Here is a 68,595-nt window from a genome sequence, read left to right on the forward strand (position 1 = left end):
GCCGGGAGGAGGGAAGTGGGGGGAAGAAGGAGGGAGGAGGGGAGGATGCGAGCTAAGCCGACTTTGGCTCAGTTGCTGGCCACCGCCGCCGCCTGGACGGTCGCCGACGGCCACCGGAGGTGGCTTGGGGAGGGGAGGCGGACGGCGGCGCGAATTGCCCCCCGAGTCGCCTGGGAGAGCGACGCGGGGGGAGCGAGGGTCGTCTTCTCCACCTCTGACCATTTGGTTTCTCTCGATCGGGTCAGCAGAACTCTACGGGGTACATGTTCCTCTCCCGCTAGGTTTTCCCGCTATGCGAGCGCGCGTTGCTAGATCTATCTCTCTTCAAGAGGAATCGAGATACGGGCATGGGGGTTTCTTGGTTTTGGGATCTTTTGATCCTCTGCTATAGTAGGGATTGATTGATGCTAAGGAATCTGAACAATCTCCACTGAGTCAGGGTCCCTTTGGTTCTACGTTACGTCTCAACTTCGCGTCCAAAACGCACAAATCTCAACCAAACGGGTACGCAGGACGCACTGATTTGCGTAACGCGGTACGTTCTGCTAGTTCACGCGGAAAATCACCCGCACCCCTGCCTTCACTGCGTTTCGGGCGAAAATTACCCGCGCTGCCACCGCCTATGTGCATACCGGTTCGCGGTTCTGTTTCCCGAGCTCGTTCCCGTGCCTCTCTCCCCACCAGAGCGCAGCTAGGGTTCCTGCCCCGCCGCCCCGACCCCCCTGCCCCGCCCCGACCCCCTGCCCCGCCCCGCCCCCCTGCCCCGCCGCCCGCGCCCCCCTGCCCCGCCCCGACCCCCTGCCCCGCCGCCCCGGCCTCTCCCTGCCCCGCCGCCCCACCCCCCTGCCCCGCCGCCCCGGCCTCTCCCTGCCCCGCCGCCCCGCCCTCTCCCTGCTCGCCGACCAGCGACACCAATTGGGAAGCTCGTCTTCTCAAGGTAACCGATCCTCCCCTAATGCATCCGTACTCCCATCTCATCGCAGGCACGCAATCGACGAGGACCGATTTGTTCTGTGGCCTGTTGGCTTTTCCACCCCCCCCCCCAATCATAACTCTTCTTAGGTTACCTAGGGTGAAATTCTTGCGCAATGTTGCATGTTCCTGCGTGAGATTGCTAGAGAATGACCTGTAGTATTCGTAGTGAGAACAGTGGTGATGCATGTGTATGTTTGATAAATTGGATGCTACTGAAATTGCTCTCTACTTGATGAATTGGAACTATTGTTATAAATTGTGATTGCTCTCTATGTGTATATTAGAATGGGTGAAAAGGCAGATTGGAGTGCTGCTCATGTGAAGCTTTTTTGTGAATTATGCGCAAACGAAGTTCTTGCAGGACATAGGCCATTAGGTCACCTTAATAAGGTTGGTTGGAAGAATGTCAAAGCTAAGTTTTTGGAAAAATCGGGTCGGAAACTTGAACACTTGCAATTCAAGAATAAATGGGACAACCTCAAAACAACTTACACTATTTTTATGGAGTTAAAAATGCTGCTACCGGACTTGGATGGAATGAGACGAGACAAACAGTGGATTGTGATGATAAATGGTGGGAAGAACATCTTGCGGTATGTACTACATTGTGTACCTATTTTCTTATTATTTATGATTGTTGGACAATAGCTCACTTGCTTCTTTTGTACCTGATTGTAGAAATGTCATAATCCACCTAATGGAAGGAAATGTAAGCATGTGTAGTTTAGAAAATGTAGCCCGGCTAATTTAGAATCATTGCACATTATGTTTGAGAGTGCCATGTTACAGGGGCATCGGCCACCATACCAAGAGACTTTTCTGCTAACTCAACTGATGATGATGTACAAGAGATACAAAGAAGTTTAATCAATGCAAATCTGAATATGAGGAACCAAAATAACAAGAAGCGCAAGGCATCTTCCTCAGCTAGTGTGGAAGATAAGGAAGACAAGAGCAGTCCATTCTTACGGTTGTACAAGCAAGCTTGCAGCAAGATAGAAGAAGGAGTGGACAAGATAAGCACAAGCATTGAAGCTTCGTCGAAATCTACGACAAGCCATGTTCCTACCATTGCAGAAGCTATGAAGATGGTGAAAGAATGTGGGGTGCAGAGGGAACTGCTCTTTTGCATACTTCCAGTTTGCTCGTGATAAAACCTGAGTGACTCTTGGTCAGCGGACCAGCGTACATTCGCCGAGCCCTGCCTCTCGTGATGAATGAGACGTGATGAATTGGCCTCCTCTCTTCTTCCTCGCGACAAAAAATGCACGGACCTCGGCCGCCGGAACTCCGCCCCCAACCTCCACCGCTGGAACTCCACCGCCGACCACCGCTCCCGGAGATTCCCCCGTCCCACCAAGGTCAGAGATCCCGTTTTCCTCGCTGCCAGCTTCCCCTCCTCTTCTTCCTTGAGGTCGCGGCACCCTCTTTGTCTTCCTTGCGACCGGCTTCCCCTCCTCGCCTCGTCTTCCTCACGGCTGCGGCACCCTCCTCTTCTTCTACGCGACCAGCGTCCCCTCCTCTTCTTGCTCCGGCTGCAGCAGCTTCTTTGGGAGCTGGATCTCATCGGAGCGGTTGCTTGGCGGGGCGCCGCCAGCGGGCGGTGGGCCGAAGGAAAACCCTGTGGGCAGGAGGCATGGAGGGCCGTTGTGCTTGACTTGAGTAGTGGCCGTCTGCCATGCTGGCTCCCCATGTTTGTGTACATCCAAACAGGAATCAAATTTGGCTGCTTTCTAGGATTTCCAAAGCCAATTCAATGATCCTCAATAATTATCTGCTCTCTTAGGCTTTCAATAAAGCTGGGTGATGAGCCTTTGGTCTAAAAATTCAATGGTCATCCAAACAACTGAATTTGAATCATGGCTCATTTCAATACCATGGATGATTTGGCATTGAATCCAATTCAATACTTATCATGCCCTCCAATATCGACATTACGTGGCGGGTGACTTGTAGTAATAGGTTTGTGAGTTCAAATTGAACTCTGGTGCTCCTGCATTACGTCCTTCTCTGTGTAGTAATTATGTGGATTATAAAATGTTTTTCCGCATTTCACATTTGTAGTGAGTGCCATTAGAACAAAATTGGGACTTAAAGCAACCAAACTTTGTTTTCTTCTCGTGTAGCTAGCTTACTGCATTTTTGACAGGTTTCCTTCCCCTTAAAAGATGTACTTCTGCTTTAAAGGCTAACACATTAAGGGCTAGTTTGGTAGAGCTCCAACTTATTCTGATTCTCTATAAGAGCTAATTCTCTGAGAGAAGTGATTCACTAGCTGAAAGTGATTCTCTTTGATTCTCTAAGATTAACTATATGAAAAACAGATCCAGTGTGACAAGTGAATCAGAAGAAGCTAATTTTTTCGCTCTTAGCTCCTTAGTTCATTTTCGAGAATCACTCCATACAATCAGTATAGAATCACTTCTCTCAGAAAAACTGTTTGGCAGAGCTTATCCTGGATTCAGCCTAGAAGCTGCTCTGGGAGCTCTACCAAATAGGGCCTAAATAGTTCGAGATGCATACTTTTGAGTGAATTGTGGTATGGCGTCCCATGCTAGCTGGAAGTTTATATCATGCTTATTATACAACAAAGTGTTTTTTTTTGTTTTGAAGCATGAATTGATTTATTGTATATATCGTGTAGTATTCAAGTATTAGAAATTATGCCCATGTTTGTCCAATAAGCTGTGTGTAAGAACAAAAATTTCAGAATTCATTTAGTGTTTATATGAAGTCATTCCACTACTTTTTTTTTATGCAACAGGAGGGGATGAGTATCCCCTACTGATTATATATATAAATAAAAAGAGAGGAAAGTCATTCCACTATTCTAGTGCCCAAGATTAGGACAGTAAGATGGTACTTGTTAATCAATGTCTCAAAAGGATTTGTTGTACCAGGAACTAATACTGATTATTGTTTATGTTTGTATCGTGGTGTTCCTCCTTTCTCTTATTATCTTGTATGTGTGCTCTCTGTCCTGGTATAACTATTCTTTGTTTGGGTTCCGTATTATTCTATACCCTATATATTTCTCAGCGGATAATTTGAACTTTCTTGCAGCCTTGATAAGCTTTCATCTTTTATTCGTTGTGAATGAACGAAATTTTGAGGTTTTGACTCATCTCAGGCATATAGCCTTTTTTTTCTTACTTCTGTTAAAATAATAGCAAAAAACTGAATATCTGCTCTCTGGTCCAACGATTGACAGCCCTGGCTGTAGCAGCATCCCTTCTGGCCATCTCCTGCCAGAGCCTCCTCTCTAGACTCTTGCATTGCATTTCCATCCAGAAAATGTGGTGCTCCCTTGAGGCCTTGCAGTGCATCCACAAGTTGAGCTTTCTTGCGATAAGCATTCTAACTAATACAGATCTTTACGTAATATGATTATTCTTTTATATTGTCATGTTTCTGGATGGAACATAAGCTATATCAGTGGTCTTAGTCCCAGGCCTCAATGGCCGGGTCCATGGTGGAGAGGGAGGGAAGGAGTGAGTTCTGTATAGAGTGTGGCCCAAACATGAAGGGTTAAAAGGTAGTGGAAACTAGTTGTAGGTATCTAACCATCTTGGATGGCAAGTTGTCTCGTAGGGAGTTGATCTACTGTCTACTGTTTGCTAGTGTCCAACGCTTGTATGGAATGCACTTTTACGTTTCATTTTTGCTCTCTTTCTATTTGTCTTGATTTGCTTTGCTTTTTTAAGGCGAGCATTGCTCATTGATGCCCGGTCATGTTTTGTTCTATTCTTTCTGTTTCTCTTTTGTTTATGAATGTTCATCTGTGACAAATATGGCAAGCAAAACAATTTTATCCTGTTGCAATTTGAGATCTATTTGTCATAGCACGTCGCAGCATGTTAAATAAGATTATATTATGTTGCCTTTGCGCGATAGTCTTCTGTTTGGGCTGTTGATCAAGTTCAAAGCAGAAAAGACTTGAACTGAGCTTTCCTAATAAGTTATGAGTGAAGCACAAACCAATGTATGCTGCAAGTATCTTACAATGTGTATTTTCTTTTGCCTGAGATGCATGCCCAAGGTTATATACATCTGCTGCAAGTAAAGTACTATCTCTTTTTTTTCCTCGAATACGCAGGAGAGTGCATATCTTATCATTAAAGAAGAAAAAGTAAGGTACTATCTCTTGCCAAGAGATAAGCATGTTTACAGCACTAGTGCACGTAGTTAACGAAACATGTATCTATTATGTACAGAAATAGAGGTGTGACCAACACAAGTATACCAGCTGACTAGGCAACACAGGTAAAAATGATTTATGTGACCATTTGGTCTAAGCCACAATGTGGATAGATGATATGCAGTATGACAGCTTTGTATGTATGATGCGGTGCCCAAGAACTCTTTCATGATTCAGTCATATGGTATTTCTGTTTTTCTCATTCTTTGGATTCATATTTTGCAGGAAAACATTCTCAGTGCAGATACTGACATATGGCATCAAGACGTAACGTTCGTTACACACCTCTTCCTGTAGAGGGTGGGGAGTACAACAATCTTACTAAAGAAGATGTTGATCTTCGGTTCGCTTACACTCCAAAATCCTACAGGAGGATCCCCTGGAAGTCAATTGCACTGGCATTGTTCCTCCTCCTCCTAGGAACTTCACTTCTCTTCCTTTCATACTTCATATTCACAGGTCACATGGAGGGTGATAGTTCTCTGGCATATGGTCTCTTGTTCCTGGGCTTCCTTGCCTTCCTTCCTGGTATGTTAATTTAAAGTACCAAAGCGTGTGCATTTATTTCCTCAACATTATTGAATTTTTCCTTTTTATTTAGTCTGTTATTATCCACTCTCTTTAGCTTCTGAAATACCTATTACTGTAGTTTTTCTTAGTTATATCTCTTGACTTAAGAGAGATATTAATTGCCATACGCAAGATTCAAAAAGTTCAAACCAAACAAGGCAACAGCATTTTTGTTCTGGCTGATAGTGGACTCCTACGACCAGGGAATCAGTAGGCTTCATGTTCAACTGGTATTGCGATCAGTACTGGCATTATTATTGTAGAAAAGGAAACTGGTCACACTTTTTTGTGTCTCCATTTGCAGCTGTTGAAAGGCTATGGCTGTGGAAAGTGTCAAAGTGGAACATTTACATAATTTTGGCATAATTGCAGGCTTTTACGAAACTCGAGTTGCTTACTATTCGTGGCGAGGAGCACCAGGGTACACCTTTGCATCCATACCGGATTATTAGCGCCTCAGTTCCTGCCGCCGTCGGTGCAGTAAAGTGGCAAGCGAGCAGCCTGGAACTTCAACTGGGAACCAATTTTAGCGATAAACATCTAGCATGTAGATGTAGTGACTCTGCTCATTGTTGTGTTCTAAAATAGGATTGTATTACTGCATCGGCCAGTGAAAGAATAATCCTTATTCTATTGTAAAGGACGAAAGCTGATTTCGCACTTGATATTTTCTATGTCCATTGCTGCTGCACAGCTACCTCAGGAATATGTTCTACAAGTCTAGTATGTGCTTATCTGATATGTAGGTACATATATACTCCCCTCTGTTTTTAAATAACGACCTCTCCCTTTGTTCTACAAGTCTGGAGCGCGCGATTGCTGCTTTCTGTCAGAGCGGAGAAGATCACCGTGGTCGGAGAAGAAGAGAGGAATTGGGATCAAGGTTTAGGGATTTGGGGCTCAGGGAGGGTCAAGATGAGGGGCCCTTTCACTCGCTGGCAATGGGTACCGGCAGCGACGCGCGCCCACCTTCCTTATCCGAGGACGGCACCAAACAAGGAAAAACACTATACATAGGTGTTGCTAATTTACAAGCGGTGGGCGCATGGCTTATTTTCTGTCCGGCTGCCGTCCAGCCTCTTTTACGCAGGAGAGGGCGGCTCCTTGCTCCCCGTCACCGGCCGGCGGTTCGACGTCGACCGTGCAAAAGGGAGAGGCGCCGGGCCCCGCACCCGCACGCCGCCAGCCTCCCGGCTCAGTCAGTGCATGTTCGTGTTCCCAGATGCCTGCACGCGCCATGCCTTTTTCCAGGACTTGAGCGGTTCGTCCTCTTCCTCTTCCACCCTAGCTGAATGAACCGTGTCTTGTTTCGCTCTCACCTTTTCACCCAGTGTATCCTGTTAAATTTGTTTGGGTTTGGAAATTGGGATTATCTGAACGCTGTTTCTTTTTCGTTTTTTGGTACACTGGGACGTTGTGCTCTACACTGTACTTTCTTCAATTTGATGGGAATGCTATTATATCACGCTTGATTCCTTGGTAAAAATATATACAGTCAGTAGGGGCTTCGCCAGAGAAAAATTGTTACTATGCCTTTCCAAAAAGAAAATGCCACAGTGAACCTTGTATGCTGAACCAAGAATATATTTTTTTGGACCAACACGATTTCGGGGGAAAATAAAAAGATTTGTTTGTATGGTCGTTTAAGCCGCCGCACCTACCTAATTCTCGTATTAGTAGCTCATAATTTTTTTACTCATTTTCCTCCTAAAATATAAGCATTTCTAAGTTTTTTTCTAAATCAAACGATCATGAGTTTGGCCAAAGGAAAGAGTATTACCATATACCACATCAAAGAAGTAAACTATAATACTATGCTTTATAATGGATCCAATGAAGCTAATTTGGTATGGTAATTATTATTCTTATTTTCTAAAAGCATGGTCAAGCTTACAAAAGTTTGATTTAGGACAAACTCAAAAATAATCCGGAATAGAGAGGGTATTACAAAGGAACCGATTTTAGGGAGAGAGAAAAAGGTAGTGTATGTTCTTGTATGTGTCTGCCCATTTGTCATCGTTGGCCCCACTGTATACTGACCTAGTTAGAGATATATAAAAAAAATCATACGCCGGCCGTGCATGTGCACATAATTACAATAATAAACGAGGATCTACGTTCGTTAAGTGCTAGAGGCACGTTTAGACTGTTAATCTCCATCCCAACAAGTCTAACAACCACTCAGTTTTCTACTCATTTCTACAGGGGGCTAATATTTTTCAGTATGTTTCTGTTCTTCAACCCAAGATAACAGTAACTAAATGTTTTCCTGAATACGTTCTGTTTGCAGCCAAATGATGTTTTGCTGAACAGATGAATAACTCCTCCAAAAAACAAAGCTGAATACTCGCAAAAAAAAGATGAAATATGTTTTACTCTCCATGACCAAAAATAAAGAAAGAAAGCCCGACAACAACAATTATTCTTGATTGCACGTACTGTTCCAAGAATTTATTCCTCTACCATTCCCTAACTCATTTGCCCAACATATAATTCATTTGTTCAGATATCAATTCTTTCCAGCTCGTAGCTGGCTGTCCGACTGCTGATTCTCGAATATTTGCATCTCTTTGACCATCAACATCTTTCAAGAAATGCAGATACCCCCTGCAAACGCGGCATCCATCTGATCATTGCATAAATCCGAAACCCCTACCGGCAGTACAAGGCAATCTGCTTAACCATATTTCTCTTCAACTACAAGATCTCTCCTCATTATGCAAACTGAACAGGAACCTTCCCTGAAGTTCAAAGTAGCCTAATAATTTGTCCAGGAATAGTTGATATAATTCGTCGTCTACAATAAAGCCTATAATGCAAAATGCCAACCTACCAACGAGCACATGCTCTCCAAACTAATCCATCAATCATGAGCCTACACACAACATTATATTGCAGAACGGCTGCAGGTTTCTCCAAACCTTGCCCTCTCTTTCCAAGTCTCTTGCTTTTCCAAAACCATTTGCGTTTCTTGGATTCACTCTGGTAGCTCTCCATTCTGTTTATCCAGTTTCTTGTTACATTCCCCTCACATTTGCCTGTCTAGTTGAGAATACTTGGTCTTTGGTGCCACAGAAATCACTCCACTCCCACCGTCTGTATGCGAATCTTTAGAACCTGCTTAAACATACACCAAACTTATATTCTTGTGACTGCAGGTTAGGCCTTCATCTCTACCTCCAGAGTGTGTACAAACACTGAAGGTGAATTATCTTAAAGAAGAGTACTGAGGATACTAGAAACAGAAAACACACACACAAGTATCCATCACCATGGGTTCCTGTACTTCCAAGGCTGCCCTAGAGCATAGGAGGCCAGCGAGATATTACACCAGAGGACGAAGAGTCCGCAGCCATTCCCGGTCCATCATGCCAGAGGCACCCCAGTCACAACAGTTGAGCGATTCGAGAGGACGCATGACTGGCTTCTCAATGAGCGAGATTGTACATGTCGAGACGGCGAACCGTGACAAGTCGGAGCTTTCCAAGACATTCCACCTTACGCAGATGCAGTGGCACCACAGCCAGAGGGACGGTAAAGGTAAAAGTTCATGTAAGCTGATAAGTACGAGGCAATGAATCAACCAGATTTTCTCATACCGTTGTAGGTTGCAGCAACGAAGATGCCTGGTTTGACTCTGTCAGCATTCTTGAAGATGATTCTGATGATGAATTCAAGAGTGTGGATGGAGGTATGAACATTAGAAACTTAACAATTAGGAATTATTAGGAATGGTCGTTGTGCGAATTGATGTCTCAGGGAGGCATAACTGTAATGTCCAAGGTTTGAATTCCCCTGCAGATAGTTCGGCATCCTCGGACGAAGATGAGGACGAAAATAAGCAATATGAGAGCGCTTCCCGTTTTGCTGACGCACTCTCTCGTATTGGCGAGATATGCCGTGGTGTGCCTATGACATTATCTATTGAACAGTACCTGAAAAGAGATAAAGGTATGAACAATTTTACCTCAAAGGAATAAGCATTACAAATATTCAACAACTTCTACAGCTTTATCTGATATTCTTGCATTGAAAGGTGATGATCCTGGACGTAGGAGCCAAAGCATGTCCGTGTGTGCCACCAAGTGCTTACCGACCTCCATTAGCTTCAAGGGCTTGAAGGATAAAAATGATACAGATGATGATAACAAGGAGAGCCCCACCCCATCCCGCTTACGGAAGCTGCTGCACTCTATCAGCTTCAATGACAAGATGCAGCAGTTGACTAGTGGAAGCCCAACAACAAAAAAGTCAACAGTCATTCGGCTCTCATACAAGACATCATGCGATGACTATGAAGACAGCAGTGAACTGGGTAAGTCCAGTGTCTGTTTCAGTTTGACACCCCTCTCAATCTAGCTAATGTTCAAAATCTCACTGTAGGTAAATCTAAGAAATATGTTGTTCGTCCAAAGGTAGGGCAAACAATCCCATGTGGAGGTGAGAAGCTGACAACAGGATGTTGGTCACGGATTGATCCATCCCTCTTCAAGTTGAGGAGTGAGACCTTCCTAAAGTATGACAAGAAACTCGGAAACAACGCTGTCAAATATGTTTATCTATCAGCATGAAATGAGCTGTATGAACCGAACATCTGATTTCAATCTTTTCAGAGATAAGAAGAAATGTGCTGCTCCAAATTATGCTGCTTATTATCCGATAGGGGTGGACTTGTTTGCCTGCACCAAGAAGGTTCATCACATTGCTCAGCACCTTGATCTTCCACAGATCAGAACACATCCCAAGCTCCCGTCACTTTTGATTGTGAACATCCAGGTACTCCCCTGCAAATTGCATGGAAGTAGGTATAACTTGACTACCATTTGAAGTTCTAATGTTACAAGCTTTCTTTTTTTTGCCTCAATCACAGATGCCTACCTACCCTGCTGCTATGTTCCTCGGTGACAGCGACGGAGAAGGCTTTAGCCTCGTCTTGTACTTCAGGATATCTGAATACTATGAGAAGGAGGTTTCGGATCATTTCAAGGATTCTATCATGGTTAGCCTTTTCCAGTTCACCATCTCTACTTCCCAAACAGAATTATTTTCTGTGAGCTAACAGAATCCTTCTGTCAACAGAAATTTTTTGAGAATGAATCTGAGAAGGTAAAAGGGTTTACGTCAGAATCTACCACCATGTACAGAGATCGATTGAAAATCATGGCTGGATTGGTCAACCCAGATGACCTCCAGTTGGGTTCCACAGAGAAGAAGCTTGTCCAAGCATACAATGAGAAGCCAGTCCTCTCACGGCCCCAACATAATTTCTATGAGGTAAAGTGATGTACTTGTTTGAACTGTGAAGTAACACACTCGATGTTGTTAGGTGGTAATCAGATTGTAAAGGTATGTGGTATACTGAGAACCCACCAGTTAATGTTTATCTCTTACCTCACCAGGGAGAGAACTACTTTGAGGTAGACCTTGATATACACCGGTTCAGCTACATTGCTAGGAAGGGACTAGATTCATTTAGGGAACGCCTAAAGAATGGCATCCTTGATTTGGGTTTGACAATTCAGGTAAGTTTTCCTTTAGATTTTCCACCAAAGATGCATCTATCAATCTTCTTCAGCTTCTCCTACTTATTTGCAGACAACTGATGTCCTTATGTGTTTCTTTGGGTGCAAGACAAATTTCAGATTCATCGAATACTGTTAAATTGATAATCATAGAGCTCACCATTGTCTTGCATAGAAAGTTTTGCATAAAAAAACTACATCATACTACCCATGAATAACTAACACTGCACTTTATCTGGCAGTACTCTTGAAATATCTTATATTCAGTCCATATTAATTGTAATTAATTATAATGATCTTGCAGGCCCAGAAGCAAGAGGAGCTCCCTGAGCAGGTCCTCTGCTGTGTTAGGCTGAACAAGATTGAATTTGTTAACCATGGGCAAGTTCCAACAATAGTCACAGTTGATGACAAGTGACACATTTGATCATAGTGATTGCATGTATATTGGAAGGCTAGATCCATTCAATCGATGAGGAAAGAATGAGGGAAAAAAAGCTGATGACCCCACATCTTAGTTTCTGCTTAAAATGCTGGCCTTTCTGCCTGCATGTAAGCACAGAAACTTTTCTGTAATCGTAATAATGTATATACCAGCCGATACCACCCTTCAGGTGTTGGTCACGATCTAACCTTTTCCACTCGAGTTGCCGGTTGCCATATGTCACTTTCAGACGCAGATAGACATTAAACCTGACAAGACGAAATGGTCATCAGACAACATGAACATTCCATGATAAGATGCTGACAGAAATCAGGAATAGCCAAACCTTGTTTCTAAAATTTCCTTCTCAGGCACTTGCCTTGCCTGCTTACACTACGAGCAGATTGTATGCAGTGGAACCATGGAGGTGAACCAGTCCTAACTTTCAGCCTCCAAGAAAATGGCCGCCGAATTTACCGTCGGCTGTATGTATATGTGTATGTTAGCCAGCGCTGCAATTTGCAATCACACGGGCGTCTATTGCAGCATGGCCATCGTACCGTGCTTAGCTGTGTCCAGATGAGAGAATGTGCAGAACATTTTTCTTTTTCTTTTTTGAGGGCAGAATGTGCAGGACATTGAACGGCACTGAGAGTACAGAATCAGAACGGGCAAAAGTGAAGGAGCGTACCTCGTCCTATTCAGGGATCAGCAGCCTCCGCGAGTCATCAGTGCAGACTAGCTAGTGCCCCGCGGAAGCCATCAACCACTGTTCCCCTCGAAGCGGCGGAGCGCGCCGTGCCAACGTGATCTGGACAAACGGGCGGGGAGCGAATGCACGGACGGACCTACGAGCCATGGAGTCGCGCTGGCTGGGGAGGCGGAGATCGCTGCCCGGGGGACGGGGAGGCGTTTTGTCGAACAAGTAGTGGGCAGAGGGCGGGCCGGCGCCGTGCGAAAGGCTACAGCATGATGACGGCAACGAAAACTCATTCCGGATTTCCTCCCACTCACACTGGATGCCTGGAAGCTTCAAATAAGAGATTCAAAACATAAAAAAGAGGAGAGTATAGGCATATAGAAAAGTGAAAAATGATTTCTGTGAATGGCTGAATGCACACTTCAATAAATATCCGTCATCCAAAGATGTAACGGGTCTCTCGCAATAGATATTATCCTATGGTGCTAAATGATTTTTCCATCGTTGAAAAAGAGTTCATATCGATGGGCGGATACATTTAGTCCTCTTTTCAGAGTAGCATAGTTGGGCCTTGGAAACTGATCACCAGATTATTGTTGGGGCACCCCAGTACTCGTCACATGGAAGTTGTATGAGAATACACATTTAACGAACAAATTTCGTTGCTGGTCAACGACATCGACGAATTCGAGATTGGATACCTGGGAAATTGGAAGGGAGGTCACCACAGGCCCATGGCAAACAGTCATCAGCAACTATAACTTTATATATCCTGTCGATTAACACTTACAGAGACCAGGATGGAGCCGTGTATCTACAAACCACCTCAGAACGTTCCAAATAGAGCATATACAATTGGCTGATGAAAGCTGTCATCTACTGTAGTTCTCCATGGGTAAGACTAATGGCATGGACAACCAATGGGGTAACAACACAGTGCTGCAAAACAGGAAGTGCAAAGCTCCCGGAAGTGCGCAAACAGAAGGATCTCGCTCTTCGCTGAAACCATGCAGGACTTACAATGCCAATTTGCTCCAGCACAGCGCGTGAGGCAGCACACCTGGGAAATGGACAGAGAACAGAATAATTCAGGCTGCTAGAGACTCCAAAACTTTATGTTATTTCATTTTCCTCTTTTAGTAGCATAGAAGAGGCCGACGACACATCTGCTCCTCTGCGCCTACTGGATGCTGAATTCTGCCCCCTGTGTGGTAAGCTGGTGGAGGATGACGCGTTGGCGTTAGCAGCGGCAGCAGCATGGCTGCTGTTCCTGGCTGCTGGCACATCGTGGCTGTGCTTCCCTTCGTATGTCGTTATGACGGCCTTTGGGTCTTGTGATGACCTTTCGATATGCTTCTTCACATCACATCCTTGATACGTGCATTTGTAGTAACTCCTGCATAGTACAACCAGAATAGATATCTCAAGTGCAAATAGAATTCAAATTGATACTCCAGGTATGTTCGGAAATAATGCATTATCAAATAAAATCGATAACTATTAGATCAAAATGCTAGCCATAATTATCATTTTTAATCGTTCGATCGTTCATTGTTATTGTTAAGCCAGGCCTGTCCCTGGGCATGTGCCACCGGTGCACCTGCACAGGGCCCCAGCTAGATTAGTCTGTACTACTAATCAGTATTAGTAGTTCTAGCACAACGACCAGACCACTCAAGTCTCCCATGGAGCTTCCTTGAGAAACCTACACAGACTTTCCTTCTACTCCCTCAAATCTCTTCCACTTCTTCCTTGCCACATGCAAATCATCTCCTAACAGTTGTACGCCTGATTCTTCTTCTCCTATCACCAATTAATCAGCAATTTGCCCCCAAGTAAAATCCCGTTGGACCATGTATCATCCCCAAATCCCAATCTCATATTTATATCTCATTTTCTTCTCCTCTATCTCGTTTGTCCTTACACCTTAATCTTAGCATCAAATTGATCAATTGGGTTTGGTTGGCTCTGCTGGACCATTTGAAATCGCTTCTTGTTGGATCGGGGTACTAATAATCATGTCAGTAGTTGTAAACCTGCATGTGCTTGCAGTTTTCTACTTGAATTTGTGGCCCTGCTAATTCTATTTTTTTCTCTATTTGTGCATCTTTTTTAAATCATGTCTTCTGAAAGTTGAAATAGAAAATATGACTCTGGTTATGAAAAGCATGAAAAGAAAAAAAAAGAATAAGGGCAACAGATGAGTTGATTTTAGAAATGTGTTCAAGCAACATATATAAGTATCTGAAGTGGCTATACAATTATTTAAAATATAAAAATTACTATATATTAAACTTTTTTTGTTATATTGGGGGGCCTAAAGTATGATTTGGCACAGGGCCCATATTTTTTGCAGGACAGCTCTGTTGTTAGCAAGTATATGTAAAGAAGTATAAGACAAAGCAGGCTTTATGGCCATGCACCTACCACATCATCACTATTTTAGCCTAATGGTCACAAACCTTATCCTCGTTTTGTTTTCTTATTTGTCAGAAACTTAGCATATATGTAACTCCCGGTTGGTGATGAATTTTAACATGAAATTTTATCATTGAATAGAGTAGTTATAGAAGTACATTAACAAATATTCTTATCAGAATTTTTTATACTGGTTAATATACAAACTAAAAGTTTGTACGTATGAGCACCAAATGGGGATCAAGGCTTGTTAAGAGGGCTAGAATCAACACTTTGAGCAGGTCACTAAGTCCATAAACCTAGTATAACTGGACCCTGTTCAATAAAAGTTTATCTGGTCCCGCTTATACCAAGGGAGTACAATACAACAAGAGAAACTTCCAGGCCATTTTTTATATGAGAATAGGCAATTGGACATGAAATAATTCGCCTAATGCTTTCAGAATTTGCTAACTTAACCCAGAATCATGTTGGATGGCTGAAGAGAATTTTGCTTCGGGACATTGTTACTTTGTGACGTTTAGTTTAGGACAGTGTAATAGCGGAAATTTGCATTGGGTGCTATCTTTTGGGGTGTATTAGCTGTAAGACACAGTTCAGCAAATAGGAAGCAAATAAACTCAAGAAAGGCAATCACCCCTAGTAGATTTACACTATATCAATGACATTGGGCAAATGGTGCAAAATATTTCTCGAAAATGAAAGGCTGCTGTGCACACAATTCCCCGAGTGAGAAAATGAAAAAAATCAGCGCAAAATAACAGGTCCTGGATAAAAAAATCCTAAGAATAGTAATTAGGAATAAAACTTGGTAGTATCTGAAATCAATTCCTATTTAGGCACCATCACCGAGCTAAATCAAACAAAGGTTCTTCCTTACTTGTCACTTAATAACCAGTGGTTTTTGCTTCTACACTCCTATTTCTAAAAGGTTCACAAATCTCAGAGCAATGGCAGTTACACTAACTGTCAATTTCGATAGAAATATGTTACTTTGAATAAAAGAAGCATAAATTTTGAAAAGTATGTATTTAAGGTGGATCTTATAACACCATTTTTTATGTTGTCATCTACATAATCCTGCATGCATTGATGGCCAAAGCTAAAACTTTTTGACGACACAGATCCTGTGGATCCAAGGGACTGAAGTTATCGATACCCCACATTTAATATCTGAAGTGTCCTAACTGAACACCAACAAACATGGACACGGGGGCATCGTGGTGAGGTGCAGGGCGCTACCATGAGGTTTTGCAGCAATAGCAATATTGCATAGGACTTTCCAGGGTATTGAGATTAACATTCAAAAGATCCAGAGTTCAAGACTTGATCCAATAATGTGCCAGGCCCTAAGAGCCCGCACCATAGACCAAGACCAGTGAGGTACATGTTTTGGCTTTGCTGGAGTAACAAATGATACTATTCACTATTTAAACAGTGGGTGGGTCAACAGTTCAACATCATAAGAAAACAGTGGGTAGTTCAACATCATAAAAGGCTGTTATAAATTTCATATCTTGTGGGTCATGCAAATAAAAAACATCCCCTGGATAAGCTTCGCGGCCGGGGGGTCTTCTTAATAGAAGGGACATTTGGCAATAAGCTTGTGCCTGTTAGGAGAGATCATCATAAATTATTAAAGTATGCCGTTCGCGGTACATAAAATACTCAGCCAGGGCTGCTTCCGTATAAGGAGCGAGATATTGTAATGTAGCGGGTGAATCTGCCATTTCAGCTACTACAATAGTGTACAGGATTTGTTAAATAAACCAACTAATAACTACAGCACATACTTAAACCAACTGATTAACCAAGCTAATAATAGTTTAAGATGTACTAATCTTTTTTCAATAAGAGGCAAGTCCTTATAGGCTTATACATAATAGCTAGTGCCTCTTGATAATAGTGTTATGCAGAGTTATTCCAATAAAATGTGTTGTTTCCAATGGTACATGTAAAATCACAGCAGAGTGGATGCACTCAAAGAAGATGGAGAACAAGTCAAAATGCAAAGGGGTTACCTCGGGTGTGGATTCCCTTTTACCACTTTCTGCCCATACTTGCGCCATCGGTAACCATCATCCAGAAGATCAACCTCACTAGTTGTTTGCACAATTATCCTTTGGACTGGAGTCGGCACATGTCTGCCCAATAAAACTAACAATTATAGATCGGAGCTTGAAAAAAAGAGAAAAAATGTCTATTACAGAAACTACCTTCTGTTTGCATTTGCACGACCAGCATCTCCATTGCCAACCCTTTGTTCAGCATCTTCCTCCTCCTCACTATCACTTGAGCCCGACAATTGCTCATCTCCTTCTCTCCTCCTTGACACCGGAGGCCCTGCTATGCCATCATTGGAACCCCCATGTTTTCCGGAGTAATCTTGAGAGCCTGGTTCTGATCTAGTTGAAGCATCTTCATTCTCATGGAAATCATCTATTTCATTTAGTAGACCACCACCATCTTTGGACCTCCTTTTCGGTGGACGCTGGTGGTTGTGCTGACCTCTATAAATTATTTGAGTGATGTGTCCTTCTCCTGAGCGCTCCACTTTTTTCTTAACTGGACAACTTGCATGGGTACATTTGTAGTAACTCCTTGGATACTCCCCACCCTTAACTGCCTTCTGGCCATACTTCCGCCAGTTGTATCCATCGTCAGCAGGTTTATCAAAAGTGGGTGCAGAATTTTGGAGTCCTTGTGAAACCTCATTAGACTCAATGTTGTTTTTACCTGTATGTGATGGCAGAGTTGATATCTCCTGCGTTGATGTCACATTGGTAGGGTTGACATGCTGATGCTGTGATGTCAAAGCTGGTCTTGTTGTTGACGAGAAAGGGATCGAGAAATCTGAGTGGTTGACCATATTGAACTGTGAGTGGACTGCTTGTGCTGTTACTTGTGCTAAGGCTTGTTGATGGGACATCTCGAAACTCCCCTGCAGAAAAAGAAGTAATACTTAATCACTTAATCTAAAACATAAACATATCTATTTGCAACTGTAGCATTTAATAGTAAGCACAATAAAACATTTAAAAAACAGGCATTCAAAAAGAGTTGAGCAGATCCAAATGACAGGAATAACATGGAAACATTTGTCAGGCAACAGATTATATCAATCGTGCTTACCACAGAAACTGTTAAAAGCAGCATCTCCAGATTTCACATCTGTAACAATGTGCTTAATGCAGTTGTAAACCACTATAATTTTCTCATGCTATGTTGTTACAGCAACTAACACAACTAACAAATGTAACTATCTGCTCTAATTATGACAGAGCATTTCTTCAAGATCATTGAAATCCCCAATTGCAACATTATAACCTTGACAACCGATATACTCTAAAATTTAGTTTTCTACTCTTCTCCCCAAGCTCAAGTATTCTATTGATTGACTTGTTATCTGAAAGAATGCTAGAACCTGATGTGCACAAGCAACTCACAGCATGAACTATGCATACATGGAGGAGCAGGCAAACATTACTGATCAATTTAACCAATTACCATTCTAGCCTTATCACTGCAAAATAAAGAAGAAAAACTATGGGTTCCCATTCCCGAAAGTGCACCTGGACGAGATACCATAATTTTAATGTCAATCAAAGCAACTGGCGCTGCAAGCAAGGGAAAGAACAGGAGTTTTCTGCAGACATTAACAACATCAGCAACAGAATTATCTCAGCATAATCCCCAAAAAGCAAATTGCTAACGTCCAGAGCGATCCTGGGCAACTAGCCTCACATCGGGTACAGCAGCCTACAGCATTCCGCCGTACTCGGCAGGACCACGAGGTGGCACGAGTCAGTCAGTGATCGTGCTTGACCTTTCCACGCTGCACGCAGACCTTCCAGTGCGGGTCCAAGGCAGGCACCGTCACACTGTATTACCCTCAGGAATCCGCAAAACTGTTCGGAGGCAGCAATAGGAGTAGTAGCATATTGCCCGCGAATTTAATTAACTAGCAAGCGCTCCTCATGGGGCAGCAGCCAAAAACCCAGGCACAACTGGATAAGCGAGCGAGCGAACAAGGTAGGCAAAGCAACGGTGAGGTGTTCCGGTTACTAGCCGGGGTTGTTTAGGGAGTACCGTGGGAGAGAAGAGGCCGGGCGAGCCGAGGAGCGCGGTGGGGCTGAGCCCCGGTGGCACGGAGAACGGGGACGGCGGCGTGGGGACGGCCGGCGCAGCGGAGCAGGCGGCGGGCGAGCCTATGGCGCCGACGAGGAGCTGCGTGAAGGAGCCGTGGAAGGCCGGGGAGGGCGTGTCGGGGAAGAGCGCGCCGGCGCCGGCGCCGGCCGAGGAGGAGCCGGCGAAGAGGGACTCGACGGCGGAGCGCGGGGGCAGGGAGAGCGTGGGGCGCGGCGGCGGGCGGCGCGCCCCGTCGCCTGCTGCTGCGGTGGCGGGGGCGGAGGCCTCGTGGGCCGCCATGGGGGGGAAGGGAAGAAAGGGAAGGTAGTAGCAGAGGAGCTGTGCTCTCGGGCAGTCGGCCTCTGCTTCTGCTGCGCCGGGGGGGGGGGGGGGGGGGCGGAGGCCGCGTTGACTCGCGGGGCCCGCCTCCACGCCCGGAATGGAAACGGGGTCCGAGTATTTACCGCGCGGCTCGGGGTAATAAAGAAGCCGTAAAGGTAAAAGCCGCGGCGGCTAGGCCGGCAGGCGGCAGCTGGTGGGTGGCCGGCTGCCTGCAGGCCTGCCGCCGGTAGGTTTGTCTCTCTCTCTCTCTCTCTCTCTCTCTCTCTCTCTCTCTCTCTCGCGTCCGCCTGCTCCGGGCTCCCAGCGTGAACCCGTCGTAAACAGGGGGCCGTGTCTACTTGCCCAATTGCTTGGCTATTGACGGCATGCCCAGCTCTGGCATGTCTCGACACGTTTAAGCCATCTGTTGCACTACCATAAGCTTTGAGAGATTTCATATGTATAAGCGGATAAGGCTTGCTCATGGCTTGATTTTTGCATCTCCCTGGAGGAGACAGATTCCTCTTCTTCCTGTACCTGTGCAGTAGCCGTGACATCTTTGAACATTGCTAACCTAAAAGAGCATCTTTGGGCAGGAGGGGTGAGTGCAAGTTGGCTATCAAGCAGCTGCAGTAGCAAAACTGTGGGAGAGTTGTTCCATGATGAACCGGCTCATCAATACTCCCCATCGGTGTGATTCCTTAAGAAAGCAGCCTAACATGGAGTATTAGCTAGTACATCTGCATTGAGCAATGTTTATTGGGTAGGTCAATTGGTCATACATGGCTAGTTAGTTGGGGGCAACAACGACAAAATCAACATTTTTGCAGCCTTTTCCCGGGTCTATACACCCCTCAAAGAAATAATTTAATATTAGTGCTTAATCACAAGATAAAAAAATGATTAGATTAAGCGCGCATTATTTCCGCATGGTGCAAACCGGTTTTAAATGAGTTGTGCCGGCGTGGCTACTTCAAATTAAACTTTCAAACTTTTTGCATTGGACATATACAGAAAAAAAGCATATCTGAGTTTTTATGTCTTAGGGATGTTACTAATTAACTGGATCGGAGTAGAAAAATTTCAAAGTAGCAATGCTTTTGAGTCACTATACCCTCGCTTACTCAACAGAGTGTTGATGATCAAATTTGAATCCTCGTTGCAATCCTAAAATTTAAGAGTTTAAATGGAGGCAAATTAAAGTTGTCAAATTGATACATTACCTCGTCCTTTTCTCCATACGGAGATCGACATGGGGGCAGACACTTTGTCTAATTAATAAACAAACGGTTCCTTTTCTCCATAATGAGTGCTTTCGCAAGCTTGGACGACACACCGTGCGACATTGAGCTGGGCTGCCCGTTCCTCTCACGTACCTGTTGCTCGTCTCATCCTCGCAGCGTACAGTAGGTATACGCGCGGTCCCCAAGAGAGTTGGCCATCCATTTCTACGTACTTGACAGCCCTAGTTACCATCCTTCGTGCACACGTCTCGCATGTGCAACGCAAGCAGCAGACGCTTAGTCATGCACGCGTGTGTCTCATTTACTGTTTAATTTGTACCCTACAACGCCACATCCAACGACTTTTTGCTGTGTACAATGAGCTGATGAGCTATATAAATGACCCTTCGATATTGGAGCTACCTGCATGGTTTTGGTGGCTAACTTTGGTCTTGGATTATTCACTGAGCTTATCGTGGAATCCGGCTTTTACAATCCCGCTTGTGATACAAACACAAGAAGCTGTGGTCCAGATTTTACAGTCCACCAACTTCGGATTTGGAATCCACATCTTTTTGTTCAAGGAACCGGATGCTAATTAGTTAATATATTTAAGGATGGATGGAGCATTTAATACAGCTAATCTAACGTCGCACCACATATTGGTTGATACTTAACTAAAGGCAACCGGAACTGTTCATGATTGAGCCGTCGTGAATCAGCGTGAAGCGGATAAGCAACAATGATCACGCCACTAAACTAGATTATCGGCCAGCTGCTGAGCTCTGGCTAAAACTACCGACTGCAGTATTGCGAGCTGGCTTGTTCTTGAAAAATGAAAAGAAAGGTTCGCTGCGGGAGCCCTTCTGGCTCTTGTGCAGTGGCAACGCCAAAGCGGGACACCCGAAAGCCTGGCCAAAAAGCTCGGGGTCAAAGCGGCCAGATCTGCCAGGCCTTTCATCGCTTCTCACCTCACGGCGGGCTCCGGCTCCGGGGCCGGGCCGGTGATCCGGCCAGCTTTCGCAGTACGCTTCGGATAACCTTTTCAGCCGTTGGCCGGAGGCTCAGAGCGTCAGACCTGCTCACCTGCAGCTGCAGGGAGGCAGGAGCGGTGGGGGCGGTTGGGAGCGGCACTGCGCTAGACGACGAGGGGTGGGCGCTGGCGCTGCCCTTGGACAACCAATGGCGGGGCAGACGCTTGTCGCTCGCTGACGGGGGCCGGTGGTTCGCATCGTGGTGCGCCGCCGTGAGCCAGCGAGAGAGAGAGGCCACAGCCCGGAGCACAGGGACAGCTGCATGGTAGCGAGCATCCGTTTCAAGATCCAGTTACGCCACGGTGCTATTTACAGTCAAGATCTCGAGGAGCATATCCTGTTGAACCAGTAGGGTCAGACTCATATTGCATAGCAGGGCATGTGACAGCGAGCATGCGATCCAGTCCGGAGTACAGGGACAATTGCGTACGAGGAGGAGACAATCTTTCAGCTATTTACACGCAAAAAGGTTTTTTTTTTCTTGCAAATTGTTGATATGAATCTCACATAGTGTTGAATCTAGTCGCAAAGCGCGTACAATATTTATCATTTTGAGAACCATCTTAAAAGTTACGCTTTTGATCATTGCTTTCTGATTACATATATATCATTTGTATCTGCAAAACCAACATAGCACGAAAGAATCTTGAAAGAGTAATATATTTATTGCATTATTTGTATACCATAGAGTACTTATAGATTTGACTAGCAGTCATTTAGGGTATACAAATTGAATTTTAAGAAAATGAATGGCCCTTTTGTCTTTTTTTTCAGATGAGAGGATTTTAAGAACTTTAAATTGAATTTATATAAGTCAATTCAATGATAGTGGAGAGAGAGAGAGAGAGAGAGAGAGACTATCCAACTAGTTGTGCCCACATCTGTTTGTGATGTATATGGCTAGCTGGCTAACTATACCGATGGACACAAAAGGACATCCATCAGACAGGGCCCCTCTCGGTAGTGAAAAGTTAGATGAAAATGGCTGCCCGTGTGACAATAGAGTGGGTTAATTTACTTATCATGTTTTTCTTGTACACTTGCCAAACTCGTATGGCAAACCAATACAATAGCAGGTCACAATAGGGGCCATTTGGAAGTGCTTTTCTCATACGGACTCACGGGTTAAGCCATTTTCTTGATTTTCTAAATAGCTTTACATCACAGTGCATTATGTGCATAATAGGTAAATATTAATCTCTCTTCTTTTCTCTCCACTACCCCTCCCCCCTCCCAAACACACAACACCCAGCAAAAAAAAAAGTCTGTATCAAAGGATCAGGATGTTTTCGAAATACGCCCAAGAATAACATTATGTTGGGAAAATGGCCTTCTTTCCACACGTGTTTCTTTTGCTGGATTTTATCCAGGACTATATATACCAGTGGCGAAGCTAGAGCAAATTGAAGGGGTTCACCAACTTTGTGGGTGCATGGAGTTAAACTGTAGGGGTGCATATATGGTGGAAAATTAGATCTAATCACTATTTTTGTAAAAATTCGTGGGTGCATAGGCACCCCCTAATTATTACTTACCTTCGCCCCGGATATATACTACTCCCTCTATTCTATGATATAGCTACTTCTATAGTTTTTTTCCAGACAGATTAAGAATGGAGAGTAAAAATCTATATTACCCTTGTTTAGTTACCAATTTAATCATAGCTTTCCTATTTGTCTTGCTCGCTGATCTGCATACTATAATTAATTTGCATGCAAGAGGAGTATTTTAGACCTTTTATAAAAAAATTCACTTAATAACTTAAAAATAGTTATATTATAAGATAAAATTTAAATACTAAAAGTAGCTATATTTTGAGATGGAGGAAGGTGGATAAGAAGCAGAAGATGATATACTCCACTAGTTAGGAGCAGTACACGTCACCGTCAACAAAGTCTCATCTGTGTACGTCGTCGTTCCCGTCACCCTCAGGTACACGGTAGCGCAACGCGCCGGCGCCCCGCGGCCTTGGCGCACTCGGCTCCCCGAGTACCTGTCACGCGGCTCACGCTCAAGCGACGCCTCTTTCTCAACCTCCACGTGTTCGCCCCCCTCGCCGCATGTGCGGCCTCGCGCGTACACGAACGATAGGAAGGCCCGAATTCTCTTTGATTAAATAATAAATACTCTATCGAGTCTATAGTAAATTTTCCATGAAATGTGAAAGAAAACTTGAAAGCTCAACTCTCGAGGCAGGGTCTATTATTGAGCAACCTGTGTCTAAAAATTCAAAAATATTTCTTTTGAAATGGAGGGGAAACGGGAAAATTAATAAGTACAGGCGATGCCAAATTAGTATGATTTTTCTTGTGTCAAGCAACCGAAGAAAACTGGAAAATCGAAGAGGCCACGCACGGGCTGTTTGTTCTCGGTGTGGAGGTCCATTTCGGCCCATTTTCCAGCCCATTACGATTGCACGCGCTCTCTCTCCCCCTTGGGCCGAAGGCTCAAGCCGGCAGCCGGAGGGCGCCGCCGCCTCCGAGTCCCACACGCGCCGGCGCCGCCGCAGGGGCCGGTGACCGCCCGATCCTCGCGCGACGCGCCATCCCTGGGTTGCGGCACCAATCGCAAGCGGTTGCCCGCCGGCACGCCTCGCCAGGGTTCGGCCTCCAACGTTCCCGCGGACCGCGAGCTCCCGCCACCTCGCTGTGAGCTCCTGCGCGCGTCCCCGGCTCGCTGCGGGTCCGTTCCATGTCCTTTTGGATCCCAGGCACACAATACTGCGCCCTCAGGTGAATGCTCTATCACTGGAGCTGCACCATTGAGCCACATCATGCTGTTCAATTTGAGGGCAATTACTAGTTACCTGTTTTTCTTCTGTATGCAATCACGAGGATGCTAGCAATAAGAGGCTTATCCAGGACTGCTGCTGCAAGGACCGATAAGATTGCGGCGCTGAAGCTGCGCAGGAGGTTATCGGGATTTGTTGCTGGTGCAAATCCTGGATATAGTAGGCCATCAGATGTTGATAATTTTGCTGTGTTGTTCCAAAACTGCGCAGATGTGAGGTCTCTGAAGAAGCTCCATGCTCGCGTTCTCACACTTGGACTTGGCAGGGATGTTAATCTTGGCTCTGAAATTCTGATTCGTTACGCCAGTCTGGGCGTCCTGCCCAAGACAAGCCTTCCTTTCCAAGGCTTTTTAAACGATGATCTTGCCCAGTGGAGTTCGGCCATGGTTGGCATTTTTAGAGCTGGTTATCCAGAGGAAGCTATTCTTTTGTACAGGGGGTTGAAGCTGCGTCAGATTGGGTTGGATGAGAAAACTATTACTTTTGGATTGAAGAGCTGCGCTGAGCTCCGAAATTTGTTATTGGGCAAAGGAATGCATGCAGACTCACTGAAGCTTGGCCTCAGTAGGGATAAATTTGTTGGTTCTTCTCTTGTTGGGTTATACTCTAAGCTTGCCAGTATGGCTGATTCACATAAGGTGTTTGAAGAGATTTTGGACAAGGATATTGTTTCCTACACCTCGATGATCACCGGTTATTCTGAAAATATGGATTCTACTTCTTGGAATGCATTTGAAATTGCCAGTGACATGCTGCGGAGCAACTTGGAAGTAAACCGTGTGACTCTGGTCAGCCTACTGCAAGTTGCTGGTAATTTGGGAGCAATTAGAGAAGGCAAATCGGTACATAGCTATTCCATAAGGAAAGGAATTGGTGTCTCAGATGAAGTTCTAGAGACCAGCCTTGTTCACATGTACACTCGATGTGGAGCTTGCCAATTAGCATCTGCTGTCTTGAAGAATTCGATGCAATCTGTGGCTTCCTGGAATGCATTGCTTGCTGGTCTTGTTCGAACCGGACAGAGTGGAAATGCAATCCACCATTTCTCTGCCATGCTGCATGAGCATAAGGCAATTCCAGATTCTGTGACCTATGCAAATGTAATTTCTGCTTGTGCTGAGCTACGCAATTCTGGCTGTGCTGCTAGTGTTCATGCCTACCTAATTAGAAGATCTATCCCTCAGGATGTAGTTTTGGCCACAGCCCTTATCGAGGTATACTTCAAATGCACTAGAATTATGAAATCCAGGCATCTCTTCGATCAGTTGATGGTTAAAGATGTTGTCTCCTATAACGCTATGATCTATGGTTATCTCCAAAGTGGCATGGCCAATGAAGCCATTACATTACTTAAAGAAATGATGGCAGAATGCGTTGCACCGAATTCTTTGACTGTTCTTAGTCTGCTTGCAGCTATTGCTGATCACAAAGATTTTGTTAGAGGGAGGTGGATTCACGGATTTGCAATTAGGCATGGATTTTGTTCAGATGTTGACATTGCAAATCAAATTATACGCATGTATTCTGGCTGTGGAAAGATTGCAGCAGCAAGGATTGTATTTGCTTCGTTGGAAAAGAAAAATTTGATTTCATGGACAGCCATGATGATGGGATGCTTATTCTGCGGACATGGAGGTGAGACAGTTCGATTATTGCAATTAATGCAGCAACATGGTGAGAAGCCTGATTCTGTCACCGTTATGGCTGCAGCTCAGGCTGCTTCTGAGCTTGGACATTTGAAAGGTGTAAAACAAATTCATTGTTTTGTCTACCGTGCCTTGTTGGAGAAAGATACAAAGACCGTAAATTCTTTAATAACTGCATATGCCAAATGTGGAAGGTTGGATTTATCTGTAGGTTTGTTCTTAAGTTTGGAAAACAGAGACCTAGATTCATGGAATGCTATGATCAGTGCATATGGGATGCATGGGTTCTATATTAAGGTGCTTGAAATGTTTAAGCTAATGGAAGAAGGAAACATTAATCCTGATGGGTTAACATTTTCCTCAGTGCTTTCTGCATGCAGTCATGCTGGCCTAGTTAAGGAGGGTTTGCGTATTTTTCAGTCGATGACCTCAATGTATTCAGTTCTTCCACAGGAAGAGCATTATGGTTGCATTGTTGACTTACTGAGTCGAGCAGGGCATCTCAAAGAAGGATACAAGCTCATAAAGTTATCTACCTTAAATGACAGATCTAGTGTACTTTGTGCTTTGCTCTCTGCATGCAGAACTCATGGAAATACAATGCTTGGACAGATTATTAGCAATGAGCTCCTTGAGCTCGAACAGAATCCAGGTACTTATGCTTTGATTTCAGAAGTATTTGCTCAGAGAGGACAATGGAATAAATCAGCTAATATAAGGAATATAGCAAAAGAAAGTGGGTTGAGAAAACTTCCTGGTTCTAGTTTCATTGAATCGGTGGAAAAAGCTAACAATCTGCGTTAAAGAGGTGCATGAACATCACATATAAATGGTGCCTTTATTATGCACTTAAACCACCATTCAATCTCGATATGGAGCAAAATTCTGTTATGTGCTGATTGCTGAAAGCTTGAATCATTTTAGTAGAAGACTGCAAGGTTTGTAGTTCTTTCACTGAATATGCACGCATTTGCTCTATCGACTTCTTATGAGGAAAAAAGAGATGAATCATCATGTTTGGACATGCTTATTGTTTCATTCCTTCAAGAATCAAGCTGGATATTTGAAAAACACAAGTAGCAGACAATGGTATGTTAGCAGAGGCTTATCTTAATTTTTCTGCTTTACATTATTTCTCTTGTTGAGTCTTATTCGAAGATCAAAACAGCTGTGTTTGGTTCCAGAATAATGAGTATTTACTGAAAATTATTTGCCCAATAAAATCCTTAAGTGATCAAATTAAATCATCTCATTTGATCTTTTTTCTAATTTAGACTTACATTGGTTGTAGAAAATTACATTTTGCAATTTGTGATTGCTTGGCCAGTTGGCCTACTTAGTAGCTTGGGACTTGAGGCTTTGTTGTTGTTGTACAATTACTTACTACCGGATGTATGACCTGCCGATGCCCTATATTGCTAGATAAGTTCTAGTTCATGTTTCATGGCATATGATTCTGATAATGATTTGGGCATAGATTTCTTATATATCACAGAAAAGGGAAGGAGTGCTAGCTTGGATGTGTCAGGTTGCATAAATGCCCTACTGGATCACACAAAAACTATGTGCATTGCAATGGAGATATGAAGAACCAGATTTGCCTTTTTTGGGGCATTCTGAAGAGGTTTGTCTCACAGCTTTGCCACCCATAGTTGTTTTACATATTGACCATTCCAGTTGGGAACTTGTCAAGTTCTTTTTTTCTGCATTTAAATTGGACAAATAAAAAAAATGCTGGGGAATACCAGCTACCAGTTGCAAAATGGTAATGTCTAGTTTCATCTAAGGGCCACTCATTTTCTTTGCGTACATATATGAATCACTAAACATTTATAGATATACTTGCTACGGTATGAAGGCTCAACTAATTGCTATCATCAGGACTAAACATCTATAGATTTTCTTTCTAGGGCACAAAGGCCCAACTAAGAATTATTGTCCAGACTAAGCGTCTCTAGATTCGCTTACTAAGTTAGAATTTTATTGTTAGGGCCTTGTGTCATTAAATTCAGTGCATTATTTGTTACTAATTAAATTCCATCAGTTATTGAAGTAGCTAACTCAGTAATGCATTAACTGCTTAAAAGTAAGTGGATTAATCTGGCTACACCATTGGTAACTATGCATGAGCATGGCATAGGTATGGCACTCATATATAAATGCAAAAAATGAAATTATGTACAAGAGGTGTGATAGAAAGGTCAATAGAACTGCCACAAAGCTCGAAAAGCCAATTTCAAAGCAACACTACGAAGTACAATCTGAATCCTTATCCCGAACATTGACTGAGGCTCACCACCATTTTCTTAGAAGATTCAACTTTCAAATAATATGAAATTATGAATCTGAAGAACTGTTACCTGTTCCGTCTATTCTTATCGTGTGAGGAATCTTTTAAAGCACACATCTTGATCTGCCATCTTGTTTAGCGGCGCTCAGCTGGTAACCACTCAGTTCTAGTTGTTAATTGCCTGGTTAGTGGCCACTAGTCAAGTGGGGGCACTCATTAGAAGTTACCACTCAGCAGCTTGGTGCCATATATAAGCAGATGAAACTATTGATTTGCGGCATCTCCTATTGGATGCAAGCATATTTCCCCTAGGCTCCAAATCAGTTATAATTTGCAAGTGTGTAATATAGCAATGCCAGGAATGATTGTTGGCTAATGCTATATATCCCTGCACATTTTGGTCAATCTTCCAGGCTCCAGGCCAACTTTTCCTGCTGACACTAGACCTTATACTGTCTTTCAATTCTTGATTAATGTTTCATTGTGGAGTGTCATGTAGGATTACAGTTTACTTTCTTTCAATTTCAATCCCTCCCTCTTTGATTTTGTTTTCACTTTTATTCAGGTCATGGTACCCAGTACATTTGCAAGTAGCTTCTAGATAATAAGCATAGCTTGCTACTAACTGTAGGATGACATGAGATGTTGCGCCTAGCAAATTGGCTAGGGCTCGAGACAAAAACAGCTGCACTGAACCCTTGTCAGTCAAAGATAGGTGTAAAAGCCACTCCTTTGACTGTCTTTGTACGTAATTATTTTGTTGGGTTTCTTCCCTTCTGGTAGTGCTTAGCATAGCTCCCTCTGAAATCAGGTTGCAATTATCTGGTTCTATAGGCTGCGTGGCCTCTGAATGGTTGAGTACTTGAGTAAGCTCAACAGCTGGGCAACGCATCCGCTGCTGCGAGTAAGAAAGGTTTCTAGTGGTGAGAAAGGACGTAAGAGCAGCTACAAGAGATTCTCTATATCTTTCCTCATTGTAAGGTGTAAGATTATGTATAATGCGTGGGATATATTGCATTGAGCCTCTAGGGTGAATATACAGGAGTACATGGTTTGGAGGGCAAGTAGCCTTTCCCAGAGATAAGAAAGGTTATCCCAGGATTACAATCAATCCTAAACTAACCATATCCGGAGTTGTCTAATATACTCTAATATCCTCCGCAATCGTAGCGGTACCAACACGAACGGACAGACCGGAGAACAATGGAGATATCCCCCCGTAGTCGGAACGCCGGTGCGAATGCTTCGACTGGAGTAGCTCATGCAGATGATAGCCCTTTGGTGCCGAAATAGTCGAGGTCAAGGTGGACGTGGTCTAAGCCATGGAGGAGGGCGCAGGTCCAAAGCATCAACAAAAGCATGCGAGTACACAAAATTAGCATCTTCTTGCTGATGACAGCAGCAGGACAGTGGGCGGCAGATGGCAATGGTAGACGAGGCTGCTGAAAAGCGCACGAGCGTCTTCCTTCACCAACATCGGCGGCGGTATCCGCGTGAAAACGGCAGTAGGCGTGGACTCGGATCGATTGCCAGCTTGACAAGGACCGGCAACGGATGGCGCCACCGTCTAAAGAGGTGGTGACACCGGCGATGATGGCTTGACCACGAGCGTTGGCGCTGCAGCTTGGGAAGGCACAGAGACAAACTCATCCTTGGGAGTGTTGATGATGGAGCGGCGACGAATGGCAGGGTGATGCAAACCGATCTCTGATCGAAAAAAAAGAAAACATCAGCAAGACGAACCTCCGGGTACTTTCTCCGCGGCCACTCACTCGTGCTCAAGGTAGCGGTGCGGTGGCGCAGGTAGGAGGGGGGAGCGGGGAAGGGGCGGAGCCCCACGGCGCGGCGGCCCGGCGACAGTGTCGATGGCGGTGCGGTGGCCCGACAGCCCCAACGGCACGGTAGCCTGGCGACCCCACGATCTGCCTCCGCAGCCACGACTCGCGCTCAAGGCAGCAGTGCGGCGGCGCTAGTAGGAGGGGGGCGTCTGGCCTGTTGCGCGGAAGGGGCATGGATCCAGACGCGGTGCCGGAGGGAGCGAGAACGTGAAGGCATGGTAGGCCCGGCGGCAGCTCCATTACAACGTGGTGCCCGACGAGGACGACGAGCGGCACCACCATGGATTGGCCACGGATAGAGGTACGTCCCTCTGCTGCTGCGAGACCACGACGGCGCGGCAGATTATAGGAATTCGCGCGGATCCTACGAGGGCGCTGCCCCTGGCGGAGATTGATCTCCCCAGGTGCGGCGCGGGGGCAGCGGAAGCCGAAGATCTAAGGTTAGAACTAGACTCGTGATACCATGTAAGATTGTGTATAATACGTGGGATATATTGCATTGAGCCTCTAGGGCGAATATATAGGAGTACATGGCTTGGAGGGCAAGTAGCCTCTCTTAGAGATAAGGAAGGTTATCCCGAGATTACAATCAATCATAAACTAACCATATCCGAAGTTGCCTAATATACTCTAACATAAGTAATAGAGATTTTGATAGAAAAATACACTCCAACAGCTTCTCTAAGTGGTTATCCAAATATAACCATTCTCTATTCTGCATTTCTCGCTAGCCAAAAATAGATAACGAAAATGAATTTATCCAAATATAACCATCCCCCGTTCTGCATTTCTCGCTAGCCAAAAATAGATAACGAAAATGAATTTCTAAAGTGTACATAGAAAGCGATTTTTATGCAGAAAACTCTCCAAATGATAATTTAGAAAGTGAAATTTAGAAAGATTATGTTCTAAGTTAACCTGGCTATTCCAAATCGATAGCAGGCTTGGGAATTTGCAGGTGGCTATTTCTTCGTTCTCCCATAGGGTCATGCCATACCATGGGAGTACTAGCTTGGGAGTCGTCGTCGATTAACTCGATCTGGCACTTCGGCTGAACAAGGAAACGATTGTTCATGTGTTGTCCAACCTTCAACAAACATGAAATCAAACAGAGCTAAGGACTACGCACGTATATTCCCCCGTGCTTGCATCTCAGAAACCAGACTCCCCCCGTCAGGCAAGAACAATGGCCTCCAAGGGGCGTGAATAACACAGCATCCTGGCAACTGGAAGCCGATACAGGTCAAAGCTTGTCCTCTTCAAATCGGAACGATGATTTCATAGATGGAACACAGCTACAGCTACAGCTACAGGAAAACTAATTCTAGTGCTAAAACGGCGTAACGTCAATCAGTTCTCAGGGAAAAGCACCAGAGCGCTTTGAAGGCACTTCAGGTTCTCAGCGGTAACAATGTTTCGAAGTACACAGCCAAGATTAGAAGCTTGGGGAAAATTTTCACTTGGTGATGGTTCACGGCAGAAGCTCAAGCCATGAGAATGTAGGGGAAGCTCAGACAACGTAGCGGTAGGTGACGTATCTTCCAGCAGTTTCACTGGCTCGGATGATCTTCACAACCTGCCCACGCTTCATGCCGTAGTATCTTGCTATTGGGTCTGTAATCTGAATCCGGGGGAGCTGCATCATAGACAGCTCTATATCATCAGAAGCAGAGGATACAAAAAATGTCTCTTCATCTCATCACAAAGCATGTATTTGTTAAGACATCTAAAGCTTGATGAAATTAAGGCGGCACGACTATGAGATAGAGGTGGCTGGCACCTGCCAAACACAGCCTTGAACATTATGCTCTTTGAATAAACATGACACAAGGAGCGGCTTTATGATATTAGGAAACTAACTGCCCAGATAAGACCCCCGAGTAAATGAGTGCTGTAGCAGGAGCAGAACCAGGGTTGGTTGAAAACTAAGCTACGGCATGTAGTTTTATTAAATATTAGGGTCTATAAAAAAACTTTGGAGCACAAGGGGCCGTGGCTGTGGCCACTGCGGGGTCATCCCTACTCCCTAGTTTCACCACTGGCCAGTAGAGTTCCATTCTTAACACTATCTAACTTAATATGCACTGAAATCAGTTATCAGCCAGTAGTGCTAATCATATCTGAAAGTATTATTTGTCGATTGCATATTTGAATATCTTGTTCAGACTACAAATCAGATTCTACCTATACTTCTGCACCAATAAATTTTCTAATACCATTGTGTTCTATACCATTTTACCAATCGATACATGCCATAGGTTCTTTTACGATTTAAATCACAACTAATGCAGATTGTCAATTTGGCCTGAAAACATTTGCTTTTTTGGTTCCAATGTGCCAACTAAAATCAAACAGGGCATTTATACGCTTTGTCGGTTCCCAATTAGGCAACAAAAATCAAAAAACAAATATGCTAGCAAGCTACAGCATGACGACAAGCTGAAAATAGCTCAAAGTTCAGCATCTTATTGCTTCATGAAAATCATGGGAGAACAATCATTTCCCCATATGCAGACCCAGGCATTGCTTCGTGTAAATGCTGTACATAATAAAACCTTAACCCGAAGAGTCCAACACAAGAATAAATTTTAGAATGATTATGTTTTTACAAAAACACGAAGTAGTTAGGCCACACTGAGGAAAGAATAGCGAAAATTATCTGACCTGGGTTTCCTTCACGGTGTATCGCTCTAGCAGTGTCTTCTTCTGATCCGGTGTCAGGAGCTCGTGCTCCGGCACTAGGACATGCTCCTTAATGTTCACAAGAAGCTCAGCTTCCTGCACAGCGATGACATTAAGCATCAGCCACCGTTTTACGCGAGTAGCGCACATACTGACATAGAGATATGCCAATGCGGCAAAAAGGAAATGGAGAGCGGACCTGGAAGACCTCCAGATGGTACTTCTGGGAGACCTCCTGCACGGCGCTGCGTGCGAACGCACTGAGCGCCTGCTGCACAACGAGTATGCCGGCGAAGACGTTCTCCTGCTTCATCTTCTCGACGTAGTTCCTGATCGTCTTCACGCCGGGCTTGGCCTCATTCGGGAAGAACACGTAGATCTGCAGGGGTACGACACGGCTAGGGTTACGCTGCTGCTGCAGCGGCGGAAGGGGCGAAGCAGGGGCGGCGGAACAGGGGAGGGACCTGGTCGGCGGGGTTGTCCTTCTTGTAGCGGTTGATGACGAGGTCGTCGCGGCGGACGGGGTCGCCGTAGCGATCCACGAAAGCCGCCCTTTTGAGGCCGATGTCCTCGGTTTCATGGATCATGTACCCGCGGTCGCGCAGCATCTGCATCAGCGTGCGCCGGATGCGCCACAGGCGGTTCGTCTCCCCCTCCGACGACGCCATCGCCCTCTGTTTCCCCCGCTTTTCGGCTTTCTCCCGGTGGGTTCTGAGAGGGGTTTTGCGGGTACGGAAGGCGGGAGCGGCGCGCGGGTGCCGGCTACAGGGGCTTCCACACCGAGATTGCGAGAAGGACGGCTGGAGGATGGAAAGTGCAGGGCGGCTGGAGGCGAGGTGGATCGGACAGGGGCAGCGTGCCCGCGTGGTTGCGGCCTTGCGGGGACCGGGGAGGAGTGGGGGGCGGCCTGGCGTGGAGGCCCGGGCGCCGCCGGCCGGGCCGGCGCTCGGTCAGATTCGAGAGGAGGGGGGAGGGCGCGGATCGCTCCTGGCGGCGGCGCGGCGCACAGGAGGAGCCGAGGACGAAGGGTGTGGCGGGCTGGAGGGGAGGGGAATGAGTGTCAGGTGGCGTTGAGACCCTAACTTAGTTTATATATCTGGGGTTTGGGCCACATGGCAGCGAGCCGATATCCGTTGGATTCAAACTCATGCCCACCAGCCGGATTTGCTATCCGCATGCACGTGGATAATTTATACCTATTGCTAGCTTTAGTGCCGGCGGGTAGGGTTTGAGGGAAGAAGAGACGGCAGTCAGGATGGCAACTTTCCCCGTGAGACCGGGGATCCGCGGGGCCGCGACGCGGACTAAGCGTGTGTTCGTTTCCGGGTACCTAAACTTTAGAGGGGTCACATCAAAGAGAATCTTATCATTTAGAAGTATTAAATAAAGTCTAATTACAAAACTAATTGCAGAACCCTAGTGCTAATTCACGAGACGAATCTAATGAGGTATATTAGTCCATGATTAGCGAATAATTACTGTAGCATCACTGTGGCAAATTATGGATTAATTAGGCTCATTAAATTTGCCTCGCGAATTAGCACCTAGCTGTGCAAAAAGTTTTATAAACAGATTTTATTTAATACTTCTAAATAGCAAGATTCTCTTTGATGTGATGGGTCTAAAGTTTAGATAGCAGGAAACGAACAGGCCCTAATTTTACCCCGCGGGGGCAACGTACTGGGGCCCGAAACTAGGCCGGGACGGGGGCGGGGATCCATATTTCCCCGCAAGGACCCGTGAGGCCGCGAAAATTGATGTTCCGATTATTTTGGATTTTGAAGGTTCGATTTTAGAAAATCCAAAAATCGGATGACTTTTAGAATCGAGAATCGAGACTCCCAGCTGATTATGAATTCTCGATTATCAATTCTGGGAGTCATCCAACTTTTAAATTTTCTAAAATCAAACATTTAAAATCTAAAATAATTGGAACCAAACAGGACCACAACTCTTGTGCTGTTTAAAGCCCGATAGCCATCAGTTCGTATCTCATTCTTGACAGCCCAACAGCCCACGTGATAATCTTCACCAAACCTGAGGAGACAGACCTAAGATTTCTCCCCCATCTTCTTGGTTCCTCCTTTTAGGATGAAAACGGTCGGAAACGATCGGCAAAAGGTTCCAGCACTCTCACTTTCATAGTTTTTCATTGGAAGCGAAAATGATATGATATTATTGGAAACGGAAACAACATCGGTATTACGGTAATTTTGGAATGAAAATATACGATCGAGAACACATCGATAATGATCGAAACCCATCAAAACGATATTTTGAAAAAGATAAATATATTAAACCATAGAGTACAACATTAACCATATGACTTGATACATTTCATGCACAAGTACTAATTATTAAGACATTAATACAAGTATCTATCCATCCAGCACATATATCTTATTTTATACTACTAAAAATTTAGACATTAGTCCTACCACCCATGAAACTATCCATAGTCCTATAAGTTCAGGTTAGTTAGGATAAATGAGTCATGACTCTTTAAAAATTGAAAATATAGATATAACATTCTAAAAATATAGATAGCGGGGTGCGCTGGTAGTGCACATAAATACGGTATTTCTATCGGTAAAATTTGGTAGAATATCTAAAAAATATGATATTTCTCGAAAACAATCGGAAGACGCTCAAATCATTTTCGTTTTCATTTCTATATTTTTCTACCATTTTCGTTTTTATTTTTCGGTAATTGTTTTTGTTCCTCGCCGGCCATCCTCGACATCGAGGCAGTATTCCCCGCTGGGGACCGAGGATGCGTCGAGGCCGGGGACAGATTTCCCCCCGTGAAGCATATCGGGGCCGGGGCGGGGAACGGGATTTGGGGATCAGGGCAGTGACGGGAGCTGTGTCCCCGATGTGCCCCGCCCCGTTGCCACCATGAGGCGGGGCATCGAGAGAGATGTGATAATGGGTCCGAACCGTTTTCAGATGGTTCCGCTGTGTGATGGCGGGAGTTTTTTTTTGAAAAAGGGATAAAAAATAAATTCGAAAAAGGGGTGCTGATTGGTAAAATTTCGGAAAATGGGTACCTCCCGCGCGATGAACGGGTGGGAGGCGTGGGGCCGGGCACCTCCCGCCCATCCAACAGGCTAGAGGTCCCAAAATTATTTCCAGGCCCCTGATGCGGGCGCCGGGGCATCCCACCCACCCAACGGGCGGGAAGTCCGGGGCCCGTAGACTGAGGAGGGGCATCCCGCCCGTTGGGCGGGCGGGAGGTTGCGCCAGCCACGTGTTCCGCTATCAGGCTGTTCCCAGCAGAGCTCCGAAAAAGCTTCCAGTGCGGTATTTGCTCACGCGACTGCACTAGCATGTCCCAGTAGCATGCGGATGAAGGAACGAGAAAAGGGACGACCCCTCCGGCAACCCGTAAATCCACAACCTCTCTCTCTCCAAACTCCGATCACTTCCCACCTATTCTCAGCTGACGCGTGGCGATGGGTCAGGAGCAGAGGAAAGCGGGTGAGTGGAGGTGGGCCAGCAGGGTGGCAGATGCGGTGCCGCATCCGCATGGTGCTGGAAGCAGCCACTGCCAATCACGCGGGCCCCACATATAGCCTGCCCCTGTTTCCCGATGGGGAGGGGCGCACTGCTGGGAACAGCCTGGGGCCGCGGGAACGGGGGAATTGGCCCGGTCTCCAACAAGTAATCACTGGGCCGTGGAGTGCGGTATACTCAATGACACGTGGGTCCGTACTGGAACAGCCTGTGCGTCCCGCTAACCCAGGCTGCTTTTCGATTACTTTATCTATATTTCCTCTGCTAATTAATTCTAAAAAATTCCACGCGTGATCGAGCGGGAACCACGTACGAACCGCATGGCGATGCGGAAAGGTCCATGACGAAGAAGTAGTGCAGCCTGGGTTACAAATATACATAATTTATTTTTAATAGCTTGATGTATCGTACTATCGTAATATTTGGATTCTTTGTTGTAAAACGTTATCGCTTAACTATCTTCATACGGGTTTTAGATACCGTAATCTTCTTCGTAAAATTGAACTAAATTTAAAATTTATGTATACAAAAGAGTATGGCGAATAAATCTTATATTTGAAAAAAGTATGAATTTTAAATAGTTTATAAAATATAAATTCTAACAAAAAATTAAAATTTATGTATACAAAAGAGTATGGCGAATAAATCTTATATTTGAAAAAAGTATAAATTTTAAATAGTTTGTAAAACATAAATTCTAATAAAAAATAATAAAAAATAAGCGAGGTGGGCACCTCCCGCCCGTTGGGCGGGTGGGATGTCTCAAGGGCCTCTTCACGAATAAAAAAAGTCTTATTCGTGAAGAGGCCCTCGGGAGGGGTCTGGAAATAATTTTCGGACCTCCCGCCCGTTGGATGGGCTGGAGGTCTCTGGCCTCGCCCCTCCGGCCCGTTCATCGGGCGGGAGGTACCCATTTTTCGAAATTTTGCCAATCGGCACCTTTTTTGAATTAAAATTTTTTTATCCCTTTTTCAGAAAAAACTCGTGATGGCGGTTTCGATTGGGCCGAATTAATCCTTACTGGAGGGCCAACAGGCGCACGGACTTCTCATCCGGGCTGGGCTTAAAACTCATCTGTGCTGAGAAAGTAAGCCCATTTTATCACCCACGGCCACGTCCACCTGTCGCCCTTCGCTAAATAGTTGCAAGTCCTGCATCTTCCTCTGCCCCTGCTGGTCTAATTTCTTGCCATTCGAATTGCTTCCTGACCTTCACTAGCTGCACACCTGCCGTGATCTGAGTAAGTCACGGCCAGCACCATCTCCTCCTCCGCCTGCTGCTGCTGCTGCTGCTGCTGCTGCGCGGCCGCTGCCTGGCTCGCCGCCTCGTGCAGCTGCACCCGCGGCTGCATCTCCTCCAGCTCCCGCTGCTCTCGGAACAGGCTCAGCAGCCGCTGCACCTTGTCCCGGGCCCGGGCCGTGCCGTTGGCCGTCACGGAGACCAGCGCCAGGATCACGCCCTCCTGGAGCACCGTCTGGCTGCTGCCCTTGCCGCCGCTGCAGATCACGTACATGCACGACACAGCCTTCTCCATCTCGACGGGCTCACCGTTGTCAAGGATGAGCATGATGGCGCCCACCATCGCCGCGTTGGCCGCGATCTCCATGTTGCCGACATGGGTGAGCGCCAGGTTCAGCAGCACGGCGAGGGCCTTGTCCGTCCACGAGGAGGACAGGCGCCAGCACGCTGCGGAGGCTCTCTATGATGCCGGAGGCCACGAGGACCGGGACGTTCGGCGCGTGCAGGGAGAGGATGTACAGAGTGAGGACTGAGGAGCGCGTCCACGCGGCAGGTGTCGCTCCGGGAGCCGTCTTCCCTCAGGCCTTCGATGAGGAAAGGGATGGCATCGCTCGAACCGATGATCGCCTGGGCCTCAGAGATGGACCGATGAGAGCATTTCATCAGAGTCCTTGATTTCACATATCTCAGATGCGGCCTCGCCGGAGTTCTCATGAGAGCACTTCTCTGGAGAGACTTCATCTACGCGAATCTTGGATGTGGCTTCCCTGGAGTTCTGTCGAGAGACTTTCTCCACAATAAGTGCACTGTCTGCCTTGGCGTCATCCTTTGCACTTGTGTCTTCAAACAAAAAACCCCCCATGGCTCCATGTCTTGATAATATGCAAATTCAATTTTGTAGCTAGGCTTATTCATTCAACAGATTCCGTTCAAGGAGACCCGAGCGCTCTCAGGACGAAGTAAAGGGTGCTCGGAGCAGCCTTTTGACGCGGGCTTTTATGTTTTTTATTCGAGTACTTCTTTAGCTGTGCGTTGGATGTGTCGCTACTCTTTCCCTTTCGGAATACATGTGTGTTCCGTTTGCATTGGTCATATGATTGAGAAAAACCTATCGAAATTCCTAAGTACCACTCGAGTAATTTCTGCCCTTGCATCTCGGTTGATTTTTAACGCCGCACCTGGTGCTTCTGTTTCGATGTGAAATTTACGGCCCGGTCCATCAGCGTGCACCAGTCCGGCCGTGCTGACAGGATGCTGCCTTGTTATTTCGATCGTGGAGGGATGGGTGCTCACTTGTTTGTTTTTTTTTTGTCATCACTCGATTTTTCAAATGGATGGCTGATATTGTTTTGTGGTTGCTGAGTTCGCCACCAGCTAACCGTGCGAGAAAATGATGGTTTCTTATCCTTTCCAATGGAGGTTAGAGCTAGTAACTAAAAAAAGGTCTCTTGGCGGCTGTCTCTTGTCCGCACACTGTCGTCTGATACCTCGTCTCTTTAGGATGGATCAATGGCTGACTGAATCTAAACTCATCTACAGCGGATATGCACAGCATACTGCACGTCTAATATTTGTCTGGTTCTCCCATCTCAAGTTCAACACATCAATGTACAATTTAACTAGTCATTACCTAAAAATGTTTTCAATTAGCGGATAAAACAAGGGAGATGCTAAAAGATCAATATTCGTAAACATATAGTAACATAAAACTACTAACTTTTGTAGGAAATATAACATCCAGCTCCAAACGGGATGAACTCAAAGTCTGTCCACTTGTAGTCCGGTGTGCTGCTCCCAAACCTTTCTGGCCGGAACTCGTCGGCCTTGTCCCAGTATTTTGAGTCCCTCGCAACTGCGAAGGTGTTGATGAAGACGGAGGAATCCTTGGGTACGTCGTAGCCCATGATTCGGCAATTTTCTCGTCTCATCAAAGGACCCAAAAGTGCCACGTCATTTTCTTTATGTCAACGAGCACCGCACTTGCAGCAGCCGGGTAGGTCTCTTGTTGAATATATTCTGCACATGGCAAGTTACCACCATCCCAACCTATACATTGGTTATCTTCACCCATCTCGATCAGTGGCATCAACATTGCCTCGCGGGCTGCTGCTCTTAGTCCTTGTTTGTTTCAGCCTCTCAGAATCTAGAATCGAGAATCCATAATCAGCTGGATTCTTGATTCTTGATTACAGGAGTTATTTGACTTTTGGATTTTTTCAAAATTGAACCTTCAAAATCGATCGGAAGCTGAAATAAATGGGGTCTTAATAGATTGGCCTACCACTTGCAGTTTCTCCTAAAAATTTACTATTCTTTCTAGTAAACAATCCACGTCGTATAGTGGAATTGATCCAGTAGATCACCTAGAACCAGAATGTTGGGTCCGACTTTGGCTTTCCGCTGGCACTGCTCTTGGTCTTGGTAAAACCCCCCACATAGAAGTTGTTGAGTTGATTTGGCCAACAACAATCAAAGTGATGGGTCCGGTTTTAGCTTTTCGAAATTGATTGGCTATTTTTTTTATCCTTTTCCTTTTGTTATACCATCGTTTTGCCCAATCCTCTGATTGTGGTAGACTGGTAGCCCATGTCATGGACCCACGGGCCAGGTCACAGTCACAGTCAATTCGTTGCACAACGGTCGTCGGCACAAGCCACTCAGAAAAAGATACAGTTCCCGGATGACGTGAACCCCTGATCCTAAGCCGAGGGTTCACTGGTCGAAAGTATCTGCACGCTATCCCCAAGAGAAACCAAGAACCCGTATCGCCCCCTCCTCCACCACACCGCGGCGAGAGTGAGGTTGGCTGATCCTGATAATGAAGCAAGAGCAGCTGGTCGACTGCGGATTTCTCAGCTGAGCTCCTCGCCCTCTCACGTTTCTTGGGAAATTTCAGGCGTTGCTCTGCTCGCCATTGCTGCCGTCTGGAACGGCCATGGAGCTCTGCTGCTCGGGCGTCCTCAGCGGCGCCGGCGGTGGCGCCACGCGAGCGCCGCTGCCGAGGAACCCAGGGCCCCGGAACATGGGGTCTCCATCCACCGGGCTCCTCATGGCCCCGCCGAACCGGCGGCGGGGCGGCCGCGCCGGCTGCCGCCAGTCGGCCCCGCCCAGGGACGAGCGCCGCGCCGCGGGCGCGGAGAGCGTCGTCCACATGCTGCGGTCGGCGCCCGGCCCCGCCGAGGCCCTGGAGCTCTTCACGGCGGCGGCGCGGCAGCCCACGGCGGTCCACACCACGGAGTCCTTCAACTACATGCTGGAGCTGATGCGCGCCCACGGCCGCGTCGGGGACATGGCGCAGGTGTTCGACCTAATGCAGAAGCAGATCGTCAAGACCAACGTCGGCACCTTCGCCACCATCTTCAGCGGCGTCGGCGTCGAGGGCGGCCTCCGGAGCGCGCCGGTGGCGTTGCCGGTGATGAGGGAGGCCGGGATGTCCCTGAACGCCTACACGTACAATGGCTTGATTTATTTCCTCGTCAAGTCCGGCTTTGACAGAGAGGCCATGGAAGTCTATAAGGTGATGGTGGAGGACGGTATCGCGCCTAGCGTGAGGACCTACTCCGTGCTGATGGTGGCATTCGGGAAGAAGAGGGATGTGGACACGGTTCTCTGGCTGTTGAGCGAGATGGAGGCTCGCGGCGTCAAGCCAAATGTGTACAGCTACACCATCTGCATTCGGGTTCTTGGGCAGGCTGCAAGGTTTGATGAGGCGTATCGGATTCTTGGGAAGATGGAGGCTGCAGGGTGCAAACCGGATGTTGTTACGCATACTGTGCTGATACAGATTCTCTGTGATGCTGGTCGGCTCAGTGATGCCAAAGATGTGTTTTGGAAGATGAAAGCAAGTGATCAGAAACCTGATCGTGTCACTTACATTACTCTGTTAGACAAGTGTGGTGACAGTGGTGACCCCCAATCTGTGATAGAAATTTGGAATGCAATGGAAACTGATGGGTATAATGACAATATCGTTGCTTATACTGCAGTTGTGGATGCATTATGCCAAGTTGGGAGGGTTGATGAAGCTTTTTCTGTTTTTGAGGAGATGAAGCAAAAGGGTATATCGCCTGAACAGTATTCATATAACTCCTTAATCTCTGGGTTTCTGAAAGCTGATATGTTTGACCGTGCCCTGGAGCTCTTGAACCATATGAATGTTCATGGCCCTAGTCCAAATGGCTACACACATGTGCTTTTCATTAATTACTATGGAAAATCTGGTCAGTCTCTGAAAGCAATTCAAAAGTACGAGCACATGAAAAGCAAAGGGATTGTTCCAGATGTTGTTGCTGGCAATGCTGTTTTGTATAGCCTTGCTGGATCTGGCAGACTTGGAATGGCGAAAAGGGTCTTTTATGAATTAAAAGCCATGGGAGTTTCTCCAGACACTATCACTTACACTATGATGATCAAATGTTGCAGCAAGGCATCAAAACCTGATGAAGCTGTGAAGATTTTTTCTGAAATGGTGGAAAATGGATGTGTTCCTGATGTTCTTGCAGTGAATTCTTTGATTGATACGCTCTACAAGGGTGGCAGGGGAAATGAAGCGTGGCAACTTTTCCATCAATTGAAAGAAATGAAAATTGAGCCCACTGATGGTACGTACAACACACTTTTGTCAGGATTAGGAAGAGAAGGCAAAGTAAAGGAGGTAATGCATATGCTCGAAGAGATGAGCTCTAGTATTTACCCGCCTAATTTAATTACATACAACACAGTTCTAGATTGTCTCTGCAAAAATGGGGAGGTGAACTATGCAATAGATATGCTGTACAGTATGACTCCAAAAGGTTGCACTCCTGACCTTTCATCTTATAACACTGTCATGTATGGTTTAGTTAAAGAGGACAGATTTGAAGAGGCATTCAGAATGTTTTGTCAAATGAAGAAGGTTCTTGCTCCAGATTATGCAACGTTGTGTACTATCCTCCCATGTTTTGTGAAAAATGGATTAATGAAGGAAGCTCTGCATGCTGTTAAGGAATACATTTTTAAGCCTGATTCTAATATGGATAAGTCGTCATTCCATTCACTTATGGAAGGGATACTGAAGAAGGCTGGTGTGGAAAAGTCAATCGAGTTTGCCGAAAATATAGCATCAAGGGGAATTCTCCTGAATGATTTCTTTTTATGCCCATTGATTAGGCATCTCTGTAAGCACAAGAAAGCTCTTGAAGCACATGAACTCTCCCAAAAGTTCAAGAGTCTTGGAGTTTCACTAAAAACTAGCTCATATAATTCTCTTATCCGTGGCCTTGTGGATGAAAACCTGATTGATGTCGCCGAAGGCTTGTTCGCTGAAATGAAAAGCCTAGGATGTGGCCCAGATGAGTTCACTTACAATTTGATTCTTGATGCCATGGGAAAGTCGACGCGGATTGAGGAAATGTTAAAAGTCCAAGAGGAGATGCATCACAAGGGATTTGAATCAACTTATGTTACTTATAACACAATCATTTCAGGTCTTGTAAAATCAAAGAGGTTGGACCAGGCTATAGACTTGTACTACAATCTGGTGAGCGAAGGCTTTTCCCCAACACCATGTACATATGGTCCTCTTCTTGATGGGTTGTTAAAAGCTGGGAAGATAGAAGAGGCAGAAAATCTTTTCAACGAGATGCTAGAGTACGGTTGCAAACCTAATTGCACCATCTACAATATTCTACTGAATGGACATCGTATAGCTGGTAACACAGAAAATGTTTGTCAGCTCTTTGAGAAGATGGTTGAGCAGGGAATAAACCCAGATATAAAATCCTATACAGTTCTTATCGACACCCTATGTACAGCAGGAAGATTAAATGATGGTTTGTCTTATTTTAGACAATTAGTGGAATTAGGACTTGAGCCTGATCTTATCACCTATAATTTGCTGATTGATGGCCTTGGCAAATCTGAAAGAATAGAGGATGCAATCTCTCTCTTCAATGAGATGAAGAAAAATGGAATTGCTGCGAACTTGTACACATACAATTCGCTGATTCTCCACTTAGGGAAAGCAGGGAAGGCTGCTGAAGCTGGTCAAATGTATGAAGAACTACTGATGAAAGGATGGAAACCTAACGTTTTCACATATAATGCCCTTATCAGGGGTTACAGTGTTTCTGGCAGTACTGAGAATGCATATGCTGCCTACGGCCGGATGATTGTTGGAGGGTGCCAACCTAATTCGAGCACTTACATGCAACTTCCAAATCAATTGTGACTGAGAAGTTATTTATAGTATGTACTTGGTTCTGTATAGTTTTGTCCATATCGGGGAAATGATCAACTGTATATATTAGGTCATACTTTATTTAACGTATTTGAGGGTACATTTAGATCTTACTCTACATTATTGTCCATTCTTTCTGGCCGAAATTTATGTAATACAAGTTAAAGGAACCATGTCCTCCATTTTTACTGACACATCGAAAGCATCACCAATCATATATTCATATTCATCTATGTTCAACGTGTAATAGATTGATCTGAAGTACAGCTACAGATTGATAGAAGTTGGTTTTGTTTTACCATAATATGGTTTCTGTTTCTGCAGCTATTAATGTGCCATTGCATGTAATTCCATCGATAAAATAATTCATGATTCCACTACTGGATTATGGTGACCATATTGCCATTGAGACACAATGTCGTTTTTGGGTTTGTTCTATCAAGTATTCATTCAATCGATCAGTCCATTTTCTGTTGTTCTCTAGCGATTCCAGAATAACTGTGGCATAGAAATGATCTTGCTTGCAGTTAACCTTTAAGATATCCTTCAGCTGGTCCGCCGACCTGGTCATGTATTCATCTTTCAATTTTTAGCTTGTAAATTTTGGTGAGACCGATGATTCATGTTGATCATGGTGGCTTTGTAGTACCTACGAAAATGTTTACCTTTACTGCTGCACTGACTGAATGGATTGTTGATTCATGTTCCATTCTTAGTAGAGTACTTGCGTGTTGCATCTCCACTGCTGATTTGTGCTACAAGAATGAATCTTAATATTCGCATGTTAGATCTGTTCATTTTGCTCCATCTAAATGGAAGGGACACTTGCACGAGTACCCCTATTTTCAAATCTTAACTCCCTTGTTTGCCCTCATCAATTTTTTTCACTTTGCATAAATGCCTTTTTTTTTCAAAACGAACCTACCGATTGCCCCTGATCTGTGATGCTGTTTGAAGCTAGTACCAGATTTAGATATGATAATATATATAAGAAAGTCCAAAGAAATAACTTTGGCTGTTTTTGGGGTCGAGCCGGCCTGCGCGCGTCGGCGGCGGGCCAGATAGAAGCGCTGAGTTGTTTGGCGCGCAGTGGACGGGTCGGGAGTTGGTGCCGCTCGTCACCGCCGTCTTCGTTCAATCGTTCTGCTGCGATTGACCTTATCAAGATCAGAAGTTCAGAACTTATGCAGTAATGTGGTCTGATCTGTGTCGCGGGAAGCGTAAGGCGGCCATGGCCCATGGTGTGCTCGGCGGCGTTAAAAACTCAACCTGCGAGGGCAAGCATGAAAGTAACAAGATGGTCCTCTCATCTAGACCGAAGAAGTTCTTAACCCCTACCCTTATATAGGGGACCGTAGCCCTAACCAATTCCCAATTCCCTGTATAAGAACGGATCGATACTGGACCAGGCCGATCCACTCCAACGTGCTTCAGCATGTAGGCAGGTAAAGAGATTTTTTTAAAAACTGCAACCTAAAATTCGCTCCCACCATAAGTCAAATTCAGGATCTAAAAATCTAAAGAGTGCTACTTAGATCACCTAACCAACCTGGCTAGTCACCTGTTCGCTGTACTCGGCGGCGTTGTTGCCAGTGAGGTGTAGAACGAGGTTAGGAATGCATGGAACAGTATGAATCATGAATACCTCACTTCAACCTCAAGACATCCATGTGCTCCAACGGCGCTACGAAAGCCGTGCTCATACCAACTGGTGGCAGTGTACAAATTTGGAGAGCAGGCTCACTGTATAATTAGATTTGTATGGATGAACTTAGGTTTCCACTGTGCACTTACAACATTTACAAAGAATCGGGACAATGGGGACACAAGCTGGGAAACCAACTAGATGTGTACTGGTAAAATATCGTGTAAATCAATCACCCCCCATTCCCCCAAAAAATGTCCATCCCCTGCTCCTGGCAAACTTCATTCAACCATATCAGCAGTGCCATCCGGTTCGCCTATCTCCAATTCAGCAGCTGTTCGCTTTCTTGACTGCTGAGACCGGACAAACTCTTCTATCTGCAACTTTAGCTCTGTATTTGGTATCAGCATGTCTTGAGTGAGGTGGGATCGGTTAAATGGATCTGTCTGCATAAAAACAGTATGCATGTCAGACTAGTACCTTGCATCAACAGTTGTAAGAGACCAATGATTTTAGGAAACCAGTACTTACAGAATCACTCAGCAGATGCCTGATAATAACAGGCCGATCTATTGTGACCTTTGATGATGGGAGGATCACAGGATCTTTCATCAGAGTATACTGCATTACAAGATCACACATGTTCAGCAGAAGTAGCAAATTTCTGATGTTTCAGATGGAACTCTGATGATGCCAATGCGTGCAAGATTTTATGAACAACACATATCATAATGAACTTCAAGAAGTATGGTGCTCAAATTCAGAATGGCCCAGACAAAAATAGTGTGGTTAAGAGTGGAATGAATTGAGTTGCAGGTGACTGCTATTCTAAGTCAGGAGCTCATCAGCATTTAGCAGAAAATTGAAAACCTTGTATCATAGTCTAAACTACAGTACCTGAATTGGATCGAGAAATTCATCTGGTATGTCCCCAAGGATGGCCTCAGCATCCATAGCCTCAGAAGCAGCAGCTTTTGCCTTACCAGCAAGTTGCATAAACTCCTTTATAATTTGGGGATCACCCCCAATCCTCCACAGAATATTGGCTGCACTAGCAAACAACTGCAATGGATAGGACACATGTCAGACTAAAAGTACAGGAGCAAACTCAAAGTGGATAAAGAAAGCAAAAATTACCTGGTCATTGTAAGCTCTACCATCTTTTGAGATAGCAGCTGGGAAGACAGCTTCCTTATCGCCCCTTGAGATATGGACATAAATGGTGGCAATCTACAATAGAAAGGACAGTGAAGAAGATGGAAAAGAACTGTCCAATAACAGATGAAAAATAAAGTGCCTGAAGAAAAGCTAGATGTCTTCATGGGACCTGTTTCAACAGCTGCTTTGGCTTGAACTCGTACTTCTCTGGATCCTTTACCGTCAAAGATTTCCTCTGGGGACCAGCAAGTTGCAAGAGGAAGTAATTAAGCATGCTTGCAACCCTTTCCACCTGAATAAGAATAAGGGTTATCAAACTATTTTTTAACATAAATGGATAGTCTAACATGACTCCACTGTCATTTGGACATGACAAGTAATATATTGTGCTGGTGAGAAATAATAGTAATTTAGTACAAAAATCCAAAAGCTTAAGCAATTCTATTACAAAGTTTAAAAATAACACAGGGCATGATGACATACTAAGGGAAACAAAAATATCCTTTCATGGTCTTACCATTTCAGGGAGAAGGAAAGGTGCTGGAATTTGTTCTGAAGTGAATGCAAGCATCCCAACATCCTCGTTGGCCAGCTTCATGTCAAATCGAACAATCTGGAAGGTGAAAAATACATGGTAGGTCAGAAGGCAATTAAAAAAGGTTCAATTAGACATATGAATTGTAGACGCTCATAAACAAAACTAACATTCTCCCACTGATGAAATACACGCAGCCGCTCCTCTCTTTCTTGAGGGAGCCTGCGCTCCCACTCAACGGTGTTAGCCATTTCAGCCTCTATTTCTTTCAGTTCGAGAATTTTGTTCAAGCTCTCGTCAAGAAGATAGATGCTATCATTGATAAGGAAGTTCAGAAAATTTAAGTATACACCCTTCTCCTCCTCTTTAGCTATCTGTCACATAAAAAAATATGGGAAATGTTTCAGTACGAAGTGATTGTAGAATAAACGTGTGCAGGAAAAATTACTCACTTGTCTCCAAGCATTTCGATGACTTGGAACATCCCATAAATACTCCAAAAGTTCAGCAATATTATGTCGAATGTTAAACTTGTCAAAAAACTGCAAAAATAGAAAACAATGTAATCGCATGGGTCTGACAAGATTTGAAGTGATTAGCATAAGGCATAGGTTATTCAATGGAAACTGTGAAACCAATCATGCCACTCACTTGTGTATGGGAGCCAGTGAATTCAATATCCACATAAAGCTTTAGAAGATTTCTGACAAGGTAGTCAAGACATAGTTGGTGCCCCTCAAATAGCGAGGCTGTAGAACTCAAGCCACTGCACGAATGATGTTGCAGGAACTTTCAGTACACAACCTTATGGTCATAAATCATAGGTTATAATTTATAATGGAGTGCAGAAAAATTATGGACCTTCTTTGTGGCATCCAGCAATTCAAAACTTCAACCATCTTTGCTCTTAGGTAAGGATTCTTAATGTAAGATGTGCTTCCCATAAACATAATGATGAAACTGAGAAAGTCATCCTGTCAAAAAAAATGAACATTGCAACAAAAATCATAAGCAGCTATGTAACTAAGGTCTGGCAATCACAAAATCAAGAAAAAAAAATTAGTGCATTGCACAACAGACAAGGAGAATACTCACCAATACAAAGCTTTCCAACGCCTTTGGAATTCTAGAGGTCAGAACAAGTAAATCCATTGCATCATCAAGAAAATGCTCTGGAATGCAAGAAAATTTCTTGGGGCACTGTGATGGCAAAGGCATCTTGAATCCACCAACTAGGTCTACAGACCACAGTATCATCAATCTGTAGAAAGATAATGCCCGTTGAAGGAATGCACCATCCTGATAAAAGATAAACCATTAGTACATCGTACTGTTTTAAACAAAAGCAATCAAAGCTAAAGACAATAAAGGCACTTCATAACAGTAAACCCTGACAGATACCAGAAGGAGATCTGTACTCAAGACTTCTGAGAAAAAAATTCTTAAGAAACACTCCACAAGGGGTGTATTGACACCTTCACGAGTAATCATGTACGAAATGAGGAACTGGCACAAAGCCTCCTCTTAGATAGGAAACACTAAGCACCGCAGAAAAAAATGATGAACAAGAAACAAAACCAAGTAAGTGCATTTTCCCATAATTGTAAAATATAAAATAACAAAAGAAAATTTGTTGTAGTGATACTGAGCTTGAACAAGAGAGGATTGTAAAAAGGGAGGGTGCATATTGCATAGTTGAACACACTCAAGTGCTCAACATCCATTCTATGATATAACAGGGAAAAGACTAAGAATAGGTCATACAGTCCCAAATTTTGATCAAAGAAGATTCACATCAATAGGCAAATAAAACAGATCTGGGTTTATGACCATACTCGTAGTATCTGAGCTTCATAACAGAATTTGTCCTGTGTTAAAATCTCGACGATCTTCTCCAAGCGATTTATATCTTGCTCCAGCTGTGGTGAGCCCCCTCGATCTCTCATTGCTCTATTTGATTCCAAGTCATCTTCAAACCTTGCAAGTTGCTAAATTTGTAACATAAATGGAATGGGTTCAGTACAGAGTTGAGTACATGTAATTTGCAATAAGAATGTGCGCAACCTAACAGAACTAGGAATGTGTATACCCTCCATCCAAGAATATAGCACATTTATCTAGCACATAGACCAAGGAGACATTCAAAATGACTATAGTAGCCCTTATGATTATATCTAACGGCTATATTAGACACATGCAAGCAAGGGCGGATCTAGGGGGTGGGCCGGGTGGGTCATGGTCCACCCTAAGATTCAGCCCAACAATGCCCACCCCATGATTTTCCTACTGCTGGGAGCACCTTTGAACTTGTTTCTACTAATTATTTTCTTATGTATAGCAATTGATACTCAAATTCAGAAGGTGAAAAGTGAGAAATTATAACTTTATAAGATTAGATTGACTTATTACTAAAATATTTTTAAAATTATTTTATTGGACCACCCTAACTTGAAGTTCTAGATTCGCTACTGCATACAAGTGAGCAATACAGAGTAAAACACTGTATATGTGAAGGACACATTTTGCACTGGAATATGAAATGTGCCCCAAATTTATGGACAAGGCCATTCAAAATATGTGCCCTATATTTTTGACAGACAACATACCAGAATCTGTTATTTAAAAGAGTACAACAAAAGAACAGATGTACATCAAGTAAGAAGAAACAGATGTGAAATGAAGATATCTCCACACCTGAGAAATATGTTTGAAGTCTGATATAGCTTTCATCAACCCCAGATTAAGTACCCTTGCAGTCATGAAGAAACATTCGCAAATAAATGAGAAATTCTCCTTTTTTGCACACCTAACTAAAGATGTGCTATTTTTGCCTGAGCTTGTGGCTTCCTGTGATTCAATTAAGCGGGCCTCTCCACTGGCACTATTTTGATCATGCTCATTCTTTATGCTCTCTATCCAAGATGAGACTTCATCTGAAGAAGCATTTATTGCTGTCAAATCTCTACAATAGCATGTAATGTAATAGTTAGTAAAATAATGCAGAATATGCATATACTCAGCTCATCAAACATTTCAGTCACACTGTACCAAAGAAACTCACTTGAAATCAATTCTATTGTTGCAGAAGAGGTAATTGACATCAATCTTGTCCTTCTTTGACTCCATGTTGTCCAAAAAAGGCTCACATAGGCGGAGCATCACAGCACTAAGATTCACAAACATACCTGAGCTCGCGCATTTTAAAGGGTCTACCTGTTGCAGGACACAGGAAGAGTTTACTAGAGCATTTTACAATTTTAGGTATAATTGATCCCCACAACAAAGGGCATTATGCCATATAGGTTGCCATGTATTACATGATTTGCATATATTGCAATTTTTTTGACAATCTGAAACATATAAAGGCATCATTTCATGTTAGTTGTTAGGTACTTAGGTGTAACAATGATATCCACAGAATCGATAAGTTCATGATTGTACCATGTCAATGCTGTGTTCACGTTCAGAGTACAGACCATAAATGAAAATTCCTTTTCCTCTACTTAGGCCCTGTTTTGCACTAAGGGGACTCATATAGTGCACTTTATCTCACAGAGCAATGTTTCGTTGTTCATTTCTAGTTAGTATTTAGCAGTGAATTGAAAGGTGAATTGAAAGCATCTTTCATGGAGTTATAACAGTATTACAGTAAATCCTGCAAGGATTAGTTAATTTTTTCCTAGCTAGGTACCGCTTTGCAACACACCTGGTACATCAACCTCAATCTGGTCCTTAGAGATAAACAATTCTATACACTACAGTGAACCAAATTTGATCACACAAGCATTTATTGTTAAATGCTCACCAGTCACCACAGCCTGTGATTTAAATGAAAGATGGCACAAGGTAAGGGAACTTATTCTAACAGAACAGCTTTACCTGCATGCCAGATCTGGAAGCATTTTTATTTATCACTTCTGCTATATACTCAAGAACCTTTTCTCGAGTATCCAAGTTTTTAAGGAGGATTAGAAGAACATCCTTAAGGCCATCATACAAGCCATTCATGACGCTCTTGATTGTTGTGAAAGATGACAACAAATCAGCTGGTCGCCGTGAAGATGCCTCCGAGAAACACTGTTGCCTGACCAGATGTTTAAAAAAAATTGGAAGGAAAAACATAAGGCAATATGATTATCCGCACAAAAATTAATTAGTAGACTTGCATTGAAAACAGCTAGTCTTGAAGTGGTAGGAGATTAGAAAACCCAAAGACATGGTAAATTAAAAGCTAGACTGTGAAGATCCAATTAAGCATACCTACTTGCAACAAAACATAAAGGGAAACTATGAAATATCTTCTGCTCAAGAAATGTTTTTGCAGCAAAAAAAAAAAGGATCCGCAGAAGCCCATGAGCAAAGGACAAATTTTATTAATGAATCCAGAAGTACAAGAAGACTTCCATTGACAGCCTAAATATTATAGGTATGAAGGTTAATTGGTAGGGAATTTCCTTATCTAAAAGCCAATGTTCACCATGCCCTCAGATGACCCACATAGTCATAGCAGATAAACAATTAATCCCTAATTGATACACACAGATCCTTAGTTGAAAGCATGCTTCATAAAATGCTTTCCAATTGAAGATTGCTGCTGCTAAGTCCTAAGACAGAATCAAGGATGTCAAAACATTGATAACTGGCCAACTACACATAAGATGAAAATCTGAGCTTCCATATCAGTAGCTCAATAGTAAAATTTCTAACTTTAGTATCTAAGCAGCATAAAGAAAGTTCAACATTCTTGGCCAACTCTCTTAACCTGCCCAAGCTAGTTTGCGTCTATGAGTCCATCAACAGTGCAGTGCCAGTTCACAGCTTAACTGAATCATTGAACTATACAAAGGTTGTTTGGAAGCTAGAGCATACTTTGAAAATACAGAATTAAAGTCTACATACACAAGCAATAGTCATAATTTTGGTGTCTACATAAGCATATCAGCAGTTGAGTTCTAGTCATAGTTAGCAAAACACACACCAAGGTAAAATATCCAAAATGCAAGCTTTCCAGATCTAAATAAAATGTAATAACAACCCTGAAGCGATCAATCAAGAAAAAGAGAGAGCAAAAGCACTCACCCGACGTCAGGCTTGCTGGCAAACTCGCGGTCACGGATGGCGCTAACGTGGAAGAAGGCCCCAAGCACACTGGAGAGCTCCATGACCCTTCCTTCCCCAATGAGCATGATCTGATTTTTTGGTATCCACTTGGGATGGTTTACCAGAGCCTTGGCACAGTTGGGCATCCCCACGAGGCGCCTAAGCACCCGCAGCGGGCGCTGGAAATCGCCAAGCGCCGAGACCTTCTCAACGCTCTGCCTGAGGCGCTCGTACAGCTCCCCCATTGCCGGCTCGATGGACTCGTAGTCCGCACCGCCGAAGAACTCGTCGATGAAGCCCGGGGGCGGCGGGGCGCCGGGCACCGGGGTGGGGTCGAGCGGGTCGGCGGCCTCAGAGAGCAGGAAGACGAGGAGCTCGGCGGCGGGGTGGGGCGCGCCGGGCGTCGAGGGGAAGGTGTCGGGGTTCCCGGCGACGATGCGCGCGTAGGAGAGGATGAGTCCCCGGAGGTGGACGATGGAGTCCGCGAGCCTCGCCCGGAGGCCGGCGTCGCGGATGGTGGAGATCTTGCGGGCCTCGTCGGCGGCGCGGCCGAAGGCGGCGGCGAGGAAGGTGAAGGGGGGCGGGGACGCGGCGGGCGGGTCCGGGAGCGAGAGGCGGTCGATGAGGAGGCGCTCGGCGGCGTCGCGCAGGGCGAGGAGCGGGCGCGACTCGGAGAGGAGCTCGGCGGCGGTGAGCTCGAGGTAGGCGACGGCGGGGCTGGGGTTGGCCGGGGGCGCGAGGGAGACGAGCAGGATCTTGCGGAGGATGATGTCCTCCACCTCGTCGGGCGAGCGCTGCGGCCGCGCCGAAGCCGGCGACGGGGACGCCATCGGCGGCGGGAGGCTCGGGCTGCTGCGTCGGCTTGGGGAATCGCGTGCTGCGGTGGGTCGCGAGACTCGAGAGAGCCCTGGACTTTGGGGTTTGCGGGCTGTTGAAGGGGCAGCCAGGGTATACGGTATACCCCCACACTACACGTATATACATACGGTTTGGAATACGAATCCTCTCTCTCCGTACACGCGTATCCAGTCCCGATTACGGTGGGTCATGCAGCGGAGTCGAAGATTTTTCAATCAGTTGGCGTAGTCCATGATCCATCCGACCTTACCATGTACACAAGGACATTCTATTTTGCCCAATTCCATGCACTCCACCACTAGGATTCTGCTCCATCAACTCTCCCATTTCACCGTTGTGGTGTGGTGCATGATTCCAATTGGATCGCAACTCTATTTTTTATTCTAGATCTGGAAAAGTACCCATGTTACAAAGGAAGCAGAATAAGTGTACACTGTATTTTGCGACAACATTCACAGCTATATTGATCCCAAGTTTTTTTTTGGAGAGAAATATTGATCCCAAGTATTCATTACAAACTGATGGTTATCAAGCCAAAACAAATCAAAATTCTGCTCTACTGATTTCACAAGACCATTCATTCACATAAAGTGACAAAATACATGTACTAAGAAGACAAAAACTTAAGTTTGACATAAACACTACAGTGCTGCCAAGGATCCATCCAGCGTTCAAGTTCAAATGCAGTCGGAAGCAACAATGATCTGCTGAAGATTGATCCGACCACCAAACGTGGCAGCCGTTTTCCCCATACTGTTCATGATTACCCTGCTGATGGTCACTGAACACTAACAGCATCTCCGAGAGTCTTTCTAAAATCTACTCTCTAAATCATCATTTAGAGAGATATTTGAATAAAAATTATTTTCTATATCTTTATACTCTCCAACAATTTTTTCTATATCTAGTCTAGAGAGCAAGTCTCGCTCTCCATCTTTGCCTAGCGAGAAATTCGGAACAGAAGAGGTCTATGCTTAGATATCCAATTGAAAACACTGTTGGAGAGTAATTTTTCCGTATTCCTAAAGATATAAACAGTCTCTTGGAGATGCCCTAATTCAACACTAATGTCCATTTGAGAACCAGAGGCGTGAATGATACCTGATGGAATCTGTTGACTGTATATAGAGCACATGATTAATGCTTTATGTAAATAGGCAGTCTGCTAGACTGCATCCTCCCCGTACCATTCACGTAATCAGTATGGCATACGGCCAGGCATTTTAAATACTACTCGTTTTGACTTTTCTAGATTTATATAGTATTTGCTATGCATCTAGATATAATATATGCCTAAGTACATATCAAAATCTATGAATCTCGAAAAGCCAAAACGAACTATATTTTGGAACGAAGTGAGTATTAAATTTTTGCACTTTCTTTAGCAAATGACGAGCTTCAACTCTAAACTATAAATAATAACAAACACGTTCTGAATGGAAAATACAAATATGAACCTGGCTCAAAATATCTTTATTTTTTCTTTACTCTTGAACATGCAGAAGAGCTCGCATCAGGAGAAAAGAATATCATATTGCAACTGCCACCCACTCCTTATATAGTGCCATATGTACACAGAAAAGGACTGTAGAAGAACAAACCAACCCTAGATCAAATATGTAGCTGTAAGAGGCCCCTAACCATGGGTGGATCTAGAGGGTGGGCGGGGTGGACATTCTTACTCCCTCAGTCCTTTAACTCCCCACGAACGAACAACAAATGCACACAAGACCGATAAGGGCATGTACAACCCACGGATAGGGAATCTACCGTACAGATAGATATAAAGACAAGTCATACAACCCACAGCCGGGGTCTGTCTCTAAAGCTGTTTAATGCTTTGCATATAGCTAGGATCAACTTGTAAATAAATTTTTGTATACCATTGTATGGCTATTTGATTACAATCATTTTTAGAAACATCAATACAATAATTATATTATATGTAGTTGCAACGACTTTCATGTCTAATTTCCTTCGTTTCCATAGAGTTGTCATATGTGCTCAATTAGATCCTCCTTGAGTTTCCTATGTGTTGACCGAGCTTTGATAGTGGAGTTTCTACGAAGTACCTCTGCGAAGCATGGATTACGGTTGTCGCTTGTACGCACTTTAGGTGGGAGAACTATCTTCGCACTTGGATTCTCATTCAAATCCAAGACTTCTCTAATTGATTCCTTCTCATCTTCCACTATTATATTGTGAAGGATAACACAAGCTTGCATTATGTTGATAACGTCCCCCTGCTTCCATAACCTTGCTGGTCGACGAACAATATCAAAGCGTGATTGCAGCACACCAAATGTGCACTTGACATCTTTCCTCGCCCCTTCTTGCATCAATGCAAATAATTTGTCTTCCACCGACTGAGGGGCAGTCATTGTCTTCACGAATACTGCCCATTCTGGATATATTCTATCGGCTAGATAGTAACCCATGTCATACTGTATTCCGTTTACCTTATAGTGTACCGCAGGAGCTTCCCCTTTTATTGCTTGAACAAACAGGGTGACTTGTTTAGAACGTTAATGTCATTATGAGACCCGGCAATACCAAAGAAAGCATTCCATATATGAAGATCCCGAATTATAGCTGCTTCAAGGATCATAGTAGGAACACCTTTTTCACCACGTGTGAACATGCCTGCCCAACCTTTCGGACAATTCTTCCATACCCAATGTGGCAGAACCGTCTGAAATATTCCGGCTCAAGTGCGCTAATGATAGTTATACAGCTGGCAATAACCCAACACACTTCAAACGGAACAATCCATTGGTCTGTCGGGTCTCCGCCCGATACAACCACGGTTCAACAGGGTCGAAGCAGGTTTACCTCGCACGAAGGTGAGTTTACAATCACAGAATAGCTCATCAACTTTTAATTTACAAATATTCAAATATTATTACAAACCAGGTTCAAACTTAAGTAAAACTTATACAAACCGTGTTTAAACTGACAAGCCGAACAGCTTGTCCATACTCACAGCGGAAGGAAAAGAACACGTGACTACACACGTCGCAAAAGTGGACACCATGCTCAGCCCAAGGCCTGGTGTCACTCAGGAGGGTCACTGCCAGCCGGGGACGGATCCCACTCCACGGACCAGCCAAAAAGAACAGAGTTGGCCATGCAGGGTTGTCCGTAGGATTCTCGAAGGTTACACCTAAAAAGATACTAGCAAGGCTGAGTATTCTAATACTCAGCAAGGTTTATCCGGATTTGGGTATACTTTAGCCCGTAACTAGACTCATGAAGGCATTGTAGAGACTCTGAGTTTATTTTCAGCTGAAAAGCAACAAAGAGTATGAACTATTTTCAAATTTTAGCTTTCATAGTCTAGTTGGTTATCCATTCTAGGTTAGCACCTACACTAGACAGGCAAGGTAGAGATTATCATTCATCAGGATTATTCCATCAATAATTACACTTCTTACTCTATGTGGCAAAAGGGATAAGTCTCAATTTCCGCGAGAAACTGACGATTCTGAATCGAATTTCAACCTTGCAAGTTAAACCTAACTCACACGCTTGGAACATCCAAAGATCGTTTCGAAGCAACCGTTTGCCTTTCATTTCGGGTCGTGGAGCAGGCCACCACAAGCGACTGCAGGACCGTACGCACACCAATTGTGCAGGACATACGTCTGTAGCGCGACTACATGATCCCGTATTCCTATCTGCCTTGCAGAACGTACTCCCACACGCCGGTGTGTGAGAAAAACCAATTTACGAGTGGTGGGAGGTATGTCCACTTGCCGGGCCGATTGGTTACTAGGCTTACCGCTTTACCATATTTCGCGGCATGTGGCTAGTACTTTCAAACGCTTAGCCACCACTACCACACACTGCGACCTTAACCATTTTTAACAAAACAGACAGGGTAAACCTTCCAGTCATGATACAGTACATGACCCTATCCATCATCCTTATAGTGGTTGCAGAATTGTAAACAAGCAACTCCTATATCGCGCGAGTGATAGGAAATCACCCAACTTCTACCGGTCCTATTAGCGGAGCATCTATCCGATAAGGATTCGGGTACAATACATTGGATTTCTAGTATCCATGCATCTAGGGTTTCATTTCGACTCCTAGACTTAATGCAAGACATAATATATAAGTATAGAATTGCATAATGTAGTAATTTGAAATACTGGGTTATGCACCGAGGCTTGCCTTCTTGAGTGGGGGTGGGGGCAGGAGTGTCAGAGGCTTCCGAACTTTGGTTCGGGGCTTCTGTTAGTTCCTCGATGACATGTGTTGGGTCTTCAGAAAACCCTTGGTCCTGTCCTCAGACCAACTCGTAGTCTCCATCGTCGAGAGTCGTTGATTTTACATGATATGCAACAATTTATTTGAGATGGTGTTTGAGTAAAATATTTTTATTTCACAATAAAGTTGCAATCCAAGACTTAATACACATGAACTCATGAAACAAGAGGGGTTTTATCTTTTGAACTATCATTTATACTTAGGTTATGGTCATAGTATTGAATTTATTGTAAACAGAGACTAAAACATTTGAATTTGAATTCAAACTTCAAGTTTAAATTCAAACCTTAGGTAAATAGAATTATATAGCCTTGAAAATTGTAATTATAGACTAATTATCAACACACTAGATCATGACTACAAGATCTAATTAATTAAGCCTAAGGAACATTGCTTAATTAATTTCAAAACATTTCAAATTTGAATTGCCCTAAATTTAAAAGAATTTGAGCTAAAAAAAAAGCTAAGTTTGAAACTTTTTCACAAGGTTACACATAGCCTAAAGAAGTTACATGCTAAAAATCATAAGAAACAAAGCTAAGATGTAGAAGTTATACACAAAATACCTCTTAATCTTAGATTTGAAATAGATACAAAATTATTTAGTTTCAAACTAAACTTCATTAATAAAAGTTTTAGGGTTTAAATCTAGTTTCCAAGAAAACTAGTTTTGCAATTTTTGGAGTTTTCTACAATTTCCTACGAATTTTACAAGACAACAACATCAATCACATGAAATAACAACAGACTTAGGGGGGTCTCGGTATTTTTGCGCTGGGGTCCCTGGAACGAGATTCCTATTTGCAGATGTGCCCCTGCCCGACCTTGACGACGGCCGGCCGATCGGCTCAAGCACGTTCTCACCGGCGGCGAGCTTTCCGGTGGGGAGGGGCTGGCTTGGCACGGGCTACAAGACCTAGGGAACACTTTGGAGGTGAACGTGCACGACGGGCGACAGTGGAACGGGATCAACGACGGGGAGGTGCGGCGGCCGTGGCGGTGCATCGCCGTTCCCGGCGAAGGGACGGCGAACAGGGGAAACTAACGCGCGCACGAGCACCAGGGGGAGTTGGGGATGTGATCTCCGTACTTGGATCGGCCGAGGAGGTGGCGGAGGGGTGCTGTCGACGGCGAGGTCAAGCTCGGGCGGCTCCGGTGAGGGGCGGCTTGGGGTGGGGGTGATTCTGGCAAGGGGGTGCCTGGAGTTGGGCCGGATCAAGTTGGGGGGTCAGGGGAGGAGGTGAGAAAGCAAAAGGCCAAAGGGATTTGGTCGGGGTGGAGGGATTTTTAAACACACTTTTGCTACATTTTGTACATAACAACACACTAAAGATCTAGGGTATGACCATGCTATTTACCTGAGTGTCACAGCATTCCCCCTAAAAAGAATCTCGTCCCGATATTACGGAATAGAAGAATTGAATGATCAAGTCCGGAGGTTGGTTTGGAAGAAATCCGGGAAATTATGTTGAAGATAAGATTTGGTTTCCCATGTTGCTTCTTCTTCTGTGTGATGGTTCCACTGAATCTTGTACATTCTGATGGTTTCTGTTCTAGTGCTTCTTTCTTTAGTGTCTAACACTCTAAGAGGATGTTCTGTATAGGTCAAATCAGGCTCGATTTCGATAGCTTGGGATCGATAATTTCGGTAGGAATCTTAACACACTTCCTGAGTTTGGGATACATGGAAGATGTTATGAATGGTCGCTAACCGAGGAGGAAGTTGAAGACGGTAAGCTACGGGTCCACAAATTTCAAGAATTTCAAAGGGTCCGATGTATTGGGGGGCAAGTTTCCCTTTTACGCCGAACCTTTGAACACCTCGGGTAGGAGATACTCGAAGATATACGAAGTCTCCGATTTGAAACTGTAAAGGTCTTCTTCGTATATCAGCGTAGCTTTTCTGTCGAGATTGGGCTGCCTTCAGATTCATCTGTATAATCTTCACTTTATCTTCTGATTCAATGACTAGATCAGGTCCAAAGATTTTACGTTCGCCGGTTTGTGACCAACTTAAAGGAGTTCGGCAGCGGCGACTGTATAATGCTTCGAACGGGGCCATTTTGAGACTGGTCTGATAGCTATTGTTGTAAGAGAATTCTACCAGCGACAAGCATTTGTCCCAATTCTTATCGTACTGAAGGACACAGGCTCTAAGCATATCTTCCATAATCTAATTCACTCGTTCAGTTTGTCCATCCGTTTTAGGATGATATGCAGAGATTTGAATTAACTTAATTCCAAGAGCATCTTGAAGTTGCTCCCAGAACCGAGCAATAAACTGTGCTCCACGATCAAAAATGCTTATCTTAGGTATTCCATGAAGACGAACAATTTGATCCAAATAGATCTCGGCATACTTTTTGGCAATATATGTGGTATGCACGGGAAAGAAATGTGCAGTTTTGGTTAATCGATCCACGATTAACCAAATAGAGTTATGTCTCAGAGAAGTATTAGGCAGACCAACAATAAAATCCATACTGATATCCTCCCACTTCCAAGAGGGAATGGGTAGAGGTTGAAGGACGCCAGCAGTTTTCAGATGACTGGCTTTGACTCTTTGGCAGATATCACATTCTGAGACATACTTGGCAATTTCTCGCCTCATACGAGTCCACCAAAAGTTTTGTTTCAGGTCCCGGTACATCTTTGTACTGCTAGGGTGCATAGAGAATTTGGATAGGTGAGCTTCGTCCAATATCTGTTTACGGAGCTTATGGTCCTTGGGTACAACGATACGTTCATTGAACCATAATACTCCTTCTGGATCCACTTGGAAGCTTTTATATTTCCCTTCTCCTTGTGCTATTTTCTGCTTAATATTGCTGACTCCTTTATTGCGCTGTTGAGCTAGGACAATGCCATCCCTAAGCGTGGCTTCAACTGAGAGATGGTTTAGGTCACCTTGGGGAATGATTTCTAGATTAAGCTTTCTCATTTCCCCGCAAAGAGTTTCGTTGAAAGCTTCAACAGATAAGGGCAATAATGTGCTTTGCGACTGAGTGCATCTGCAACGACATTGGCCTTGGCTGGATGATAGTGTACTTCCAAGTCATAATCTTTGATAAGTTCTAGCCAGCGTCTTTGCCTCATATTTAGGTCTGCCTGCGTAAAGATGTACTTGAGGCTTTTGTGATCCGTATAAATATGACATTTTATTCCCATTAGATGATGTCTCCAAATTTTTAAGGCATGAATGACAGCTGCTAATTCGAGATCATGAGTAGGATAGTTCTGTTCATGAACTCTGAGTTCCCGTGAAGCATATGCAATTACTCGGTGGTTTTGCATGAGCACACAACCAAATCCAGTTCCTGATGCATCACAATAAATGTCAAAGGGTTTTGACACATCTGGTTGAGCCAAGATTGGAGCAGTAGTAAGATGATCTCTGAGAATGTGGAATGCATCATCGCATTTTTGATTCCAAGAGAATTTAACACCCTTCTTTAGTAATTCGGTCATAGGTTTGGTTATTCTGGAGAAATCCGGAATGAAACGACGATAATAGCGAGTTAGACCGAGAAAACTACGGATCTGATGGACTGTTGTGGGAGGTTTCCAATCCATCACTTCTTGTACTTTGCTGGGGTCAGCAGATATTCCATCACCAGAGATGGTATGGCCCAGAAATTTCACTGTATTTAACCAAAACTCGCACTTGGAGAATTTGGCATATAAATGGTGGTCTCTTAATCGTTGAAGGATGACATGAAAATGTTTAACATGATCTTCTGGAGTTTTGGAATAGATCAGGATGTCGTCAATGAAGACCACAACAAATTTGTCGAGTTCTTGCATGAAGACAGAGTTCATGAGGTACATGAAATAGGCTGGAGCATTAGTGAGACCAAATGACATAACTAGGTATTCATATAAACCATATCGGGTGGAGAAAGCGGTTTTTGAAACGTCACTTGGCCGAATCTTAATTTGGTGATAGCCGGAACGAAGATCAATTTTGGAGAATACCTTAGCTCCGGCTAGTTGATCGAAGAGAATATCAATGCGAGGTAGGGGATATTTATTTTTGATAGTTACCGCATTGAGAGGATGATAGTCCACACACAGCCTTAAGCTGTTGTCTTTCTTTTTTATGAAAAGAGCTGGACAACCCCATGGTGATGCCCTTGGACGAATGAAACCCTTATCAAGGAGATCTTGGAGTTGGACTTTCAACTCCGCAATCTCATTAGGAGGCATACGATAGGGTCTCTTGGAGATAGGGGCTGTACCGGGTTGGAGTTCTATGATAAACTCGACATTTCGATCTGGAGGCATTCCAGGCAAATTGCCTGGAAAGACATCTGGATACTCACGGACGATAGAGATATCCTCTAGCTTGATCCCGGTGGCAGCATAAGTGCAAGAATTGGTGTACTCCTGTTGTGGGAGATACAAGACAGTAGGCTCATGTTCAGGGAAATTTATTTCCACTGTTCGGGAAGAGATATCTAGGGATACATGATTTTGGGTCATCCAATTCATACCTAAGAGAACATCCAATCCCTTTAGGTCTAGCACTAACAGATCTGTTTTGATTGGGTGACTACCCAGCTAAATTGGTACCATTCTACAGATTTGATTGGATAAAATCTTACCGCCAGGAGTTATGATTCTATAGGCTTCATTTATAGAATGGATATCCAAGCCTACTTTAGTCCCACAATCCTTACTGATAAAACTATGGGTGGCGCCAGAATCAAAAAGAACAATCACATGTTGATGGTTAATAGAGAAAGTACCCGTCATTATAGGCGCACCCTCCGGAAGCTCGGAAAGAGTGGTAAGGTTCACCCTTCCTTGGCGGACTTGGACCACTTGCTTCTTACCCTTACCCTTGTTGATCGAACTGGATGTCTGCCCTTGGAAAGATTTCCTAGGTTGAGGGCAATCCTTGATGAAGTGGGACGGGCTTCCGCAGTTGAAACAACGATAATTGCCTTGATTGGCTGGCGGAAAGCTCGGCCGCGGACTTTGTTGCTGCTGCTGCTGAGGTTGGGGTGTTGGTGGTCGGTTGAACCGTGCCTGTTGGGGTGGTCTAGCTACCCATCTGCCAGGCAAATTACTTCGAGGCGGGGCTCAAGGAGCAGTGCTTGGGACCAACCGATACCTTGAGGGTTGCGAAGTTGTAGGCCCTGTTGGTGTCTTTCTTTTCTTCTCTACCCTGTGGGCTGAAATGCAATCTTCCTGGGTGATGGCCATATTGACCAACTCATTAAAATTATCGGCCTTCACCAAATTCAGCCATTCTTTAAGTTTGGTGTTCAGGTCTCGACGGAAGCGATCACGTTTGCGGGCATCAGTGTCCGCATGAGATCCCGCGTACTGACACAAGTGATTGAAGACTTGTGCGTACTGCATAACAGTGCGGGTATCCTGGGTCAAATTCAAAAATTCATTGAGCTTTCGCTCAATGAGTCCTTCTGGTATGTGATGCGCTTGAAATGCGGTCCGAAACTCATCCCAAGTAACAACTTGACCGGCAGGCTGCATGGCATGAAACTGATCCCACCATAAGTGGGCAGTGCCTCGGAGTTGCTGGGCTGCAAAGAGTGCCTTATTCTCATCTGAACATAGGGCTGGTAATAAGGCGAACTTGGACTCGATGGTGCGAAGCCAGGCGTCAGCGTCGAGAGGTTCATCCGCCTTATGGAACAGCAGAGGCTGAGTACTGAGGAAGTCTTGATAACTGGCCAATGGAGGTTCGTCTCGGCCTCGGGATTGCTGATGGAAGTGGCCCATTTGAGCCTGTACAAGCTGGTTGAGGAGTTCTGTTTGTCGGGCCATAACCTCGGCCAGATTTGGAGGTGGCGGTGGTGGTTGCTGAGAACCGATGGCCTGATCTGTCCGGAATCCTTCCGGGGTTCCGCGAGTAGCTCCAACCATCTAAAATAAAGGATATATCCATTATCAACCATATTCTTACTCCAATTTTCAGATGATACACAGTTACCAAACAGAAATGTAATTCTTATGCTCCATTCAATCCACTCATTTCACATGCAAGAAGATAAAGTAGGATGGTAAAACACAGGGTTTGGACTACTATATAAACATTGGTAATCCTTACATCTTACATCCGTACACTTAAACCACCATAAGCCATTGCCTAAGTGCACATGCCACATATACAACAAGTGGCCCTACATCTAGATAGACTACACACCGCCTATGTTACATTTTTCTACACTAGTTACAACTAGACTATCACCCACTCAACCATAACTAAAAGTCATCAAAGTTGCCCACTGATGACTGACTACCCGAAGAGGAATGATGGGGACTGATGACAGGATCTCCGTGCTCAGAATCAATCTCGGAGACTCCCTCAATTTCTTCGGGATCTTCGTCTTCTTCTTCAAGTGCCGGTACTGCAGGAGGTACAGGCTGCTGTTGAAGCTCAATAATGTGCGCATTAGCATCATCAACTTCGAGAATGAGATCATGAATCTGCTCTTGAAGAAATTCAATGATCGTGTTGCGTTGGGTGATTGTCGCATCACTCTCATTGATTTGATCTTCTCGATAATGAATAGTCTCATTTTGGGTAGCAATGATTCCATCTTTCTCAATCACCAAAGCTCGAAGTTGATCCACTTGGGTGATATGTCTATCAGCTTCCCTATAGAGACTTCGCTCAGCATTGACCAATTGGCCCATCTCACGACGCAGTAACAACTGATAATGATACTGCACATTCATAAACCGCATCATACCTCGAAGTGCTTCTTCCGGTGGACCTTCCAGTCTATGACTCTCAGGGACTATCCTGAGATTCCATTCTGGCTCATTAGGATCTGTCGTAGCAAATAAACCAATGGGTTGTCCTGCGACTTCCCCGGGATGCTGATTACAGAAAACATAGATAGCTTCCAGGGCTGCTCCTTCAAAGGTGTCAACTATTCGATAGCCCATTACTTCAATTTCAATAGGTTGCCATTGGAAACGAAGAGGGTGTTGAGGGATAGTCATTCTGACTCGAGCTCAATAAATGCCCTCTTCCTGATACTCTACTGCATCATATTCTGGAGGATCTGTATAGCCGAACGACCTTAAGGATTCCCAAAATAAACGAGGAAAACCCTCCCAATGCAGGGCATTTGTGTGGAGATGCCCTGCTAGATCCCAAAAGATGTTAGGAGGGGCTGCCATCTGCAACAGGAATGCAAATGGTGAGACTTTTTACCTTGTTAAAAAAAATCACAAGATAAATAGAACGGGATAATCAATTCTGATAACAGCAAAGACTGGAAATCAGATGAATGTCTAAAGTACCTTAAGATACCCAACTTAAATCTATCATGAGAATCCCTATCAACTCCTTCTAAAGATAAACAACACACTATTTATCCTTAACAGAATTAAACAAACATTACATTCGTTTGTTCGGTGATGAATTATACAGGCATGTACTATTCATCCTCACAACCAAAACAACTGCCAATTACCTTCGGACTTACGTGGTTAATTTCGGTGGCATACATATACGTCTCTCACTATATAACTAATCGATAAATCCTATCTGTCTTAACCTATTAATCGTGGTTAGTGTACCTGCAAAAGATCACATATATATATATATCATGAACCTTTCATGGCAGCACGATATGAAAGCGTCCCCAAACAGTACTGTTCACTGTAGAAACAGCATCTGTACAATTATCACCGTACAGACAACGTTAACATACGTCATCGAAACAACGTATTCACGGGGATACCGCAAATGCGGGGGGTATGAACAGCGATCGCCATACCCTGCGCCGAACCATATGCTCCCAATATGATCAACCTAAGTTGATATATTGGCAGCATCTCAAGTAGGCCACTGCTTGAGAAACAGCGTTCGGTTCGCATCACCGACGGGAAGGCTAACTCCCCAGTTAGCTGAGAATCCTTACCTTCTTACATCACGATCGTCGGTGTCGTTACAAAAAGTAAGGTTGAGTTGTACATGAATTTAAATTTTGACAAAAAGTAGTGCTTCAAGTCAGAACTATCTATACATATATACATATTCTGGTAGCCACCTGTAAATCCCCATATAAGTCCCTAGGGCTTTACATTCTAGGCATCAACCTTAACGGATCCAACGTACCTTGTAAATTCATTTGTTGGACCAGTTTTATCCTGAAAATACTTTTTAAGAGCTATTCCAGATGTAAAATTAAACCTACGGCTCTGATACCAACTGTGGCAGAACCGTCTGAAATATTCCGGCTCAAGTGCGCTAATGATCGTTATACAGCTGGCATTAACCCAACGCACTTCAAACGGAACAATCCATTAGTCTGTCGGGTCTCCGCACGATACAACCACGGTTCAACAAGGTCGAAGCAGGTTTACCTCGTACGAAGACGAGTTTACAATCACAGAATAGCTCATCAACTTTTAATTTACAAATATTCAAACATTATTACAAACCAGGTTCAAACTTAAGTAAAACTTATACAAACCGTGTTTAAACTGACAAGCCGAACAACTTGTCCATACTCACAGCGGAAGGAAAAGAACACGCGACTACACACGTCGCAAAAGTGGACACCATGCTCAGCCCAAGGCCTGGTGTCACTCAGGAGGGTCACTGCCAGCCGGGGACGGATCCCACGCCACGGATCAGCCAAAAGGAATAGACGTTGGCCATGCAGGATTGTCCGTGGGATTCTCGAAGGTTATACCTGAAAAGATACTAGCAAGGCTGAGTATTCTAATACTCAGCAAGGCTTATCCGGGTTTGGGTATACTTTAGCCCGTAACTACACTCATGAAAGCATTGTAGAGACTCTGGGTTTATTTTCAGCTGAAAAGCAACAAAGAGTATGAACTATTTTCAAATTTTAGCTTTCATAGTCTAGTTGGTTATCCATTCTAGGTTAGCACCTACACTAGGCAGGCAAGGTAGAGATTATTATTCATCAGGATTACTCCATCAATAATTACACTTCTTACTCTATGTGGCAAAAGGGATAAGTCTCAATTTCCACGAGAAACGGACGATTCTGAATCGAATTTCAACCTTGCAAGGTAAACCTAACTCACACGCTTGGAACATCCAAAGATCATTTCGAAGCAACCGTTTGCCTTTCATTTCGGGTCGTGGAGCAGGCCACCACAAGCGACTGAAGGACCGTACGCACACCAATTGTGCAGGACATACGTCTGTAGCGCGACTACATGATCCCGTATTCCTATCTGCCTTGCAGAACGTACTCCCACACGCCGGTGCGTGAGAAAAACCAATTTACGAGTGGTGGGAGGTATGTCCACTTGCCGGGCCGATTGGTTACTAGGCTTACCGCTTTACCATATTTCGCGGCATGTGGCTAGTACTTTCAAACGCTTAGCCACCACTACCACACACTGCGACCTTAACCATTTTTAACAAAACAGACAGGGTAAACCTTCCGGTCATGATACAGTACATGACCCTATCCATCATCCTTATAGTGGTTGCAGAATTGTAAACAAGCAACTCCTATATCGCGCGAGTGATAGGAAATCACCCGACTTCTACCGGTCCTATTAGCGGAGCATCTATCCAATAAGGACTCGGGTACAATACATTGGATTTCTAGTATCCATGCATCTAGGGTTTCATTTCGACTCCTAGACTTAATGCAAGACATAATATATAAGTATAGAATTGCATAATGTAGTAATTTGAAATACTGGGTTATGCACCGAGGCTTGCCTTCTTGAGTGGGGGTGGGGGCAGGAGTGTCAGAGGCTTCCGAACTTTGGTTCGGGGCTTCCGTTAGTTCCTCGATGACGTGTGTTGGGTCTTCAGAAAACCCTTGGTCCTGTCCTTAGACCAACTCGTAGTCTCCATCGTCGAGAGTCGTTGATTCTACATGATATGCAACAATTTATTTGAGATGGTGTTTGAGTCAAATATTTTTATTTCACAATAAATTTGCAATCCAAGACTTAATACACATGAACTCATGAAACAAGGGGGATTTTATCTTTTGAACTATCATTTATACTTAGGTTATGGTCATAGTATTGAATTTATTGTAAACAGAGACTAAAACATTTGAATTTGAATTCAAACTTCAAGTTTAAATTCAAACCTTAGGTAAATAGAATTATATAGCCTTGAAAATTGTAATTATAGACTAATTATCAACACACTAGATCATGACTACAAGATCTAATTAATTAAGCCTAAGGAACATTGCTTAATTAATTTCAAAATATTTCAAATTTGAATTGCCTTAAATTTAAAAGAAGTTGAGCTAAAAAAAAAGCTAAGTTTGAAACTTTTACACAAGGTTACACATAGCCTAAAGAAGTTACATGCTAAAAATCATAAGAAACAAAGCTAAGATGTAGAAGTTATACACAAAATACCTCTTAATCTTAGATTTGAAATAGATACAAAAGTATTTAGTTTCAAACTAAACTTCATTAATAAACGTTGTAGGGTTTGAAATCTAATTTCCAACAAAACTATTTTTGCAATTTTTGGATTTTTCTACAATTTCCTACGAATTTTACAAGACAGCAACATCAATCACATGAAATAACAACAGACTTGGGGGGTCTCGGTATTTTTGCGCTGGGGTCCCTGGAACGAGATTCCTATTTGCAGATGTGCCCCTGCCCGACCTTGACGACGGCCGGCCGATCGGCTCAAGCACGTTCTCGCCGGCGGCGAGCTTTCCGGTGGGGAGGGGCTAACTTGGCACGGGCTACAAGACCTAGGGAACACTTTGGAGGTGAACGTGCACGACGGGCGACAGTGGAACGGGACCAACGACGGGGAGGTGCGCGGCCGTGGCGGCGCATCGCCGTTCCCGGCGAAGGGCCGGCGAACAGGGGAAACTAACGCGCGCACGAGCACCAGGGGGAGTTGGGGATGTGATCTTCGTACTTGGATCGGCCGAGGAGGTGGCGGAGGGATGCTGTCGACGGCGAGGTCAAGCCCGGGCGGCTCCGGTGAGGGGCGGCTCGGGGTGGGGGTGATTCCGGCGAGGGGGTGCCTGGAGTTGGGCTGGATCAAGTTGGGGGGTTAGGGGAGGAGGTGAGGAAGCAAAAGGCCAAAGGGATTTGGTCGGGGTGGAGGGATCGCGGTGGACGCCGGCGAGGAATGCGGGCGGATTCCGGTGTCGCGAGAAGAAAGAAAAGGCAAAGCAGCCGGGGAGAGGGGGTTCGACCAGGTTTTGTAGCAGCGCACGATTGGTAGAAGAGAAGGAAAGGGAGAGAGAGATCACGCGGCCAGGCACAAAGTGGTGGGCGGCGCCGGCGTGCCCGACGGGGCGGCGTGGCGGCCGCTCGGGAGCGTCTGCC

The 68,595-nt window shown here is 44.5% G+C and overlaps 8 protein-coding genes across 18 annotated transcripts; 4 read left to right on the forward strand and 4 right to left on the reverse strand.

Moving 5' to 3' along the window:
* Window positions 1-5,186: 5,186 nt before the first annotated feature.
* Window positions 5,187-6,461, forward strand: LOC112874903 (transmembrane protein 230-like). Its single transcript, XM_025938481.1, has 3 exons — window positions 5,187-5,238; window positions 5,399-5,701; window positions 6,116-6,461. Exons 2-3 carry the CDS (start codon window positions 5,428-5,430, stop codon window positions 6,193-6,195), a joined length of 354 nt encoding a protein of 117 aa, XP_025794266.1. The 5' UTR covers window positions 5,187-5,238; window positions 5,399-5,427; the 3' UTR covers window positions 6,196-6,461.
* A 501-nt stretch (window positions 6,462-6,962) lies between these two features.
* LOC112874898 lies at window positions 6,963-11,911 on the forward strand. The gene is made up of 11 exons (XM_025938475.1): window positions 6,963-7,004; window positions 8,250-9,283; window positions 9,351-9,434; window positions 9,545-9,694; window positions 9,780-10,058; window positions 10,127-10,259; window positions 10,357-10,519; window positions 10,614-10,742; window positions 10,823-11,017; window positions 11,143-11,265; window positions 11,570-11,911. The coding sequence occupies exons 2-11, from the start codon at window positions 9,016-9,018 to the stop codon at window positions 11,681-11,683; spliced, it is 1,638 nt and encodes a 545-aa protein (XP_025794260.1). The 5' UTR covers window positions 6,963-7,004; window positions 8,250-9,015; the 3' UTR covers window positions 11,684-11,911.
* Window positions 11,912-13,033: 1,122 nt separating this feature from the next.
* On the reverse strand, window positions 13,034-19,309 carry LOC112874899 (probable WRKY transcription factor 3). Of its 3 annotated transcripts, XR_003225061.1 has the most exons (6): window positions 18,897-18,943; window positions 18,315-18,379; window positions 17,024-17,748; window positions 16,829-16,951; window positions 13,180-13,785; window positions 13,034-13,090 (listed from the first exon to the last, which is right to left on the reverse strand). XR_003225061.1 is itself a non-coding variant. In XM_025938476.1 (4 exons), the coding sequence occupies exons 1-4, from the start codon at window positions 19,233-19,235 to the stop codon at window positions 13,503-13,505; spliced, it is 1,470 nt and encodes a 489-aa protein (XP_025794261.1). In that variant the 5' UTR covers window positions 19,236-19,309; the 3' UTR covers window positions 13,125-13,502. The 3 variants fall into 3 exon arrangements, 1 of the variants encoding a protein (XP_025794261.1); XR_003225060.1 differs by lacking the exon at window positions 18,315-18,379 and having other exon boundaries at window positions 18,897-19,309; XM_025938476.1 differs by lacking the exons at window positions 13,034-13,090; window positions 18,315-18,379 and having other exon boundaries at window positions 13,125-13,785; window positions 18,897-19,309.
* A 4,580-nt stretch (window positions 19,310-23,889) lies between these two features.
* Window positions 23,890-37,373, forward strand: LOC112874897 (putative pentatricopeptide repeat-containing protein At3g01580). 7 transcript variants are annotated; one of them, XM_025938473.1, is made up of 4 exons: window positions 23,890-24,245; window positions 24,356-27,039; window positions 27,446-27,574; window positions 28,806-29,008. In XM_025938473.1, the coding sequence occupies exon 2, from the start codon at window positions 24,688-24,690 to the stop codon at window positions 26,752-26,754; it is 2,067 nt and encodes a 688-aa protein (XP_025794258.1). In that variant the 5' UTR covers window positions 23,890-24,245; window positions 24,356-24,687; the 3' UTR covers window positions 26,755-27,039; window positions 27,446-27,574; window positions 28,806-29,008. The 7 variants fall into 7 exon arrangements, with proteins under 7 accessions (XP_025794258.1, XP_025794259.1, XP_025794257.1 ...); XM_025938474.1 differs by having other exon boundaries at window positions 24,515-27,039; XM_025938472.1 differs by lacking the exon at window positions 28,806-29,008 and adding an exon at window positions 37,252-37,373 and having other exon boundaries at window positions 24,061-24,245; window positions 24,348-27,039.
* Window positions 31,316-33,827, reverse strand: LOC112874901 (DNA-directed RNA polymerases II and IV subunit 5A-like). 2 transcript variants are annotated; one of them, XM_025938478.1, is made up of 4 exons: window positions 33,225-33,827; window positions 32,960-33,139; window positions 32,743-32,856; window positions 31,316-31,699 (listed from the first exon to the last, which is right to left on the reverse strand). In XM_025938478.1, the coding sequence occupies exons 1-4, from the start codon at window positions 33,426-33,428 to the stop codon at window positions 31,589-31,591; spliced, it is 609 nt and encodes a 202-aa protein (XP_025794263.1). In that variant the 5' UTR covers window positions 33,429-33,827; the 3' UTR covers window positions 31,316-31,588. The 2 variants fall into 2 exon arrangements, with proteins under 2 accessions (XP_025794263.1, XP_025794262.1); XM_025938477.1 differs by having other exon boundaries at window positions 31,316-31,714; window positions 33,225-33,825.
* Window positions 37,374-37,439: 66 nt separating the features above from the next.
* Window positions 37,440-38,645, reverse strand: LOC112874902 (U-box domain-containing protein 6-like). The gene has a single exon (XM_025938479.1). The coding sequence runs from the start codon at window positions 37,880-37,882 to the stop codon at window positions 37,454-37,456; it is 429 nt and encodes a 142-aa protein (XP_025794264.1). The 5' UTR covers window positions 37,883-38,645; the 3' UTR covers window positions 37,440-37,453.
* A 1,554-nt stretch (window positions 38,646-40,199) lies between these two features.
* On the forward strand, window positions 40,200-43,979 carry LOC112875232 (pentatricopeptide repeat-containing protein At4g31850, chloroplastic). Its single transcript, XM_025939003.1, has one exon. The coding sequence runs from the start codon at window positions 40,451-40,453 to the stop codon at window positions 43,721-43,723; it is 3,273 nt and encodes a 1,090-aa protein (XP_025794788.1). The 5' UTR covers window positions 40,200-40,450; the 3' UTR covers window positions 43,724-43,979.
* A 1,424-nt stretch (window positions 43,980-45,403) lies between these two features.
* Window positions 45,404-53,105, reverse strand: LOC112875802 (probable ubiquitin conjugation factor E4). 2 transcript variants are annotated; one of them, XM_025939777.1, is made up of 16 exons: window positions 52,150-53,105; window positions 50,950-51,154; window positions 50,132-50,283; window positions 49,765-50,032; window positions 48,906-49,058; window positions 48,166-48,369; window positions 47,932-48,044; window positions 47,722-47,836; window positions 47,523-47,612; window positions 47,241-47,444; window positions 47,053-47,148; window positions 46,705-46,827; window positions 46,515-46,607; window positions 46,275-46,439; window positions 45,909-45,998; window positions 45,404-45,823 (listed from the first exon to the last, which is right to left on the reverse strand). In XM_025939777.1, exons 1-16 carry the CDS (start codon window positions 52,998-53,000, stop codon window positions 45,659-45,661), a joined length of 3,087 nt encoding a protein of 1,028 aa, XP_025795562.1. In that variant the 5' UTR covers window positions 53,001-53,105; the 3' UTR covers window positions 45,404-45,658. The 2 variants fall into 2 exon arrangements, with proteins under 2 accessions (XP_025795562.1, XP_025795563.1); XM_025939778.1 differs by having other exon boundaries at window positions 45,638-45,819.
* Between the last annotated feature and the right edge of the window lie 15,490 nt (window positions 53,106-68,595).

Source organism: Panicum hallii, chromosome 9 (assembly GCF_002211085.1).
Source record: "Panicum hallii strain FIL2 chromosome 9, PHallii_v3.1, whole genome shotgun sequence".
Classification (NCBI taxonomy): domain Eukaryota; kingdom Viridiplantae; phylum Streptophyta; class Magnoliopsida; order Poales; family Poaceae; genus Panicum; species Panicum hallii.

Coding starts and splice junctions, on each gene's coding strand:
- LOC112874899 (XM_025938476.1), bottom strand. CDS start 19,235: ATGGCGGCCCACGAGGCCTCCGCCCCCGCCACCGCAGCAGCAGGCGAC. Junction 16,952..17,023: donor CGTGCAAATGCAAACAGAAG/GTAGTTTCTGTA, acceptor TTTATTGGGCAG/ACATGTGCCGACTCCAGTCC. Junction 13,786..16,828: donor AAAGGGAATCCACACCCGAG/GTAACCCCTTTG, acceptor TGTACTATGCAG/GAGTTACTACAAATGCACGT.
- LOC112874903 (XM_025938481.1), top strand. CDS start 5,428: ATGGCATCAAGACGTAACGTTCGTTACACACCTCTTCCTGTAGAGGGT. Junction 5,702..6,115: donor CTTCCTTGCCTTCCTTCCTG/GTATGTTAATTT, acceptor GCATAATTGCAG/GCTTTTACGAAACTCGAGTT.
- LOC112875802 (XM_025939777.1), bottom strand. CDS start 53,000: ATGGCGTCCCCGTCGCCGGCTTCGGCGCGGCCGCAGCGCTCGCCCGAC. Junction 47,445..47,522: donor ATCGAAATGCTTGGAGACAA/GTGAGTAATTTT, acceptor TTTATGTGACAG/ATAGCTAAAGAGGAGGAGAA. Junction 46,440..46,514: donor GTAGAGCTTACAATGACCAG/GTAATTTTTGCT, acceptor TATCCATTGCAG/TTGTTTGCTAGTGCAGCCAA.
- LOC112874898 (XM_025938475.1), top strand. CDS start 9,016: ATGGGTTCCTGTACTTCCAAGGCTGCCCTAGAGCATAGGAGGCCAGCG. Junction 9,435..9,544: donor ATTCAAGAGTGTGGATGGAG/GTATGAACATTA, acceptor ATTCCCCTGCAG/ATAGTTCGGCATCCTCGGAC. Junction 11,018..11,142: donor CCCAACATAATTTCTATGAG/GTAAAGTGATGT, acceptor TTACCTCACCAG/GGAGAGAACTACTTTGAGGT.
- LOC112875232 (XM_025939003.1), top strand. CDS start 40,451: ATGGAGCTCTGCTGCTCGGGCGTCCTCAGCGGCGCCGGCGGTGGCGCC.
- LOC112874902 (XM_025938479.1), bottom strand. CDS start 37,882: ATGGAGATCGCGGCCAACGCGGCGATGGTGGGCGCCATCATGCTCATC.
- LOC112874901 (XM_025938477.1), bottom strand. CDS start 33,428: ATGGCGTCGTCGGAGGGGGAGACGAACCGCCTGTGGCGCATCCGGCGC. Junction 32,857..32,959: donor ACCATCTGGAGGTCTTCCAG/GTCCGCTCTCCA, acceptor ATCGCTGTGCAG/GAAGCTGAGCTTCTTGTGAA. Junction 31,715..32,742: donor ACACCGTGAAGGAAACCCAG/GTCAGATAATTT, acceptor TCTATGATGCAG/CTCCCCCGGATTCAGATTAC.
- LOC112874897 (XM_025938472.1), top strand. CDS start 24,205: ATGTCCTTTTGGATCCCAGGCACACAATACTGCGCCCTCAG. Junction 24,246..24,347: donor ACACAATACTGCGCCCTCAG/GTGAATGCTCTA, acceptor TGCAATCACGAG/GATGCTAGCAATAAGAGGCT.